The sequence below is a fragment of the Podarcis bocagei genome, assembly GCF_964188305.1.
Source record: "Podarcis bocagei genome assembly, chromosome: 2".
NCBI classification, from domain to species: Eukaryota; Metazoa; Chordata; class Lepidosauria; order Squamata; family Lacertidae; genus Podarcis; species Podarcis bocagei.
The window spans coordinates 7,416,147-7,488,235 of NC_138126.1; the positions used below are offsets into that span (position 1 = coordinate 7,416,147).

General features: G+C 43.5%; 2 protein-coding genes across 2 annotated transcripts; both read right to left on the minus strand.

The window, feature by feature from the left end:
* Positions 1 to 1,093: 1,093 nt before the first annotated feature.
* LOC308578873 (uncharacterized protein) lies at positions 1,094 to 11,996 on the minus strand. The gene is made up of 7 exons (XM_081179500.1): positions 11,820 to 11,996; positions 6,452 to 8,109; positions 5,572 to 5,698; positions 5,349 to 5,452; positions 5,114 to 5,240; positions 3,689 to 3,778; positions 1,094 to 2,742 (listed from the first exon to the last, which is right to left on the minus strand). Exons 2-7 carry the CDS (start codon positions 8,057 to 8,059, stop codon positions 2,165 to 2,167), a joined length of 2,634 nt encoding a protein of 877 aa, XP_081035626.1. The 5' UTR covers positions 8,060 to 8,109; positions 11,820 to 11,996; the 3' UTR covers positions 1,094 to 2,164.
* A 26,849-nt stretch (positions 11,997 to 38,845) lies between these two features.
* Positions 38,846 to 48,481, minus strand: LOC308578884 (zinc finger protein 202-like; the record flags this gene model as incomplete). Its single annotated transcript, XM_081179506.1, has 7 exons — positions 47,532 to 48,481; positions 46,615 to 46,741; positions 46,392 to 46,495; positions 46,160 to 46,286; positions 44,394 to 44,480; positions 43,057 to 43,430; positions 38,846 to 38,917 (listed from the first exon to the last, which is right to left on the minus strand). The coding sequence occupies exons 1-7, from the start codon at positions 48,456 to 48,458 to the stop codon at positions 38,846 to 38,848; spliced, it is 1,818 nt and encodes a 605-aa protein (XP_081035632.1). The 5' UTR covers positions 48,459 to 48,481.
* Positions 48,482 to 72,089: the final 23,608 nt, after the last annotated feature.

A 72,089-nucleotide genomic window follows, 5' to 3' on the forward strand; every position in this document is an offset into this window, starting at 1 on the left:
TTTTCTGGGGCGCAGGGAAGTCTCAGAGCCGGAGGTTGGGGAAGGGACCCCCTTTGCTCTGCCCTCTTCTCCCGTCTTAGATTCGCATGGGGGTCCCCGCCCAAGCTTGCCTGGCCACCGGGCCACACAAGGGCCGCGCTCTACGCGGCACACCTTGCTAGCCGCGCAGCTGTCCTCCGCGGCTGCGGAGCGGCCCTGCGCCGGTGCCCAGCCCCTCTGGGCGCCCGCTGCGCTGCCAATGACAAGCGGGCGACGTCGCGGGCGGGGAAGGCGTCGCTTTCTTTCCCGATCCTGCATCCTCCCAGTCTTCCAGCCCTTTTTTGGGTTGGAAGCTCGTCTCGTTCGCCCTTCTCCTTTCTTCACCCTGCGCGCAATTTTCCTCCCTCGTCTCCCTCCCCATTTCTCCTTCCTTCCTGACTGACGGGCTCGGGCTCAGGCTCGGGCTTCGGGTAGGGCTCGGGCTCGGGCTCGGGCTCGGGCAGCCTGAGCTCGGGCTCGGCGGTGTTGGCGATCGGCGGCGCGGGGGGATGGCCCTCCCGGGGGAGCCGGCGCTGCTCAATGGGGTTGCCAAGGAGACAGGCCGGCCGCCCCCCTCCCCCCGCCGTGCCGGTGCCCGTTATCGGGCGCCCTATAAAAGCCGCGGACGCGCCCACCGCCGCCCGAGATTATTGGGGGGGCTGAGCCCCCCCAAACGAATTTTTGAGGGGGCTCGGGCCCCCTCAAGCCCCATGGAGTCGGCGCCTATGAAGCAATGTGAAGTAAAGGAGTCTGAACTAAAGAGTTCTGTCATGGATGCTTTAGCTGAGATTCCCTGGGGTCCCTTCCAACTTTGTAATAGTGCTTTAAAGGTATGGTGTGAATGGGAGCTATCCCTTTAATGGGAAGCCCATTGCAGGACCTGAATGCAAGAACAACCCTCCCCACCCGTGAATCCAAGAAACTGTGATTCAGAACTACAGCTGCCTCAAGCTGCTGTGCTTTTTCAAAGGCTTTAAGTTGTGGAGTTTCAATCACTAGCTAAAAGAAAAAGGCAGGCCTCTGGTCACACAATTTTCCTCCCAAAATTTTGTTTCATTAAAAAAAAAACTTTATTTGCAAATTCAACAGATAAAAAATAACCTTATATAACAAATACAAATAGTAACAAAATAAGAATACACATAACACATTATATACATAGTGCTCATCACATTAAGGACTCAGCTAGGCTGCTGAAGAAAGTGTTGTGCATGCAATATAACACTGTGCCACCAGATGGCGCTGTGGAGTCCCATCTTTCCCTCCCATCTTTCCCTGTTTAAATTTACAAGACATTTAACTGAAACTCTGATGTGTTCAAATCCAGTCTAGATATCCAAAAGGCATCCGCACAAAACTGGCATCTCCAAGACCTATTTTCAAATGTTGCCAAGGCAATGCAAAAGGTCGTTATTTTCAAAACGTGTGTGCTGTGTACAAAACTAAGCAGAAATAGCTCACTGCGTTGCATTTGTGGTTTAGTAGGCTCGCCTTTCTGCACTGCTACACATGAGGCAGCCCAGGAGCCGCAGAAACGATGAAAAACCTCACATCCTACTGCAATGCAATGCCAGTAAGTCATAATGAGGGGAAAACGTGATTCTAGAAATAAACAAGTCAATCAAAGTGCTGTCCAATAGTTCCTTTCAAACACAACGGGACAGTGACAAATGAATATTCAAAAGTATCGAAGCTCCAGGCTGGTGCAAATCCTATGTGGCTGTTCTGTATTTTGGTGGGAAGGTGGATTTTTGCTACAAAATACAAACCACCACCCATGTTCTTTGGGGGAAACCCAGTGGCTGTGATGCACGCGGCCGATGAGAATTGTAGTCCAAAACATTTGGAGGGCAGCAGTTTGTGAAGGTTGCTGTAATCATTCATGTGCTTTCTCCTGAAAGGATACCAGAATATCCACGCTCCACTATCCAGGCATAGGCAAACTTGCCCCCCCCCCCGGTATTTTGGAACTACGACTCCCATCATCCCTAGTTAACAGGATCAGTGGTCAGGGATGATGGGAAGTGTAGTCCCAAAACAGCTGGAGGGCTGAGTTTGCCTATGCCTGCTCTTAGCCGTGGAGTTTCTCCCAAGTGCAAGTTTTGTAATGCGAATTAACGTATCTATTCCACCAAAACCTCGATGTTTATAAAGTGCGTTCACCTCCGTGACTTCTCTGGTGAAGTTTAAGGCTTGATCCGTGACGGAAACTCTTCTGACACTGGGAACATTGATACGGCTTCTCCCCTGTGTGGATTCTGTGGTGCCTGTTCAGGTTTCCACTCCAGCCGAAGCTCTTTCCGCACTCGAAGCATTTGTACGGCTTCTCCCCTGTGTGAATTCTTTTATGCACTCTCAGGTACGTGCTCTGAACAAAGCTCTTTCCACACTCTGAGCATTTATAGGGCTTTGTGCCAACATGGAATCTCTGGTCTGAGCTGCGAGAGAATGGCTTCCTGTTCTCTGAATATTCATGTGGTTTTTCTCCCATGTGGATTCTCTGATGTTTAGTAAGGTTCATCCAGCCAATGAAACCCTTTCCACACTCTGAGCACCTCAACAGTCTCTCTCCATTCTCAGTATTCCCTTTGTTTCCTGCATGACGTTCTGCCAGTACTGGAACTTCACGGAAGCCAGCCCCTACAGAAGTCAAGCGCTTCTTCTGCTTTTGTTCAGTTTTCTTTCTTTGAGGACTGTTTTCTTCATCACTCTCACTCCCATCACCTGAAAGAATCGAGAGAGAAATCAGGAACAGGTCCTCAAATCAGGAAGGAAACTCAATGAAATCAAAGAAAGCAGAAAATACGGTAAGTGGGGAGGCAGATCCCTTTCAATTCCATCAAACAGCCTCTGATGGTGAAAAGGAAATAATAACTGATACTGCTGCACATGCCACATGTGTTCCGCACTTGTAGGAAATTGGTATTTTAGTATGGCAGTCTCTATACTTTTGAACTCCTTGCATATTGATATGAGACAAGTGCCTTCACTCTACTCTTTTTGGTGCCTGCTAAAAACGTTTTTGCTCAGGCAAGTCCACCCAGATATCTAGAATACTGATGTGCTTGTAGTTTATTACCATTTTTAATTATTTGAATTTACCCTTGATTTCTGTTTTAACTCTGAAGCACAACCCAAATCCTGCAAGGAAATAGCGATGATACAACATGTGCCTTGCTTTGAGGTTTTTCTATGTGCTAAGTATTTTTGTGTGTGAAAGAAGAAGCATAAATTACTAGCATTAGTAAATCTATTACGCACCCTCTGCCAAGCAAGTCCTGGGGTGGTTTACAACAATCTAAAATTTGTAATTTTAAAAAGAATTTTAAAAATTACAGTCCTGGGAAAGGGGCAGGCTCTTAAAACATGTCTCAGGTCTCAAGGCCAGGGTAGAGAGCTACTTCTTCAGCATTCAGTTACAGGTAAGAGAAAACAGGTAAGCTTTTATAAAGACTTTCTTAAACTGAGGGGAGCCCCCGTTGTATATCTTTCAGAAATGAATTCCAGAGTGCAGGAGACACTACTAAAAATGTCCTGCCTCCTTCTGGTGCAGGGTTTAATTAAGGAGGGCACGGGAGTCTGGCCACACAGAAATCAAAATGTCTGCCAGGTGTCTGCATAGCTTGCTAGGCCAAAAATGCAGGGAGTCCCATTTCAATTCAGCACCTACCCGCTAATTTCTCCTCTTCTTCAGAGCCCTCAGTGAATGCATTTTCCCATTCGTTCTGCAAAGCGATGTCAGATCTGGAAATTGGTAGTCCTTTTTTGAGAGAAAGAAGATATTATTTATTAAATTTATATACTGCTCTTTATCAGGGCGTCGTACAACGTTAAAACACATTACACAGCATCAATGACAAAAACATAGTAAAGAGCATACTGACAGACAACCTAATTATAATAATAGTCCCCACACTTTTACAGGTCATAGATTAATTAATAGCCATAGGCCTGGGTAATGTTATAATGCTGTCTTAAATGTATAGCTCGGATGGGGCCAGAGCTTATTTAACTGACTATTTATTTATTTGAATTTTTTTGATTTGCACTTTCATAGCATATATCAAGGCAGCTTGTGGCATAAATTCAATTAAATCAGTCAATAAATATCTGTAAAATGGTAAGCCAGTAAGCTTACTGGGAAATGATAAATAATGAATTGAAAAGTATGTTCAAAATAATCTTAGTTTTAGAAAAAAAAACCCAGAAACTTTTCTTTGGGGAATTTAGGGACAGAACTACCTAAATTGCATAGAAATTTATTTATGTGTGCGACTGCAACAGCAAGCATGTTACTCGCCCCAAAATGAAAAGAAGCAGAAGTCCCAGCAAAGGGAGAATGGATGCAAAAAATTATGGAATATGCAGAAATGGCGAAATTTACTGGAAGAATAAGAAATCAAGATAAACTTTTTATAAAAGAATGGAAATGGCTTAGTGAATATTTACAGATAAATTGCAAACAGATAAAAACATTGGGAGGATTACTGCAATAACCTGCAGTTTCATACGAGTTTATATTTAACGTAGATAATTAAATGAGCAAATTAAATGAATTTGGATATGCAGAAGATATTAAAAAATAAATTTAAGGAACGGCAGAAAGGGGGGGGCGGGGCGGAGGAAGCCAAACTTTGAAATGTTAAAATGATTGTGAAATTAATGAAATGTATGAATTTGAAAAGTATAAATAAACTTTAAAATAATGAAAATAAATATCTGTAAAACGTGTTTACAAACATCAGTAAAACAGCAACAGATACTAGCTGGCTGAAGGGTGGGGGGAATCCATATTGTAAAGATGTAACTAAAAAGTAAAGTTTTTAAGAGAGACATAGCTGTCATCGTTTCCCTTTTTTAAAGGGAAATTGCCTTATTCCGAATAGGATTCCTCGCAATAAAAAGGAAATGTTGACAGCTATGTAGACGTCTGAAAGAAGGCAGGGAGTTCCGCAGGGTGGAGACTACCACACTAAAGGCCCTGTCAGCTACTGTCACACGCCGTGACGTTTCCCACAATGCCCTGCCGCATACAAAGAGCAGCAACTATTCCTGCTTTCAGGATCTATCGGCCAAAACCAAGGAGGAGCCTTACCTAGAAATACCAGACTCGCATAATTCTCCTCCATGACCTCTTTGTGCAGCGCTCTCTGGTCTGGATCCAGCAGGAACCATTCCTCCTCTTTGAAACGCACTGCCACCTCCTCAAGGGACACGGGAGCCTGGAAGAAGGATGGACGCCCGTCAAATCCCACACCTCTCGCTGGGTCTGAAAAAGGAACCTGGGTGGTCCCCTGCCCGTCTCCCCAACACTTCCGCCCACCCCGTACCTGTTCCAACTGGGCAGAAGCCATTCCCAGTCCACCACAAAGAGGAGGAGGCCTAGAAGGAACCTCTGCGGCCATCTCGCTGTCTCCAAACGTTGTTCGACATCCTATGGGGAAGGCAAAGAAAATGGGGAGGCACTTTAGGCTCCGTAATTTAACCACAGGATCCAGGCAGATTCAAGAGAAGGAGAGACTATGTTGAAGCCTGCTCCGTTATGGTCCTTACCCAGAGAGGGGGTGCCCATGTCAGCCTCTTGCTTGATTTCCCTGAACAGTGGCCTCTCGGTGGCATCTGGCAGGGTGTTCTCTGCCTCTATGAAATGTGAGGTTGCTTTGGATGACATCTCCTGCGCCTGAGATAGGAACCCATGCAAGAAAGTGGAGGGGGGGGGAGAGACAGGAAACAGGTCAGGCAAAGGCCAGGGGTGCCATTAAATAACGCAAGATGAATAAATGTTCAAGTATTAAGTTATTATTACCGTATTGGCCCGTATATAAGCCGCACTTCCCCCCCAAATTCCGACCGTGAAAAGTTAAAGTGCAGCTTATATTCACGACCTTACAAAAATTATCCAGTATGCAGGCAGGAGCACAGCAAAGTGGTGCCTGTCCCACATGTAGTCCCCCGTCCTCTCCCCCAAGGCCGGGAAGGGAGAAAGCGGGGAAGGGAGCAGCTTATATTCGGGCCAATACGGTATCATCAAACTCTAAGGTCCCAGGGCAGGTTGCAGCATTAAAACACAATACTAAAAACAATTCAAAAATTGGATTCATAGAAGTAAGGAGAGTCCTAAAACCATGCACCTCAAAAGCCAGGGTAAAAATGAGTGTCATCAGCATTCGCTGGAAGCCGTATAATGTAGGTACCAGATGTACCTCTGTGGGGAAGGAGTGCCACAGCTTAGGGGCCACTACAGAGGCCTTCTGCCACCCACCAAACCTCTGAGGGTGCAGGAACTACCAAGAGGGCCCCCATCTGCTGATCTCAGCACCTGAGAGGGTCTAATTTATCAGCTAGAAGATTGATCAGCACTTCCTGAGGCAGTGAATCCAAATACAACCAAGGATTGGGGCCTTGGAATTACCAAAGCAAAACACTCTCTCACCTCCGCCTCCTTCTGGTCTTCCGCTTGGCTCATGAGAAAACCTTCAGCCAGGGCCACTGCCTCGGCGCAGGTCTCCGGCCCACAATCTCTGACCCAGCTTTGCATCTCCGGGGGGAGGGCAGCCAGGAACTGCTCCAGGATCACCAGGTCCAGCATCTGAGCCTTGGTGCGTCTCTTCGGCTTCAGCCACTGTTGGCAGAGGCGGTGGAATTGGCTGCAAACCTCTCTGGGCCCCTCGGCCTCCTGGTAGCGGAAGTGCCTGAAACGTTGGCGCCGAGCGTCAGAGCCAAGGACGTCCTCCTCACCCAGGATCTCCTGTGCGATTCTCTTTGAGGCTGTCACAATGCCCCTCGCCTGGACGAAATGAGGAGATACCCCTGCTCTTTTCCCTGCATCTAGCTCTTCCATCTTTCCTCCACAGAGCCGGTCATTTGCCTTTTCTTTCTGCCGAGGAGGGAAGGAGTGTGTTGTATTGCTGCTTCTTTCGGCCTTGTCAGCCACATCTCTGTGCCATTTCATGAGGTGACTGTGCGTTGTGGTGGTTCCCACCTGCTGGCAGCCGCTGGGCTTCCCAAGACTAACAGTTTGACTGCAACGGACCGCAGATTTGCTATTGGCATCCTTGGCGAAGAGTTTCCACACAAAAGACGTTTTCCCACGATGGGCTGATGGTTCCGTGTTGGCAGCAACCTTTTGAAGTGGGTTCTTTCGGGGCCTTTTGATGCCAGAGGCTCCTCCTTCCTTGAGTCCTGGTAGTGCCCTTTCCTTTGCACAGTCCTCCTGTACCAGCACAGCGTTGCCATCTCTGGACTCAGAATCTTGGCTGCTGTTGCTCTCTAGCAAAGTGAATTCCATTGGCTGGCATGCCACACAGGTCAGCGGAGTGGACGGCAATCGAGACCTGCCTGACATGGACCGAGTGTGAGGCCTGGAGGGTGTCATCTGGCCACTTCCTGCTACCTCGTTAAGAGCGGAGTGAGACCCCAAGGTGCCCGAGACAGACCGGGTTCGAGGCCTGGAAGATGCAGTCTTGCCCCTTTCTGACGCCTTGTCAAGGACGTCTCTGTGCTTTCTCATCATGTGACTGTGCATTGCAGTGGTTCCCACCAGTTGGCAACCATCAGGCCTCCCAAGGCGAACGGCCCTATGGCAGACACGGCACTGGACCACAAATTTGCTTGTTGTCGTGAAGTATCTCCACACGAAAGAGATCCTCTGCCTTTTTGCTGGTGGCTCCTTAGTGGTGGTGTCCTCTGGCTCAAGGGACGTGGAGGAGGACTGTCTTAGGAGGCACTTGCTTCTACGCAGCTTTGGGACCTCGCCTGGGGTGCTGTTCAGGGGAACTTGGACACAATGTGCTTCTGCTTGCGCTGGAAGTGGCAAGTTCAGCACGTCAGAACTGGACGGTTCCTTCTCTTCCTCCATGCTGCTCTCCAATGCCAGAACGAAATTCTCATCATCCAACTGAAAAAGATCCTCTTGGGAAGGCTCCAGTGGAGATTCTTCCATAGGGTTTTGGGAACCACTCCATGCTTCTTTTATGCTGAACTGTGGTCCCAACCAGTTCCTTTCGTTTGTCCTCTCCATCTTATTCTGCAGGTTGACCATTGTGCAAGAGGCAAACACTGTGAAGCAATTGAGCAGAGTCTAGTTTTTTTCTGGTGGGAGAGAAAGAGAGAGAAAATCAGTCAATCACTGCTTTTCAATAGAAGCACCCATTGAAATTTAATGGAAGGCAATTTGTATGAGCTTAAATGTGCACTGTAGTTTTTGGATTCATCCAAGTTGCTGGAAGCTCCTTATTTCCCAAGACAGAACCTGCACGTTCTGTACTGATCCCCAAGGTCTTTTGGACCTCACAGTGATTGCAACTCACAACAAGGTGCAGATGATTTGCAGAAAAGTTGATTTTATTCCCTGCAAGTTTGTCACTTACTCTTCTCCAAACCATGTGTCCCCCCCCCCAAATTTTTCCCTTAGCCTGCACTGTTGCTGCACTTTCTTCCACAAGCAAAAGCCTCACATCAGAAATAGGAAACATGTGTGGTCATGGCACTGTTTCAGAAACTATTGGAAATATAGCATTAATTTATTTCATAGAATTTCTATGCTGCTTGGGGTTTTTTGTGTGTGCTTTTTAAAAGCCTCAAATCAATTTTAAAAAGATACTGTAACATCAAGGGAGGGGAACCCCATTGTATTTTGAAACATTTTTTTGAAAAAACTAAAACTTATTAAAATTCCCTCAACTTCTAAGCCGTAAAAGGGCTTGATCAGAAGGCAAGTAGAGTAGGTGCTGCAACACTAAACAAGGCAGGATCGACATTTCTAACCTTCCTTTCACATTACAGAACAGGCAACTGTGGTGTGATTGAAATTTAGAATGGCGTAACATTATTAAATGTCTGGATGTGAAAAAAGAACATTTTTAAAAAACACAGAACTTATAACTCCCATGATCCCTAGTTAGCAGGACCAGTGGTCAGGGATGGTGGCTATAATCTGTAAATCTAACCAAATAAACCCGATGTCCAAAACATCTGGAGGGCCGAGTTTGCCTATGCCTGTTCTAGCGATTTTTAAATAAAGAAAGATAAAAATGACTGGTTTTTTTGCAGTACATTCCTAGAGCTAATTTAACTTTACGTCAGAGGAAAACCATTTGTTGAACATCTTTTTTTCACCCTTAACTTTATGTGTAATGCATTCAGCGGGGGAAAACCCAATTTTTTAGAAATTTTCCATTAATTTCTGTAACACACCATGTAATACTGACATGTAGAAGTGTGTCCTTTCTTACTAACTGCCCTGGATTTTAATCTTCTGGATGTTTTCAATATTTGCTTTTAACTACAGTGGTACCTGGGTTTGCAAACAGTCTGGTTTGCATACATTTTGGATTACAAACACGTCAAACCCAGAAGTGCGTGTCCCAGTTTGCAACCTTTTTTTGGATTACAACCCTTTTTTATTATTACAAGAGAAAAAAATTGGAGGCCCCATTGGCGAAAGCATGTCTTGGGTTACAACCTGTTTTGGTTTACAAAGAGACCTCCAGAACAGATTATGGTTGTAAACCAAGGTACCACTACAAGTTTGTTTGTTTTACACACTCAAGCTGTGTATATATTTTGTGTTTACACTTACACACACAGGCACACATAACCTCCCATTACACAATAAATAATAATAGTGCCAAAGCAATTTGCAACCAACGTAAAAATATGGCGTTGTGCCCAATGCTAGTCCTACTCAGAGTAGGCCCCACAGAAGTTCATAGGTTTCTTAATTTCAGCAGGTTGTCCTGCTGAAATTAAGAAACCTATGAACTACTTGTTCTTAGTTGGATAGAAACTGGGGTAATAAAAATGGACACTAGCATGTTTAAAAGTCAGGATGGGAATATAATATCATGAGAAGGGTTCACGCCTTTGATCGAGGGGGAGTTGACTATGAAATAGCTCTAAAGGGGGGTGGGAGCAAAGATCTTCCCTGCTTCTAATTGAAAGTTGCCCATTCAGTTTTCTCCCAACGGGATGCAAAAGGGGTTTCTCAGTGTTCAAGGGCAGAACATCTTAAGAGAGGGGTCAGCAAACCTTTTCAGCAGGGGACCGGTCCTGGGGGGGGGGAGACTATATGGGGGGGGTAGGGAATGAACGAATTCCTATGCCCCACAAATAACCCAGAGATGCATTTTAAATAAAACTGCACATTCTACTCATGTAAACATACGCCGATTCCGGGACCGTCCGCGGGCCGCATTTAGAAGGCAATTGGGCCTTAAGTTTGCCTACCCATGTCTTAAGATTTCAAAGAGCGAGAAACAGAGCCTAGATAGGTCGCGTGCATGAGCGAGGGGGGGGCCGAAGGGCTGTCGTTATGCAGAAGTTTCCCTGAAGCATTTCCTTTTCAACCCCACAATCTGTTGCATTTGCATGCATGGGCGCAGGCGGCGTGGGGGGGGGCAGCTGCCCGAACCCAAGCAATAAAAATGCATAGCAAACAAAAATCCTGACTACGCCCGTGAGTGCAGACAATTTTTTTCCCTGGGCTTTCGCATTTGTGTGCACGCACACACAAAACCTCCCCGCTTTCCAAACACAGCTTCTTGCTGCTGTGCCGCTTTGCCCGTCTCCTTCCCGTCCTCTCCCCTGCTTGCTTGCCTGCCTTCTCCACCCGGGAGCGCGCAGCAGCAGCTCTCGCCTTCCCCTGACTGTAGGCGCGGGAGTCACGGGCAGGCGGTGCGCAATTGCCCCGCGCTCAGGGCTGGAGGAGGCAGGCAAGCAAGCAAGCAGGAAAGGAAGCCGGATCGGTGGGTGCGCGCGCGCGCGCGGCTAACCCGCGCCTGGGAGCGCACTCTCCGCGCCCCTTGGGAACGCGCCTGCCCTGGGCAGCGACGGCATATGCTGCGCCACTGACCCTTCTTGCAGTGCAGTCCGCCCCTGATTCCCCAACGTGCAAAACATCCCTTTTTGGCGACGGCGGTGTCGGGAGAGAGAGGAAAGAGTTTCTGGTTGCCGGCAAAAGTTTTCAGAAAACTCCCCTCTCTGTCCAGGCCCGCCCGCTCTGGACCCCCAATCCCGCTACTCCCATCTCTATTTGATTTTTAAAGATCGGTTCTATCAATTGGGACAGAGCCACACACACTCCGCTTTTCCCGGGAGCAAATCCCTGCTTCAACGGGAGCGCACACCAAGTTGCTAGACCTCTGGAGGTTTCGCATTACGAAAGGTAGTCGCAATCATCGAAAGGGCAAGCCGATGCTGTTATTTGCAGAACATAATTTCAAATAACTGCATCGGCTTGCCCTCTGGATGTTTTGGACTACCTTTCGTAACGCGAAAATATATAACATTTTACTAGGTTTTATACAAATATCACAAGAATAAAAACACACAGTAACAAAAATGAAAAATACAAAAATATACTAAAGCAATATTAAACCGCCCGCCCCCCGGTATTCCCTGAATCCCGTGACTTTCCTCCACCCCCTCTCCTAGTTCCTTTACCATATTTTTTTCTACTGCATATCTTATTTTTCCTTCAGTTTTTCTACAGTGTCCCTAAAATTACAAGTTACAGGTAGGTAGCCGTGTTGGTCTGCCGTAGTCGAAGCAAAGTAATAAAAAAAAATCCTTCCAGTAGTAGCACCTTAGAGACCAACTAAATTTGCTATTACTAAAATTACAAGTGTTCTTAAAATCCTGCCAATGCGTTAACGTGTTTACAGTGCGCAATTGTGTTTCTCAAATCGCCGCTGCATCCAGGTTTCGCTTCCCAGCACAACCGAGCGGTTTAAGCTAAATTTGGCTGCGTGGGCAATTTGAAAAAAAAAAAGACTTCATAGCAATTGTAAAAAGGAACCAACCTCAGGGTTTTAGGCAGACGATCCTACTCTCTGAAGCCAAAGGGGCGCTGCTGGAAGCTGGACGAAAGATGATTTCCAGTACAGTAATCCACACGTTCCCCAGAGAAGAAAAGACAGCGATCTCTCCACGACCCTGGAAACGCGTGTGAGAAAGCTTTGCAAACTAAGGGTATAAATAGTCACGGCTGCCGAAAAGAAAGGTGGGGTCGTGCAGGGTGGGGTCGTCCAGGGCAGGAGGCGTGGCGACCTCCCAAGCCGTCGTCCCCTCTCCTACCCCCACCCAACCACAGAATGGAGAGCTTTGACCTTGTTCGGATCAAAGCGGGAGAATTGAGAGAGTTTAACGCCTCCGGCTAGTTTTCAGATCCTGAGCACGCTTTTTGAAAAATATGGGTACTTTTTGTTTATTGCATTTATCTAATTCACTTCTCTCTTTTTTTTTCCATCCAAGGAGCTTCTTGTAGGGGGGTGAATTAGATGAGCAATCCGATGATTCTGTGAATATCAGTTGCCAGGAATTGCAGATGGGGAGAGGGGTGTTGGGCTCAGGTACCATTTGCAGACCGCACTGGGGGGGGGAGTCTTTATTTATTTATTTATTTATTTATTTATTTATTTATTTATTTATTTATTTATTTATTTATTTATTGTATTTATTTATTTACTTATTGTATTTATTTCCTGCCTTTTCCTCCAAGAAGCAAAAAAGTTGGCATGCAGGGCTTTTCTCATTTAATCTCCAACAACAAACCCTGTGAAGTAGGTAGGGCTGAGAGTGAGGATTTGAACCCAGGTCCTGCACTACCCCCTGGCTCTTTCAATCATAGAATCATAGAGTTCTAAGGGGTCACCAAGGGTCATCTAATCCAACCCACTGCAATGTAGGAATCTCAGCTGTGGACTAAAAACCACTGAGGCCAAGGCTTGCCGATCAGAAGGTTGGCGGTTCGAATCCCCGCGATGGGGTGAGCTCCCGTTGCTCGGTCCCTGCTCCTGCCAACCTACCTAGCAGTTCGAAAGCACGTCAAAGTGCAAGTAGATAAATAGGTACCACTCCGGCGGGAAGGTAAACGGCGTTTCCGTGTGCTGCTCTGGTTCGCCAGAAGCGGCTTAGTCATGCTGGCCACATGACCCAGAAGCTGTACGTGAGTAAAGTGAGATGAACGCCGCAACCCCAGAGTCGGTCACGACTGGACCTAATGGTCAGGGGTCCCTTTACCCTTTACCTTTACAGCTGAAGCATCCATGACAGAGGGCCACCCAGCCTCTGCTTGTAAACCTCCATGGAAGCAATCCACAACCTTCCCAGGTAGTCCACTGCTGAACTGCTCTTACTAAGAATTGCAGAGTTGGAAGGGACCCTGAGGGTCATCTAGACCAACCCGTTGCAATGCAAGAATCTTTTGCCCAGGATGGAGCTTGAACCCAAAACCCTGAGATTAAGAGTCTAGAGCATGGGTAGGCAAACTAAGGCCCGGGGGCTGAATCAGGCCCCATCGCCTTCTAAATCCGGCCTGGGAACCAGCGTGTTTTTACATGAGTAGAATGTGTGCTTTTATTTAAAATGCATCTCTGGGTTATTTGTGGGGCATAGGAATTTATTCATATATTTTTTTTTCCAAAATATAGTCTGGCCCCCCACAAGGTCTGAGGGACAGTGGACCGGCCCCCTGCTGAAAAAGTTTGCTGACCCTTGGAGCTCTACCAACTAAGATGATGTTTAGTCAGAAACTTCAGGCACAATGACTCTGTCACTAAGCATAAAATAGCTCACACAGTGGACAAACCTTAGAATCATATTGTTATTATAGTCATACCTCGGGTTACAGCCGCTTCAGGTTGCGTTTTTTCGGGTTGCGGACCACCGAAACCTGGAAGTACCGGAACGGGTTACTTCCGGGTTTCGGCGGTCGTGCATGCACAGAAAGGCTAAATCGCACTTTGCGCATGCGCAGAAGCGCAAAATCATATGTGCACAGATGCACAGATGCGGGTTGCGAACGCGCATGGATCATGTTCGCAACCCGAGAGTCCGCTATATTCTGCTGCTTTGGGAGGTCACTTCAGTACTGCTATTGCAGCAGTTTGACTTCAGCCCTGCAAGCACACTCCATTGTCTTTCGAGTTAGACGGATGCCAATGACAAACAAACTTAGTTCCTGGTTGTGGGCTTCCACCGTGAAAACTAGATGGGCTGCTGGCCTGATCCAGCCGGCATTCCAGCATTGCAGGGGGTTGGACTAGATGACCCCCTGGGGTCTCTTCCAACTCTACAATTCTATGATTCTTCCTACCTTCTTATGTGTGTTTGTGCTTCTGGTGTTTGTTTGTATATTTATTGCCTCCGTTCATACAATTTCTTAGGAAGGTGATTTATTTGCATGAAAAATAAATAATTGCAAATTCCACAAAGAAATAATAATGCTACATGAATAATGGAATGTCACCATCAGTTCACATTATGGATACAGTAAGCATTAATACAAGCCCTTTAATCTGCCCAAATATGCACCTACATGAAATTGACCTCGATATTAAATATTTCCAAATGCAGCCAGGTCAGTGAAAAATGCCATTGCTTATTTAGTGTGTGTGTTGAATAAATATTCTCTGTTAACATTCCTTTACAAAACTAAAAGGAAAAAATTCATTTCATTTTTAATTTGTAAACTTCTACACTGATGTATGAAAGGCAGTCTATAAGCCCCAGAAATGGCAAAATGATTCATTTCTCAAAAATTTATATACCACTTGTTTGACACAAAAACCTCACCTGACCTGTAGCCCAATAACACCTGGAATGTTGAAACGTCTTTTTTTATATATAAAAATTTTATTCATTTTTTTATTCATTTTTCTTTTTCATTCAAATTCTTTACATTTATTATGTATTCCTTCCTCCATCCCCTCCAGGGCTTCCCCCAACTCCTGCTTCTGGTTTGCTTCTCATTTCACCCACTTTGCTACCTCCTTACGGAAAAAGTTATTAATAACATAACATCAAACCTAAAAAATAAAAGTAAAAGTAAATACACCATAATATTTCTCTATCTTCTACACGTTTTCTAACACTAATAGTGTGAATGTTTAAATCCTGCCATCAAGTCTTTCGACTTTCTTTGTTTCTGCAAGTATAATATAAATGGTTCCCATGCTTTTTCATAGTCTCTGTTGTCTTTTTCTCTTAATCTATCTGTTGTTTTTGCCAGTTCTGCATAGTTCATCAACTTCTCTTGCCATTGTTCTTTAGTTGGTATTTCTCCAGTCTTCCAGTTTTGTACAATCAACATTCTTGCTGCTGTAGTGGCATACATAAATAAAGTCCTCTTTTCTTTTGGTATGTCTTCACCAAAAATACGTAGTAAGAAAGCTTCTGGGTTTTTTTTACAAAAGTTATTTTCAATATTTTCATCAGTTCATTATATATCATTTCCCAATAGGAAATATTTCATTTCATTTTTAATTTGTATACCTCTACACTGATGTATGAAAGGCAGTCTATAAGCCCCAGAAATGGCAAAATGATTCATTTCTCAAAATTTATATACTGCTTGTTTGACACAAAAACCTCACAGAGTGGTTTACAAGAAGAATAAAACAATGTTCTTATGACCTGTAACACCTGGAGTGTTGAAACTTCAAACATGCCCTGCCTTGCAGAGGGTAGAAAGAATCTTCAGTTATCTCCAGACACACTCCTGACTAAACTTAAAAGGACATCCCAGGTTGGCAAAAGCTATGAGGGTGTAGCTGTGAAACTGACCTAATCCAATTAATCACTAACTTTACCCCTAGGGGTCTGGATGGGAACAAGTCTTGAGGGCAGAAAAGTAGGTCACCAGCCTCACCTTAATCTGCTTAACAATGGGGAATGTCTTGGGCAATTGCCTGGCTTGATGGGCTTCATTTGCAAATGTAAAAGGCGTGGGGTGGGGAAAGGAAAGAAGCCAAGGCTGGCAAAACCTATGCAATCTATATGCATGTATCTACAGTAGCAATTGAAATTATTCAACCACCCACTGAAAATCAAGTTGATTATCAACATTTACAGACTTTCAGCTGTTTGCAATGAGCAAATAAACAAATGCAATGGAAATGGCTCAACACAAGGGAGGCTTCAAGTGGTTCCCCCAAATTCAGCTGAAATTGCAATGTATATATGCAATGCCATATACACAATATCAAAACAGCCTTTTGCACCAACCAAAAAATAGCCAATATCCTCAGAAACCCAAAAGATAAAATCCAGTTAGAAAACCAAGGGGTCTATGAAATACCCTGCAAAGTCTGCCCAGCCACGTACATTGGACAAACAAACAGACGAATAAATGCACGTATCGCAGAACACAAGAATGCCGTCAAAAAAGAAGAAAAAACTTCCTCTCTTTACCAACACATGAAAGAAACAGGACACGAAATTAATTTTGCAGATTCCAAATTGCTCTTTAACATGGAACATCACCACAAGAGAATAATCATGGAAGCCATCGAGATAGAGAAACACCCTCACAACATGAACAAGCGTGACGACACGTCCCGCCTGCCAGACATCTGGAAATTAGCCCTCCCCACAAAAACCGACACCAGAACCAGAGGCACACAGAACGCCATCTCCAATCAACCACACCAGACCCAAACCCAGACCCTCTCCACAGATAAATTACAGACACCATCCAGTAGCCAAACCATAGTGGCACCTCCGGATGCTGCACCCCCCTGCAATCCCTACACAGATCTGGCTGGCACAGGGCACAAAACCACAGCTCGCCCCTATACACGAAGCCAAGCCAGAGCACAACTAAGTGCAGTACAGCCATCTTCTCAGAAAAACTCTTCACAAGCTCAAGAGGTCAAGACACGAAAGCTTTAGCAACTAATCCACACCTAATGACCCTCCTAAGTGGTACTCAGAATATCACTCAAGAAATCACTCAAGATATCCCTCAAGTAATTAATGAACAAAAGAAGAAAAGGCACACTAACCTAGGAACTTCCTCTCTGCCCAGAACGTTGGAGGCTATACACCACACCCCCTCAACAGTATTTATAGGAACTCAAACACTGAGATCCTGCTCTGTTCTAGTAACAAGAAGCCGAAAGCACCAGCCTGAAGATGACGAGTGAGACCTCGTCGAAACGTCGCCTAGACACCCCAACTCTTACACGGGAAGACACCCGAAGACACCAAAACCTGCATTCCTGTACCCGTGAAAATCTACGAAAGCAAATATATATATATATATATATATATATATATATATATATATATCGCACAGAATTATAGAACTGCGGAGTTGAAAGGGCTGCAAAGGATCACGTTCTGATTCCTACATTGCAGGAAACTTTATTTCACAAATCTTATATACCGCTGGATTGTAAACAAGTTCAAAGGGGTTTACAGAGAGAATGAAACAATGAAATAATCAGTAAAAGCACTTGAAACCAGCTGTTTAAAACATTAATAAATTAATTATAAGCAACAATAAGGGGGAGACAGTTTAAAAGACACATCAACATCCTGCATATTCTGGGTCGTCGTTATTTGACCCAGAGCATGCCTTGGAAACTCTTACTTTCTTCTCAAAGCTTCTCCTCTTTTCATGGCAAAATATTGAAGTGGGTTGTCAGTTCCTTCTCCAGGTGGATCACATTTAGTCTAAACTCTCGGCTATGACCTGTCTGTCTTGGGTGGCCCTGCATGGCATAGCTCATCAGGGGCGCCGACTTATAAAAAATATTGGGGGGGCCCATACCGGGGTCCTGCCGCTGGTTCGCTCGGGTAGCCGGGAGAACGCAGTTCGAGGTGGCGGTGTTGGGGAGAGACCCTCGCTCAGGGCGCCACTAGACTTGGCAGCCGGCGGCCTATCTGGGGGGTTTTGGAGCGTATTTCGGCGGAGCGATTGGGGAGGAGGGGGCTTGTTGCCGGATTCTTCAGCTGAGCCGGAGATCCGCTGCTGGGGGTCCCTGGGCCGAGTTGTGAGCACGGCCTGCTGAAGGGAGATCCAGCCGATTGCGCGACGGGGACGGCCGGGGCTCTCCGGCTAGGGCGCGCGGCTGGCTGGCTGGCGAGGGAGCAGGTGGGGAGGAGGCGGGGGTCCTCACTCTCTTAGGAAACGCACCCGCGCGCCCGATTGCCACGAAGTCCGAAGGGTGCGTGTGTGGAATTAAAAAGCAAAAACGAGATACGGGCAGGGCAGGCAAAGAGTTTTCTGCAAGAGGATGGAGGGCAGGTTGAAGAGAAAATCACTCAGGATGAGACAGTCAAATCAGCCATGATAAAATGGGCTCAGGATATTGGGTATAACATCATGTTTGAGGACTGGGAAAGGTTATGGACCACCGGAATGAAATTCACGGCATGTAATGCCTTGAAGGAAAATATTATGAAAATGATTTATAGGTGGTACATGACCCCAGTCAAGCTTGCAAAAATATATCACCTGTCTGATAATAAATGTTGGAAATGTAAGGAGGCTGAAGGGACATTCTTTCACCTCTGGTGGACTTGTCCAAAAGTGAAGACCTTCTGGGAAATGATCTATAATGAGTTAAAAAAGGTATTTAAGTATACCTTTCCCAAGAAACCAGAGGCCTTCCTCTTGGGCATTGTTGGCCAGAAAGTGTTAAAGAAGGATAGAACTTTCTTTATGTATGCAACTACAGCAGCAAGAATACTTATCGCAAAATATTGGAAGACACAAGATTTGCCCACACTGGAAGAGTGGCAGACGCAATTGATGGACTACATGGAACTGGCTGAAATGACTGGCAGAATCCGAGATTTGGGAGAAGAAACAACGGAAGAGGACTGGAAAAAAATTAAGGACTATTTACAAAAACAATATAAGTTGTATGAATGTTAAAAATTTACACGATTCGGAAAATATAGCTTCAGCAATTACATTTGGGAAACAGGAAATTATATTTTAAGTAAGAAAAGGTCAAAATCTAAGGTAATACTATGTTTAATTCAAGATATAAGTAACTGATGAAAAGTATGTTAAATTTAGAGGTATAGTATTTGAAAAGTACAAAATAAGGTACGAAACAAGGTAATAATTTGCTGATATCTTTATTATAAAGAATGCAGGGTAAGGGAGATGCGAGGAAGTCCAGTTAGTTATATAAAAAATGTGTTGAATGGTTGGTTTTCTTTTCTTCTTTTTCTTTTTTTCTTTTTCTTGTTCTTTTACTTTTTTCTTCAGTGTATGTTTCTAACTTTGTATTTGAAACCTTAATAAAATATTTATAAAAAAAGAAGAAGAGAAAATCCTTTCGCTTTTCTGGGGCTCAGGGAAGTCTCAGAGCCGGAGGTTGGGGAAGGGACCCCCTTTGCTCTGCCCTCTTCTCCCGTCTTAGATTCGCATGGGGGTCCCCGCCCAAGCTTGCCTGGCCACCGGGCCACACAAGGGCCGCGCTCTACGCGGCACACCTTGCTAGCCGCGCAGCTGTCCTCCGCGGCTGCGGAGCGGCCCTGCGCCGGTGCCCAGCCCCTCTGGGCGCCCGCTGCGCTGCCAATGACAAGCGGGCGACGTCGCGGGCGGGGAAGTCGTCGCTTTCTTTCCCGATCCTGCATCCTCCCAGTCTTCCAGCCCTTTTTTGGGTTGGAAGCTCGTCTCGTTCGCCCTTCTCCTTTCTTCACCCTGCGCGCAATTTTCCTCCCTCGTCTCCCTCCCCATTTCTCCTTCCTTCCTTCCTTCCTGACTGACGGGCTTGGGCTCGGGCTCAGGCTCGGGCTCGGGCTTCGGGTCGGGCTCAGGCTCGGGCTCGGGCAGCCACAGCGTCGGCGGTGTTGGCGATCGGCGGCGCGGGGGGGATGGCCCTCCCGGGGGAGCCGGCGCTGCTCAATGGGGTTGCCAAGGAGACAGGCCGGCCGCCCCCCTCCCCCGGCCCGGCGCCCCCCGCCGCGCCGGTGCCCGTTATCGAGCTGGTGCGCGCCGGGCGCCCTATAAAAGCCGCTGACGCGCCCACCGCCGCCCGAGATTATTGGGGGGGCTGAGCCCCCCCCAAACGAATTTTTGAGGGGGCTCGGGCCCCCTCAAGCCCCATGGAGTCGGCGCCTATGTAGCTCATAGCTTCTCTGAGTTATTCAAGCCCCTTCGCCACGATGTTCTGGGTAAAGGTAAAGGGACCCCTGACCATTAGGTCCAGTCATGGCCAACTCTGGGGTTGCGGTGCCCATCTCACTTTATTGGCCGAGGGAGCCGGCGTACAGCTTCTGGGTCACATGGCCAGCATGACTAAGCCGCTTCTGGCAAACCAGAGCAGCACATGGAAACGCCGTTTACCTTCCCGCCGGAGCGGTACCTATTTATCTACTTGCACTTTGACATGTTTTCGAACTGCTAGGTTGGCAGGCGCAGGGACCGAGCAACGGGAGCTCACCCTCTCGCGGGGATTCAAACCACCAACCTTCTGACTGGCAAGCCCTAGGCTCTGTGGTTTAACCCACAGCGCCACCCATGTCCCTATATACTGGGTAGGCTAGCCTAAACAAAAATGTTTCTAGCAGGCACTGAAAAGAGGAGCCTACTGCATATACCTGGCAGTTTGGTGTAGTGGTTATAGTACTGGACTAAGACTGGGGAAGAGAGCACACCACAAATCCCAGTTTAATGACTGGGTCCCCACCCTCAAATGCGCAGCAGCAACAAAAAAGCGTATATTCCTTGGGGTGCCAGGTTGCCCGAAGGCCAGCTGGGAGGGGTTTCACAATGGTTCATTCCCCACATTTGAAAATATCCTTGGAGGAAGCATTCCCATCACCTGCTAGGAAAATTTCCCCCGTGTAGCATCAACCTGTACATGTTTTACCTATGAATGGAGACAGACCTGGGACACGACTGGTTGTTTTAAACAAACAATACAGTGAACTACGGGCAAGGGGTGAATACCAGTTGCTGTAAACTGCAGGAGGGAATACTGGGTCTTGCACTTGGGCCTTGCTCCGGGGTTTCCCACAGGCATCTCAGTGGCAGCTGTGATGCTGGAATAGATTAACCCCTGGCCTGATTCAGGTTCTTATGTCCTGTGCATGCACACGAAAGCGCATACCAATAACAAACTTAGTTGGTCTCTAAGGTGCTACTGGAAGGAATTTTTTTTATTTTGTTTCTTTATAAAAAAGTTTGTTCTTATGTCACTAAGACAAAGGACAGTGCCAGCCCAGACCTTGTGGCCTACACCAGAGGTCCTACAGTATGTGTCTCAATTGAGGGAGATGATGAAGACAACCACATGAGAACCGACTTCCTCAGTGGTGGCCCCCTGTCTGTTGAACACATTTTTTAGGAAGGCAGGAAGCTGCCTTACACTGCCACAGTCCTGTATACCTGAAGGAGCATCTCCACCCCCATCATTCAGTCTGGACACTGAGGTCCAGCTCCGAGGGCCTTCAGGAGGTTCCCTCGCCTCAGTCTCCCCTCTCCCAAAATTGCAAACCCAAGACATCATGCGAGGGCAGGGCAGCTCGGGCCCAGCAGCTATGAAACTCAGGGCTAGCCAGTGGGGCCCAATTTGAAGCTCTGGGGCCCAACTTGGAATCTTAGAGATATAAATAAAATCCATCTAGATTGCACTGGTGCGGCCCGCAGGGCGCAATTTGGCCCAATTGCTCCAATTGCCTTAAGGCCAGCTCTGATGAGACTGTGTAGGGGTTGGTCCCTGGTGTCACTATTCAGGGTAGAAGGCAGGAGGCCAGGCTGCAGGTTGGTAACTGGACCTCATCCTGACTCTGACGTTAATGGGAAGGGAGAGACCAGGCTCTAAGCTAACAATCTTTTGCAGAAAATGGAAGAACTGGGATTTGTGTTTATGCTGTATTTTTGGACCTGTGCGCTAGGTCATTTGCACAAGGTCAGCAAAGCCCTTCGAAAATCAGACCTGTTACCGAGTTCTTGTGCAAGTTTGTACAAGTCACTTCTGGATTTTTAAAGGAAAATTAGAGGTGATTTTGATGAGCTTGAGAAACAAGCAAAAGCCACCTTGCCAAATGTCAACTACAAAACATGAAGACAAAGAGGGAGGGAATGGCAAAGAAATGGCAGGAGTGCACCTTTCTACAAGTGATAGGTTTAGGATAAAATCCTTTATTTCTATATTAGATGCACTTGAAGCCAATTTAAAAAGAAGTACTGTGTGCAGTGATGTTGCACAATTGTTTGCCATTCTTGATAATTTGACAACAACTAAGCAAGAAATTCAGCAAGGTGTTGAACTGTTGATGGAAGCATACCCAGAAGATATTGACCTGAAACCTATTGATGAACTTTTGCACATTCACCTGTATGTGAGACAAAGCCATAGGCTTACAGCAGAGCACTCTCTGTTTCATATAAACCTTTATCAAATTATATACAAGGAAAAACATCAGATGTCCTTTCCTAATGTGGAAACAGTCTTGCAGCTATTTCTTAGCCCTGCTCAGGAGAGAGGATTTTTTCAAGACTCAAAAGAATTAAAAATGAATTAAGGGCCACAATGTCTCAAGAAAGGTTGTCCGCACTGAGCATTCTGTACATTGAAAGTGACAAACTTAGACAAACAAATTTTGATGAAGTTTTGGATAATTTTCCTATGAGGAAGGCTAGGAGGGGAAAACATTTTAGCCTTACTGTATTTGATGGTTGTAGTTTACTTCTTAATATGTATTTTAAAACTGACTTTTTAATGACAACGTAAAGTAAATTCTAGAAGTGCCACACTGTCAGGTAATCATGATCATATTATTTACACTTCCCAGGCAATATAATTTGTAAACTCAAGGTGTGTGGGGGTTTTTTTTAAGAATAACATTACAACTTCATTTTCCTAAAAAATAATGCTTCTTCCACAAAAGGTTTACGAAGGTCAGGTACTGCAAAAGTTTTTCAGTGTTAATTTTTTTTCATTTTAAAAAATCACCATGGTGTTTAACAGTAACATCTTACATCCTTTAGAGGAGAAATTGAGAATTGCAGAATTTTAAATACCCTTGAGCATCCTTGTCTTCACTCAGTTCTGTTTATAACACTCTTTCATTTTCTTCTAGCTGTGAGGGTAGGGAGGGGCCTCACAAGTGGAGTAGCCCAGGGCCTCTCTTCTTCTAAATTAACTGATTAACTGATAGCTTTATCTCTAGTAGCTAACCTTTCATCATGTGATGAAAGTATTTTAGGCACCAAAGGACTTTCCCCCCCAAGCCAGTGCCTTCTATGGTACTGCTCATCTTTTAATCAGGTGGGGTAGGATTTTTTGTAACCAATTTTATTTTTTATATTTTTCAATTAGATTTATATGCCATCTCTCATCAAAAGATCTCAGGGCAGTTCTGAGATAAAATAAAAATAAAAGCAAACTATAAATACAAGATCCATAAAGAAGGCTGATCGCCAAAGAATTGATGCTTTTGAATTATGGTGCTGGAGGAGACACTTGAGAGTCCCATGGACTGCAAGAAGATCAATCACATCCATTCTGAAGGAAATCAGCCCTGAGTGCTCACTGGAAGGACAGATCCTGAAGCTGAGGCTCCAGTACTTTGGCCACCTCATGAGAAGAGAAGACTCCTTGGAAAAGACCCTGATGTTGGGAGAGATTGAGGGCACAAGAAGAAGGACAGAGGACGAGATGGTTGGACAGTGTCCTCAAAGCTACAAACATGAGTCTGACTAAACTGTGGGAGGCAGTGGAAGACAGGAGTGCCTGGCGTGCTCTGGTCCATGGGGTCACGAAGAGTCGGACACGACTAAACGACTAAACAACAACAAAATAAATACAAGATAAAAGCATGGATGTTGCCGGATGAGCATTTTAGGTGTTTTTAATTATCTGGTTTTATCTGTTTTAGTTTATCTGGCTTTGAGACTCTTTTTTCCACTGAGAAAAAGTGTCTGAGAAATGCAGTAAATATAATAGCAACAACCCCAAAACAGGGTGATTACATTTAAAATGGTTTTGATCCAGCAACTGAGAGATAGGAGTGTCGGTAACAGGCAATCCTGAAGACCAAGGGCAAGGTTTCCAGGAGATAAGGAAGCTCAAAGAGGAAGGGATAGAGAAGGAAGGGATGTCCTTCTCTTCTGAAGGGCAAGAGAATGTGTTGCAAGAGAATCTAGCCTGTGGACCGTCTTGCCAGAGTGGTGCATGCTCTGGTTATCTCCCGCTTGGACTACTGCAATGCGCTCTACGTGGGGCTACCTTTGAAGGTGACCCGGAAACTACAACTAATCCAGAATGTGGCAGCTAGACTGGTGACTGGGAGTGGCTGCCAAAACCATATAACACCAGTCCTGAAAGACCTACATTGGTTCCCAGTACGTTTCCGAGCACAACTCAAAGTGTCGGTGCTGACCTTTAAAGCCCTAAATGGCCTCAGTCCTGTATACCTGAAGAAGCATCTCCACCTCCATTGTTCTGCCCGGACACTGAGGTCCAGCTCTGAGGGCCTTCTGGTGGTTCCCTCCCTGCAAGAAGTGAGGTCACAGGAAACCAGGCAGAGGGCCTTCTCGGTAGTGGCACCCACCCTGTGGAACGCCTTTCCATCAGATGTCAAGGAAGTAAAAAACTATCTGACTTTTAGAAGATATCTGAAAGCAGCCCTGCTTAGGGAAGTTTTTAATGTTTGATGGTTTATTGTGCTTTTAATTCTGTTGGGAGCCAGCCAGAGTGGGTCCAGTCAGTTGGGTGAGGTAATAATAATAATAATAATAATAATAATAATAATAATAATAATAATAATAATAATAATAATACTTTATACCCCACAAGGTAATTTTTTAATTGTGGACTGTCTCGCCAGAGTGGTGCATGCTCTGGTTATCTCCAGCTTGGACTACTGCAATGCGCTCTACGTGGGACTACCTTTGAAGGTGACTCGGAAACTTCAACTAATCCAGAATGCGGCAGCTAGACTGGTGACTGGGAGTGGACTTGGGTGCACAAAGTCATCATTTTCTCTCACTTTAATCCTCTGTGTGTTAATGGTCCAAAGAAATGGCCTCATGTTACACCACTTCTTTGCAAAATTGAATAACGTGATATATATATATTGTATATTTAATCTGCAATTGCAAGTACATTAGGGACTCAGATATACAGCAGCAAATAAAATGTTTTAAATGCAATATACAATGTGACACTAGATGGTGATGGTGAGCCTTATGGAAAATTCAATGTATTTTTAAGAACACTTTTTAAAAAGCATTTTCAGATTGGTCTTTATATGTGTGTAGATTCCACCTAGGTTAAAACTTTTTTTAAATTTTGGTTGTTTATATTTATCTGTATTTGTTTAAAGCAAAATACAAATCATTTATTTTGCTTTAAACAAATACAGATAAATATAAACAACCAAAATTACAAAAAAAATCCTTAATAATAATAATAATGGAAAAGGCTAAAAAACTACTACAAATATCAAAGTATGTGGCATAGAATATAAGCCATTATGGGAAAGAAAAAGGGAAGGAGAAGGAGAAAGAAGAAGAAAAAAGGGGGGGAGAGGTGGGGAAAAGGGAGAAATGAGGCAAAACACAAGAAGGCTTGTCTGTCGTATGCTTCCTTCAAGGTGACAACAGCTCATTATTCTTATCAATTCTCTCTATCTGCATTCCATAGAATCCCTCATCTTGGTATCAGGGAACATTTCCCATGCAGTATCATTCTAAACATAACCAGGTGAACCCTTATCCCCTAGATAATTGTTTAAACATTCCCATTCTTCTTTCACCATCTTTTTAGGTTTATCTCTTACTGCATCTATCAGCTTTGTGAGCTCCAAGTACTTGCACAATTTGACTACCCATTCATCTTTAGTGGGTGCATTTTTATCTTTCCAGTGTTTTGCCTCTATAACCCTTGCTGCTGATGTTGCATAAGTAAATAACCTGGTTTTGTTTTGGGGAATATTATCTGAAACAATTCCTAGTAAAAATTCTTCCGGTTTCTTGCTAAATGTAATTTTTCTCAATTTCTTTATCTCTTCATAAATCATATTCCAAAATCTTTGTATCTCTAGACAGGACCACCACATATGGTAGTATTCCTATCTGTTCCTTACATTTCCAGCACTTTCTATTATATGGTTTATTTATCTTTGCTAGTTTTACAGGGGTCAAGTACCATCTATAGTACATTTTCATAAGATTTTTCCTTATAAGGAAGCAAGCCATGAATTTTATATTTTTAGTCCATAATTCATTTCAAATATTGGGTTTGATCGTATGTCCCAGGTCCCTCTCCCATTTTACTGTAATTTCTTTGATATCCTCCACCTCTCTTTGCCAATTCAAAAATAGTTTGTAAATTTTTGAAAGTGTCTTTTGATTATTATATAATATATCCTTCTCCAGGTTAAAACTTAATGTTCTTTAAACTTTAAACAGAGAGTGTCCTGCGTAGTTCTTATAGTTTTTATAGGAGGGAAAAAGAGAATTAATTTAGGTGTAAAATTTTCCAGAATAATTGAGGACATGACTTGTGCACCTATTGTACATCAATTGCTATATAAATGTTTTTCACCTTGTACCATGTAAAGAGTACCCGTGGCATCAATATGCAAATTGATTCTCTTGATAAACATATCAGGAAATAACCAATATACCAATGGGATTTTTTTTCTTTCTTGAAAAAAACAAAGGGTAAGTAATTTGCAATACTAAGAAATTTTTATTTTCTTAATTAAATAGCATTCATTATTATTGAATTGTGATAAGGATTTCCTATTAGTCCTCACAAAAGGATTCATAAATAAGGTTTAGCAGGTGAAAAATGAACAGTGGTAAGGATGGCAGATATTTTAAATTATAATTTGGTGTTCTAATTTCCAAAACAATAGCTTTTAAAGAACTACTTTCCAGAGTCATGTATCCTGGCTTTATTGCTACCATGCTAGCTATCAATTGCAAAAACCAAAAAGATAGTTAAGGAATGAGGTGTCATGTTAAGCCTTTGTAGTCAGGTGCTCCTTTGTATTTAGATCAGGCCTGAGTACAATAATGTAGCACTTCGGAAGGAAGATGCAGCCCAGAAGCCCAGCACTGGAGGCCAAGATAGAGAAGATCTGCACGGCTACCATGTACTTCCCCTTTGTGCTCAGGTAGGTGGGCACAAAGGACACCCAAACACTGCAGAAGATCAGCATGCTGAAGGTGATCAGCTTGGCTTCATTGAAGGCCCCAGGCAGCTTCCTGGCTAGGAAAGCCACCATGAAGGAGATGGCAGCCAGGAAGCCCATGTAGGCAAGGACAGTGTAAAACATGGCAACAGATCCTTCATTGCATTGCAGGATGACCTCTCCAGCCTGGGAATGCATGTCTGAGTCTGAGAATGGAGGAGAGGTACCCAGCCAGATGACACAGATGAGAATTTGGATACTGGAACAGGAAATGACAATGGAATTAGCCAGACTCTTTCCCAGCCATCTCCTCACCCTGTTTCCTGGCTTAGTGGCCAGGAAGGCAAGCACAACGGTAATAGTTTTGGCCAACAAAGAAGAGACAGCAACTGAGAAGATGATGCCAAAGGCTGTCTGTCTGACAAGGCAGGTCACTTTCCTTGGCCGGCCTATAAACAGAAAGGAGGACAAAAAGGAAAGGAGGAGGGAGACAAGGAGGATGTAGGAAAGGTCCCTGTTGTTGGCTTTGACTATGGGAGTGTCAAGATATTTAATGAATATTCCTAAAACAAGGCCTGTGATTAAGGCCAAAAACAGGGCAGTGGAAGCCAAGAGGGTCCCCAGATATTCATCATAGGACAGGAAGATGATAATTTTGGGGATGCATTGATCTCTGTCCTTGTTAGGGTGTTGATCTTCTGGACATTTGGTGCAGTGGTCTGCATCTGGAAAAAAAGAGCATCTGCATGAACATTTTCCTGCAGACTAGCAAAAAAAGCAGGTCAATTTTTAATCCAGCCAATTCCCACAAATGGAAACAGTGATAGGGCTTGATGTTTCTGCTAATTTACACAGCGAGTTGGCCCTTTCCATGTAGGTCTCTAGTGCAGATACCCCCTTATTCATCTCCCAAGGAGGAGCTTGGAGTGTTCTAGAAGCTCCAAGTTGTTAATTGCAGCTACATCTGATCTCACCCCTAGCACCAGGTGTTGTCAGATGGGTGTAATTTACAGAAAAAAATCCTCGGAGGAGAATGGACTGGAATTCTGGTCTTCTCAGTACAAACCAAACACCCCAGCTATTTTGCCACACTCACACTGACTGGTTCAAGGGAGCCTGCCAGATGCAGCAACACTGCCTAATTCTTAAATACTCAAGGCTGTCTCAGTGGTACCTGGAAAGCTTTATTAATATTATGTAAATCACTGTTGAAACTTTATTAAGTTCAGCCATAAGATTATACTTGAATATTCATCAACCAAGGACATATATTATTGTTCTTTTTGCTACGCATTCCTCTGAAGTCTCCTACCTTCCTGAGTGGAGATCATCCCTTCCGCGCATGGAGCACAACCATGGCAGCAAATGGGTTCCCCTTCCTGAACCTTTTTGGCATATCCAGGGTGACAGCTTTTGGTACACCTGGCATGAGGAAGGGTCTGACCAAAAAGAGAAAAAAGCATCAATGAAAGACTGTTAGCAAGTAACTTCTGGGCCAGTGTACAGTCTCGGTCTATGTGGAATAAACACGGCTTTGTTGTGGATGCTTTTTTTGATCCATGGGACAAAACAGAGAGTCATAGTCCTTGGGACACAGTTGGGGCAGAAAGAGATAATCAAGAAGAAAGAATTACATGGAAACTTTATTGCCCTTGGATTTAGGAGTCAGAGCCATCTGCCATTATTACAAAGGTCTGGAAGAATCATAGAATCATAGAGTTGGAAGAGACCACAAGGGCCATCGAGTCCAACCCCCTGCCAAGCAGGAAACACCATCAGAGCACTCCTGACACATGGTTGTCAAGCCTCTGCTTAAAGACCTCCAAATAAGGAGACTCCACCACACTCCTTGGCAGCAAATTCCACTGTCGAACAGCTCTTACTGTTAGGAAGTTCTTCCTAATGTTTAGGTGGAATCTTCTTTCTTGTAGTTTGGATCCATTGCTCCGTGTCTGCTTCTCTGGAGCAGCAGAAAACAACCTTTTTCCCTCCTCTATGTGACATCCTTTTATATATTTGAACATGGCTATCATATCACTCCTTAACCTCCTCTTCTCCAGGCTAAACATGCCCAGCTCCCTTAGCCGTTCCTCATAAGGCATCGTTTCCAGACCTTTGACAATTCTGGTTTCCCTCCTCTGGACACGGTTCCAGTTTGTCAGTGTCCTTCTTGAACTGTGGTGCCCAGAACTGGACACAGTACTCCAGGTGAGGTCTGACCAGAGCAGAATACAGTGGCACTATTACTTCCCTTGATCTAGATGCTATACTCCTATTGATAGTAAACACAGTACAAATCTGCAATCATGGAAACCGTTTTAAAATATCAAAATCCAGAGAAAGAAACAAGCTGAAACAGAAAGGTATTTGGAGCAGCCATGTGCTCAATTCTGAAGTCTGAAAAGGATATATCAAGAACTCTGGCCACAAGTTTCAATATAAGGAATAATTCCTACTCAAGAGTTGAAATGAAAAACGTGTATATTCTGCTAAGAATAACAGTTTGAAGCAGGTAGTTAATGATACAGACTTCCAACAGATTTATAGTCGGCAAAAAACCGAGGTATGGAACCAAATATCATGATATGTGTTAACATACTTTAGAATGTATATAATTTATTATATTTATGATCTATGGATTGAAGCACCTTGATCTATCTTGACATATTTTTTGATATTACCAGCTGAAGAAGGCGTGTACTCCGAAACAGGGCCCTGTCCTGGTCACCACTACTGAGTCGTACATCTGATTCATACTCCGGATACTCCTTTTTGGCCCTATTTGATCCTTTACTCTTTACTCTTTATTCTGATTTTATATTTGGACTCTTTTTGACTGCTATTGAGACTTGTATAAAACAATTGTTGTGCACTGGTATTTCATGTACCTTTGTACTATATCACTGTATATTTGAAACTACATTATTTCTGTACTTAAACGTTGTATCCAAACTTACCATTACTTTAAAACTATCGTACTTACACGTTGTGTTTAAATTAACTACCTGCTTCAAACTGTTATTCTTAGCAGAATATACACGTTTTTCATTTCAACTCTTGAGTAGGAATTATTCCTTATATTGAAACTTGTGGCCAGAGTTCTTGATATATCCTTTTCAGTGTAGTTTCAACAAGAACTCCAGTTTCTTTAACAATTCTGAAGTCTGGCATGCTTTCTGACTACTGCAAAAGCCATGCCCCAGTCATATTCTAACCTGCTTTTCCATTTTCATGTTTCTTATTTCGGCTTTCCTCCATTCATCTTCTCTGCTGTATAGTTTTAGCCCATTACTTAGATATACTTTTCCAAACCTGTTTGAACAGTCTGGACCACTCAAGAGCCTCTTGGTCAATGGTGAATTTTGTGTTTGAGGATCCCTGTCTGCTTATGCTCCCAAATTTCACGGAACGAAAGGATTTGTTGGGAAATGGCACCCAGTTCACAATGTCAGATTCGACTGTCAACTGCCCATTCTCATCCAAATACACTCCTTCCATGGAAGTATTGTAAAACTGGGAGCTTCCCAGGAAAGGGTGAAGCTAGAACAGGAAAGAAGGTATGCACATTTAGAAAAGAATAGATAAAAGAAAACAATAGAAAAGAAATAATAGAATAAAATAATAATAGAATAGAATAGAATAGAATAGAATAGAATAGAATAGAATAGCCTGTGAGGAAAACAGCAATACCTGCCAAGACTGTATCTTTTGATATTTCAGCCTCTTTTTACCCTTCGCCACCATCTGATTGGATTTGGAGGAAAGCGCAGCCCTTATGGCCCCTGCCAGAGCAAGGACAAGATTGTAAATACTGTAACTATCCAGAGACAGGGTTTTCTCAATCACTTCGTCACGCAGGGACTCCAGAGTGTCAACTTCCCTGCACCTTTTCCTTCCTTTTATAGACAACCTGGGCTTTGAATATGAACATTTAAATGATTTCTCCCCAAAGCGTAATGTAGGATTTATAAATGTTTCAAAATCGTCATAGTTTGGCCTTTTAATACGAGTTAAGAAAGAAAGAAACCCATGAATGTGCAGGGAAGAAAGAATATCATAAGACAAGGTGAAGGTGAGATCCCACAAGGCTGTTGTGATCCAGACTTTTCCCACAATGGGTCTTATATGCTTTTCAACCAATTTTTGCAAAACACGTATTGTACTAAAGAAGTAGCGCATCTCTCCATAGTAGATTAATACATTGACTTTCTTCCACATGAAAGATATTTTAGAATGCCACGGTATTTCCTGATTATGTATTGTGATTGTAACTGAGAAGGCAGCACAAATTGTGTTCCTGGTTAGCAGGGGCTTCAAGGTCCTCATGAACCTCTCTCCATTGTTGGTGTCTGGAGCAACGAGGCCAATCCAAGTCCAGTTGAAGTGCAGGAGCAGTTGAATTATCCCCAGATACTGATGCTCTTCTTTGGGGACCATTCGGTAAACAAAAGGAAACTGAGTTTTATCATTAAGAGCATCAGAAACAAAACCATAACTGACCTAGTAAAGAACAGAAGAGATTAGTGTTGTAACCCCCAACAAAATCCCCAATCTAGTACTTTGTACTTGCCTGAATTGTAACTTTTCTCTGACATGGGAAACAGAGAAAAGACACAGTTTCACGGGGGCTAAAGAGCTTTACTCCAGGGAGCTTAACAACACCCCATATTTAGTTGTTTGCTTTCAAAAAATGTGACAGAGTCTTTGGAATGGGTTGTGTTTGCTTTAGGTTATGCCCTGATTGCATTTTTTTAACCGCTTTTATTCTATCATTCTGTGATTCTAAGAGTAGCCATGTCTTCTGCGTTTGATTAAAGAGGACCATAGAGGGGAAGCATAGAGAAGCCATTAAAGCTAAGTGATCCAGTTATTTTCCATGAAACTAATTATCTTTCATGAGTCAAGGTAGTATATGAATATGTAAATAATAAGCAGGACCACATTAGGAATGTAAGTCTCTTGCCTTTACTGTAAATTGCTCTTACTTTTACAGGTTTGTCTAAGGTTTGCTTAGCCTGAGCTCACAGAGTTTGTTTCAAAGGATGACATTCCATTGCCTTGTCCTGTACTTTTTTTTGTATTTTGCCTCTTGTTTCTTTAATGTTTCTTTTTGCATATTTGTTCATTTGCATCTCATATGGCACTAGCTTTCATTACCTATTCCATTCTTCTGCCTTAATTTTGACAATTTCCAAAAATTAGAGTGGGTTTTCTGTGGGAAAGGAGTAGGGTGAGGAAGAAATGGCCTGGGTCCATGCCCACAAAGCACAGGGTAAATGGAAAGCCGCTCAGACCCATGCTTTCTAGCCATGGGATGGGAGGAAGTGTGAACAAACCCAGAATCCCCTTAGTCATCTTTGCTAAGAGGTGGTTGAGGCCAAATTCTCCTTCTGCCTTAGAATCATGAATGACATTTTCACATCTTTCCAAAGAAACTGCAATAGCGTTCTGGGATTTTTTCCTTCCCTCCTGATTTTCATACCTGTGGGGTTTTGTAGATGCTTGACATGATTGAAATATCTTTCAATTTGTCAGAATCAGCCCCTTCGATAACAGCCAATGCTTTATTCCATGGTCCACAATAATAGTTTGGGATGTTTGGCAGCCCAGGGCAGAGCAGGTCCACCATGGCACCAGAAGTCATTCTGGCATCATAATAGTTGTCATAGATGTCATAGCCCAGGGTGAGGTTGGGGGAAAGCCTGTGGTTCCGGTTGACCTCCCGAACAGCAAACAAGAAGGACAGAGTATACCAGGGTGGCAGGAATCCCATCCTGGAAAAAAGTGTGTGTTTCCTTGACATTCTTTTCACTCAGAGACCAGATGGTGTCATCCTTCGCTGTGATGGGGTAGCAGAAATCATGAGATGCGTCTGCAGCATCTGTACACCTGAGATCCATCAACCCCTTCCTGTCCAAATCTTAGAAGAATGGGCTATTCTACTGCAAATGTCTCAGTAGAGTTGGTGAAAGCACACAGTTTGCAGTAGATGACTTTTTGACATTCAGAATGAATCTGAACATTTTCCTCCAAAGGGACAAAAATAGAAGACATGATTGACCAAGCAAAAGTACCAGAAATGAGGAGACATGCCTGGCAGACAACAACATCTGGTCTCCATGAGGTCACATTCAGTTTGTATAAAGCTTTTACAACAGTAGGCACATAAGGACTTACCCATAAACTCTGGTAAAGGGAGGCTCATTGAAGACGGTTGGTTTGAAAACAGGAGATGCTGCAGATATGATCCCACTAATATGGTAGTCTCCTTGCCTGTACCAATTCAAGGGTTGATTTGGATCCCTTATCAAAGTCAATGGGCATTTTGAGCTCAGCATCTCTGGAGTTGCTTCAGATAGTAGCAATAGCAACAGCAGAAGGTGAGTTATGATGCACCTGCCTTTTACTCCAATCTCCTTCTTGAGTGCTATCAGCAACAGAGCTAGCAAATTACCAGCAGTCAAAATCTGCTTGGAAGACCCAGGCTGCAGTGACTTAATCAGAGAGAACGTGCCTAGCATACATGGCTTGAGAGCCAAAGAGGATTCACTTCAGCCCCACGTGGGCAGCATAACCCCACCCCACCCTCAGTGGCAAAGTGGAGAAGTATTTATGTACCAGTCTCTTCTGGCTGAGTCTGATGAACTTACAACATGTTGTTGTTCAATGTTGAACGCAAATATGATTTTATTCCTCTTGAGCTTTGGCAAGAGGATGACAAAGAAATCACCATTATTTTTAATAATTACATTTGCCTTTGCACCATGTTGAACTCCGTTTATAGTGCCATTCCTGAAGGAATACATGTTCCATAGAATCATAGAGCCATAGAACTGTAGAATGGGAAGGGACCCTGATGGTCATTTAGTCCAACCCCCGGCAATGCAGGAATCTCAGCTATTGCATCCATGAAAGATGGCCATCCAACCTCTAGTTAAAAACTTCCAAGATAGAGGAGTCCACCACCTCCAGAAGGAGATTTACATTGTTACAAGCTTGCTTCATCTTCCATGTGACGACCCTTTAGATATCTGAAGAACTTCCCACTGCATTGTGGTTCTACTTGTGACATGGGTCAGAGAGGGGCACGGGAGGCTGGCATGGCCTTTCCCAGCACTTCTGAAAGACTGGCCCATGGTCCAGCAGTGGGCCTCAGTGCCACAGCCCACCCAGTGCCTCCTAACTGACCCGTCCTGCCCCTAGGCCACACATAGCTCTTTGGTTGGACCAAGGGCATCACTGGCAGTTTAAAGGGGCATAAAGGTGTCCAGGAGACAGAGAGGCTGAAGGAGGGCAAGGGTTTGAAGAAGGAAAGGAGATCTCTATGGTCTGAGGGAAAAGGCAAGAGGATGTGTTGTGGGAAATTAGGGTGTGTGATAAAGGGTTAATATCTAGAATTACAACAACTTGGGAAAAGAGAGAAAAGGAATAAGATAGGGGGAAAGGAAGAAAAAGAATATAAAATGAGTAGGGAAGAAAGATAACAGTTTTTTGAGGAATATGATACAAACTGTGAAAAGAAGACGGAAGACGAAACGAGCAGACAAGTAAAATATGAGGCATGCCGGGTGATATGAAATAAAGAGCCTTTTCCACTTTGTGCTTTTGAATGCAGAGAGTCTGCATTGGGGAGTCTGAGTCACAATACTAGTTCCCTGAGTCATTAATTGCTGCTTGATTATGCCAAACTCTGCCTCCATCTGCCACAGTTTTCTCCCTGGCTCCTCCTGTGGACAGGCCATTTTGTGACTAGTGGACCTTATTAAGTTTCAGCCCCGTGATTTGGCCCCTACATGAAAGTCCGGAAGGATGACTGTTTCTGGAGCTAAACTGTGGAATTCTCCCCCACCCCAAATGTTCTTGCTGCCATCATTCTCCATTTTAGGTGGCAGGTTAAGACACTTCCATCTATACATGCCTTTGGTAATTAAGCCGGCCTTGACCGTGGTGCTGAACTTTTAACGAGATGGGGTAGGATTTCTTATTATTATTACTGTGCTCTTGGGTTGAGCATTTTAGGAATTCTTTTTTGTCACTGGCAACGGGAGCTCATCCATCGTGTGGATTTGAACCGCCAATGTTGTGATCGACAAGCCCAAGAGGCTCAGTGGTTTAGACCACAGCTCCATCAGCTGTTTCAGAATCCATTGGCCAGACTGATGACCAGGGCAGGACAATCTGAGCATGTAACATCAATTCTGTCATGACTGCAATGGCTACCGATTAGTTGATGGGCTCTATTCAAAGTCCTAGTTTTGACTTTAAAAGCCTTATGAGGGTCAGGAGTCCACCACCTCAAGAACTACCTCAAAAATTTGTGAAAAGCCCACTACGCAATATTTCTCTGCTCTTAAGAGAGTGGTAATGTACCTTAAACATACCAAACATTATAGGTTGCAGTTTACAACATGTATTGACAAAGATTTTGAAATTTTCTGCGATGCATCTCATGCAGTGGAACAAAATAATTGCAGGGGTGTGTCTGGTATGGTGTTTTATTATAACGGTTGTCCATTTGAATGGAAGTCCCAGACACAAACCATTATTTGTCTCTCCACAACAGAGAGTGAATTATGTGCATGCGTTCAGGCCACTCGTGATGTAGAATGGTATCTGCAAGTATTTGCAGACCTACAGATGCAAGTAACACTACCAGTAAAAGTTTACCTTGATTCCCAGAGTGGACTTACTATCCTGTGTGCAGAGACCAATACGCAGCGCACTAGAGTCTTAAGGTTACGTTTACAGTTTGTAAAGAAACTAATTGCTGATGAAATGGTTGTATTTAAATATGTTCCAGGTGACAATCAAATTGCAGACATTTTTACTAAAGCTCTTCCAAAGGTTACACATGAAAAACATGTACAAAGTATGCTTTATGTTTTTGTTCCACAATGATGAACCGCAGGGGAAATGTTGAATGGTTTCTTTAAATGTAAAGATTCATCATTGTTCCACTCCATGTGTATGTCTTTAAGGGGCCAGAGCAAGGGCCAGAGCAAGATAACGAGACCCAGCTTTAGATTTAGATTTAGATAAATTTATTGTCATTGTCCGTATATACACAGTATACACAACAACGAAAATCAAACACCCACCCAAAGACCGGGTTCACATATACATTTGCACGTATCTCCGACACTCTCATCCTATTCAAACATAATCTATAAAAACATAAAATCCAGAATATAACATGACCTATTAAGGCATAACATAACCTAAACCCTAAAACATAACCTAAAACCTATCTCATTCCTTCCTACTCTCTGCTTGCTAAACCTTGCAGCTGGCCCTGAGATCATTATTTAGTGCAGTCAGAGCTCTTGGATAGAAACTATTCAGAAGGCGTGTGGTTCGTGTTTTCATTGTCCTATATCTTCTGCCCGAAGGCAATAGTTCAAAGAAGTTGTGAGCAGGGTGGGTGGGATCTCTCAGGATATTATGTGACTTCTTCAAAATGCGAGACGTGAAGATCTCATCCAGGGTTGGTAGTCGGAGCCCAATAACATTCTGGGCAATTTTAATTGTTCTCTGTAAAGCTTTTTTATCCGTTTCAGAGCTGCTCCCATACCACGATAATATACTATAGGTTAAGACACTCTCAATGGTACTATGATAATAGGACAGAAGTAGGTGCTGGGATAGATTTAGTCCTCTGAGCATTCTCAGGAAATACAACCTCCCCTGCACCTTCCTCACAACCATATTAATATTTGCAGTCCATGAGAGGTCCTCCGAGATATAAATGCCCAGGTATTTAAAACTACCAACCCTCTCCACTTCCTCGCCATTTATGTGCAATGGTAAAAATACACTTTTCTTTCTCCTAAAGTCAATTATGAGTTCTTTGGTTTTTTTGGTGTTAAGCATGAGATTATTTTCTTTACACCATTGAATTAACCCCTGTACTTCTTTCCTATAAGCAGTCTCATCGTTCTCACTGATGAGCCCCACCACTGTTGTATCATCCGCAAATTTGATGATTGTGTTGGACTTATACAGTGGGGTGCAATCAAATGTGTACAGGGAATAGAGAAAGGGACTTAGCACACATCCTTGGGGGACTCCTGTGCTTAATACTAGAGTAGAAGAATAGTAAGGTCCCATTCTCACTGTCTGCGGCCTATCAGTCAGGAAATTCCTTACCCACAGACAGATCTTCTGATGTATACCCAAATTGGTCATTTTAAGAAATAACCTGTCTGGCGGAATTGTACTGAAGGCAGAACTGTAGTCCACAAACAACAGCCTTGCGTAGGTTCCCTGTCGTTCTAGATGACTCAATACAGTATGGACAGCGATGGAAATAACATCATCAGTAGATCTGTTTCTTCTGTATGCAAACTGGAACGGGTCTAAAGTGGATGGAAGACCAGCCTTAATATGATCTAGCACCAATCTCTCAAAACATTTCATAACGACAGATGTTAAGGCTATTGGTCTATAGTCATTGAGAGATGCCACCACTGACTGCTTGGGGACTGGCACTATAATCGATGTCTTCAGGCAGGTAGGGACATAACCCTGCAACAGGGATAGGTTAAAAATGTCCGTAAATACACCAGCTAATTCTGCAGCGCAGTCCCTAATAACCCGTCCCATAATTCCATCTGGTCCAGCTGCCTTCCTAATGTTAACGCTCCGGAAGGCACGTTGTACGTCACAGGTCTGTAATAAAAGTGGTTGTCTATCAGTAGTAGTTTCTGATGATGTGCTGGTGGCCAGTGCTGTAGTGACGGTAGTTCCAGTTCCCTCCTCAAAGCGGCTAAAAAATTGATTCAGTTGATCAGCCAGGTGCGCACTGCTGCTAGCCAATTCGTTTTTAATATTTTGCCCTGTAATTTGTCGCAAGCCTTGCCATACTCGACGAGGGTTGGAGCTCTCAAAATGTTTTTCGATCCTCCGGCAGTACATAGCTTTGGCGTTCCTAATGCCCTTTTTCAATTTGGCTCTGGCTTCTCTATACTGTTGCGCATCACCAGAGTGAAAAGCAGCATTCCTTGCCTTTAACAGAAGATACACATCCCTGTTTAGCCAGGGCTTGTTGTTAGGGAACACCCGTATTTGTTTGGTGGTAGTGACAACATCAATGCAGCTTTTAACGTAGAACAGTACTGTTGAAGCATATGTGTCCACATTATTCTCCACAAAAAGCGACCACTCGGTGCTCCGAAAGCAATCTTGGAGTTGCTCAGATGCACCTACTGGCCACACTCGTATCTCTCTAGTTGATGGTCTGATTCTGCGTACGAGAGGTCTATATGATGGTATCATAAGTAAAGATATGTGGTCTGACTGCCCCAAATTGGGCAGGGGCTTGGTCTTATATCCATGCATGATGTTACTATATACTCGGTCCAAGGTGTTTCCCCCCCTAGTGGGACAATCAACATACTGGTGGAACTTAGGGAGCACAGTCCTTAAATCAGCTCGGTTGAAATCACCAGCAACCACAAGTGCTCCATCCGGGTGGGCCCGCTGCTGTCTGCTGATAGCAGTTAGCAGGTGGCCCATAGCTGTAGTAGTGTTTGCATCGGGAGGTATATACACCGCTGTTATTATAACAACATTAAACTCACGTGGCAAGTAAAAGGGGAGGCACTTCACCACTAGGTACTCCAAGTCAGGAGAGCAATGCGTGTCCATTTGTTTAATGTCCGAGCTCCAGTTGTTATTTATATAAACGCAAATTCCTCCTCCTCTGCTCTTCCCGGATTCGGCGGTTCTATCCGCTCTAATTACTGAGCGTCCTTCTAGCTGCAGAAGTCCCTGTGGAAAGGAGGGATCCAGCCACGTCTCCAGAAGGACCATAACACAGCAGTCCCGGATACTTTTCTGCCGAGAGGTAATAAGTTCCAACTCCTCTACCTTGTTGGGTAAGGATCTCACATTTGATACAAGGAGACTTGGCAATGCAGGCTTGTGGGGATTTTTACCTAGCCTCACTCGTAGTCCAGCCCTGCAACCCCTCTTCTGCTTGCGCCCTCTCCGTTTCCTTTTCTTTCTGGCAAGGAGAGCAAGGGGAGTATCCCAAGAATGTGCAAGATATGGAGGCTCTCTGATAAGCTCAGCTGGAATGTTATAGGTTGAGACCTCCTGGTTGCAGCCTTCCCCTCTGCCGATACTTAAGAGCTCTTGACGACTATAAATTACTTGTGCCTGAGTATTCACAGTCCATAGCAGCAATAAGTTCACAAGTAAAAATAAAACACAAATCACTGAATACCGGTCTTCGGAGTGCCGAGCCGCTGCAAGTGCTTGCGCCGCCATCTTGGAATTTCAGCCATCTCTATGTTTTACAGCTGTGAAACATAGCAGGTGCTGCTGAGTTGTATTTGATTAAGGCGTGTCAGCATCTGGGTGTAGTATATAAGGAGCAGCACCTAGCTCTCCCATTACCCTGGGGGATGGGTTGGTGGTTGGGTCATGTTTGTTTGTTAATATATTTAGTGTAAATGGAGTTTTTGTTTTTCTGATTAAAACCTTCTTTAAGTACTTTTTGAGTCCTTTCTTTTTAATGCATGGTCTCCCCAGCAAGCTCTCTGCAGCGTTACTATACTGCGAAAAGCCAACAGGTGTTTCTGTGTTTGAAAGCATTGGACGCAATGTTTCATTCTGGGAGTAGGTGAGATGGAATTATTACAAAGGCAACAGTTGATTTTCCTACTGTTTGAGTTCTAGCCAAAAAGATGATCTTCCTTGTCTTGTCTCTGCACAGTTGGATGCCTTTGGGCTGCTGGCACTGCTAACTTTGAGCCAAGCTGCCAGCAACCCATTTACAAACCTGTTGCAATTGCAAACACATCCTCCATTTGGCTAATATGGCTGAACACAAGGACACTCCCATACAGAGTGCATTGCAATTACCCAGTCTTGCAAAACCTGACAATTGTCACATACATCTCCAGTGCCTTTCTACTGCTAGGTGTGTTTGCAAACATACACTCACCAGCAGATGTGTATTTATGAGTGGAGCAATGGGGCCATGGTCCAAGGTGGCAAATTAGAGGGGGAGCAGTATTTGCAGCACTAGCAGGGGAAAGAGACTCTTAGCTTTCATTTTTAAAGTACCATCTTAAGTACCTTCACAGCTTATGAAAAGCTTGGCCTATCGCTCAACATCCAAAAAACCAAAGTGCTGCACCAACAAGCACAAAACAACTCAATAGTGTTACATTGGAAAGTGTCAATCACTTCTCCTCCCTGGGCAGTTATCTTTCCACAAGGGCCAACATTGATGCCAAAATCCAGCGTTGCTTGAGCTCTGCGAGTGCGGCTTTCTCCTGATTGAAGTGCAGTGTTTGAGGACTGGGACATTCGCAGGGAAACCAAAATGCTTGTTTACAAAGCTATTGTACCATCAACATTACTGTATGCCTGTGAAACATGGGTCACTTATAAACGCCATCTCCAAGTCCTCGAAAGGGTCCACCAATGGTGACCCCAATAATTTTTACACATGACTGGGGAAGACAGGCGAATTAATGCCAGTGTACTGGAAGAAGCAAAGGTCACCATTGTCAAAGCAATGATTCTTCAAAATCAACTTCGTTGGATTGGTCATGTTGTGCGTATCATCTTCCAAAGCAACTACTCTATTCTGAACTTTAAAATGGAAAGCGTAATGCCGGTGGTCAACAAAAGAGGTGCAAAGACTCTCTCAAGGCAAATCTTTAAAAAAATGTAGTATAAACACCAACAATTGTGAAATACTGGCCTTCGAGCGCTCCAGTTGGAGAACAGCCTTTACCAAAGGTACCTGAAATAGACTGGAAAGAGAAGCTGCTGAATTACAACTCATTACCAAACTTAAAACCATGAAAAGACCTGGGCTGAACAAAGACATTGGATTCTTATCTCACTATACATGACTAAACCATTTCTCACCTTCCCGCCCCTTGCCTTTTCCTGTAAGACCTATTACAGTCGTTAAGAGTCGTCAAGAGGCTCTCTCAGCTATCTGCCTATCTCCCATTCCCACCACCCTTCTGAGTAACACCCCTCCCCACCTTCTCACTATATAGAAGGATCTGGCAACTTCTGTTTCAGTGTATCTGAAGAAGTGTGCATGCACACGAAAGCTCATACCAAGAACTAACTTAGTTGGTCTTTAAGGTGCTACTGGAAGGAATTTTTTTATTTTGACTATGGCAGACCAACACGGCTACCTATCTACAAAGGTACCTGGACTTTGAAGATGCTCGAACTCAGGACGAAAGGGGGAAACGTGCCAAGAGGAAGGCACGCTTGGCAAACCCTCACCATGATCAACTCCCGCCCGGAAACCTATGTCCCCACTGTGGAAGGACGTGTGGATCCAGAATTGGCCTCCAGTCACTTACAGACCCAGCAGCTTTCACTTTTAAAGAAGTACAGTGGCACCTCAGGTTACACACGCTTCAGGTTACAGACTCCGCTAACCCAGAACTATTACCTCGGGTTAAGAACTTTGCCCCAGGATGAGGCAAAGAAATGGTAGCGCAGCGGCAGCAGGAGGCCCCATTATCTAAAGTGGTGCTTCAAGTTAAGAACAGTTTCAGATTAAGAATGGACCTCCGGAACGAATTAAGTACTGAACCTGAGGTACCACTGTAGTAAGGTCCTATGTCCTCTAGGAGAACCATATAAGCCTACATTGATTCCTGCACATTTGTTTAAAGCAATGTGAAGTAAAGGAGTCTGAACTATAGAGTTCTGTCATGGATGCTTTAGCTGAGATTCCTTAGGGTCCCTTCCAACTTTGTAATAGTGCTTTAAAGGTATGGTGTGAATGGGAGCTATCCCTTTAATGGGAAGCCCATTGCAGGACCTGAATGCAAGAACAACCCTCCCCAAAATTTTGTTTCATTAAAAAAAACGTTTATTTGCAAATTCAACAGATAAAAAAATCTTATATAACAAATACAAATAGTAACAAAATAAGAATACACACAACACATTATATACATAGTGTTCATCACAGTAAGGACTCTGCTAGGCTGATAAAGAAAGTGTTGTGTGTGCAATATAACACTGTGCCACCAGATGGCGCTGTGAAGTCCCATCTTTCCCTCCCGGATTTCCCTGTTTAAATTTACAACACGTTTAACTGAAACTCTTCTTTGAAGTGTTCAAATCCAGTCTAGATATCCAAAAGGCACCAGCACAAAACTGGCATCTCCAAGACATATTTTCAAATGTCACCAAGGCAATGCAAAAGGTTGTTATTTATCAAAACGTGTGTGCTGTGTACAAAACTAAGCAGAAATAGCTCATTGCATTGCATTTGTGGTTTAGTAGGCTCGCCTTTTTGCACCGCTACACATGAGACAGCCCAGGAGCCGCAGAAACGATGAAAAACCTCACATCCTACTGCAATGCAATGCCAGTAAGTCATAATGAGGGGAAAACGTGATTCTAGAAATAAACAAGTCAATCAAAGTGCTGTCCAATAGTTCCTTTCAAACACAACGGGACAGTGATAAATGAATGTTCAAAAGTATCGAAGCTCCAGGCTGGTGCAAATCCTATGTGGCTGTTCTGTATTTTGGTGGGAAGGTGGATTTTTGCTACAAAATACAAAACACCACCCATGTTCTTTGGGGGAACCCAGTGGCTGTGATGCACGCGGCCGATGAGAATTGTAGTCCAAAACATTTGGAGGGCACCAGATTGTGAAGGTTGCTGTAATTATTCATGTGCTTTCTCCTGAAGGGATACCAGAATATCCACGCTCCACTATCCACTATCCAGGCATAGGCAAACTTGGCCCCCCAGGTATTTTGGAACTACAACTCCCATCATCCCTAGTTAACAGGACCAGTGGTCAGGGATGATGGGAAGTGTAGTCCCAAAACAGCTGGAGTTTGCCTATGCCTGCTCTTAGCCGTGGAGTTTCTCCCAAGTGCAAGTTTTGTAATGCGAATTAACATATGTATTCCACAAAAAGCTTGATGTTTATAAAGTGCGTTCACCTCCGTGACTTCTCTGGTGAAGTTTAAGGCTTGATCCGTGACGGAAACTCTTCTGACACTGGGAACATTGATACGGCTTCTCCCCTGTGTGGATTCTGTGGTGCCTGTTCAGGTTTCCACTCCAGCCGAAGCTCTTTCCGCACTCGAAGCATTTGTACGGCTTCTCCCCTGTGTGAATTCTTTTATGCACTCTCAGGTATGTGCTCTGAACAAAGCTCTTTCCACACTCTGAGCATTTATAGGGCTTTGTGCCAACATGGAATCTCTGGTCTGAGCTGCGAGAGAATGGCTTCCTGTTCTCTGAATATTCATGTGGTTTTTCTCCCATGTGGATTCTCTGATGTTTAGTAAGGTTCATCCAGCCAATGAAACCCTTTCCACACTCTGAGCACATCAACAGTCTCTTCTCTCCATTCTCAGTATTCCCTTTGTTTCCTGCATGACTTTCTGCCAGTATTGGAACTTCACGGAAGCCAGCCCCTACAGAAGTCAAGCGCTTCTTCTGCTTTTGTTCAGTTTTCTTTCTTTGAGGACTGTTTTCTTCATCACTCTCACTCCCATCACCTGAAAGAATCGAGAGAGAAATCAGGAACAGGTCCTCAAATCAGGAAGGAAACTCAATGAAATCAAAGAAAGCAGAAAATACGGTAAGTGGGGAGGCAGATCCCTTTCAATTCCATCAAACAGCCTCTGATGGTGAAAAGGAAATAATAACTGATACTGTTGCACATGCCACATGTGTTCCGCATTTGTAGGAAATTGGTATTTTAGTATGGCAGTCTCTATACTTTTGAACTCCTTGCATATTGATACGAGACAAGTGCCTTCACTCTACTCTTTTTGGTGCCTGCTAAAAACGTTTTTGCTCAGGCAAGTCTACCCAGATATCTAGAATACTGATGTGTTTGTAGTTTATTACCATTTTTAATTATTTGAATTTACCCTTGATTTCTGTTTTAACTCTGAAGCACAACCCAAATCCTGCAAGGAAATAGTTGTAGTTCGATGATGCAACATGTGCCTTGCTTTGAGGTTTTTCTATAATCAAGTGCTAAGCATTTTTGTGTGTGAAATAAGAAGCATAAATTATTAGCATTAGTAAATCTATTACGCACCCTCTGCCAAGCAGGTCCTGGGGTGGTTTACAACAATCTAAAATTTGCAATTTTAAAAAGAATTATAAAAATTACAGTCCTGGGAAAGGGGCAGGCTCTTAAAATATGTCTCAGGTCTCAAGGCCAGGGTAGAGAGCTACCTCTTCAGCATTCAGTTACAGGTAAGAGAAAACAGGTAAGCTTTTATAAAGACTTTCTTAAACTGAGGGGAGCCCCCGTTGTATATCTTTCAGAAGTGAATTCCAGAGTGCAGGAGACACTACTAAAAAGGCCCTGCCTCCTTCTGGTGCCTACCAGTTTAATTAAGGAGGGCACGGGAGTCTGGTCACACAGAAATAAAAATGTCTGCCAGGTGTCTGCATAGCTTGCTAGACCAAAAATGCAGGGAGTCCCATGTCAATTCAGCACCTACCCGCTAATTTCTCCTCTTCAGAGCCCTCAGTGAATGCATTTTCCCATTCTTTCTGCAAAGCCATGTCAGATCTGGAAATTGGTAGTCCTTTTTTTGAGAGAAAGAAAATATTATTATTTATTAAATTTATATAATGCCCTTTATCAGGGCGTCGTACAACGTTAAAACACATTACACAGCATCAATGACAAAAACATAGTAAAGAGCATACTGACGTACAACCTAATTATAATAATAGTCCCCACACTTTTACAGGTCATAGATTAATTAATAGCCATAGGCCTGGGTAATGTTATAACGCTGCCTTAAATGTATAGCTCGGATGGGGGCCAGAGCTTATTTAACTGACTATTTATTTATTTGAATTTTTTTGATTTGCACTTTCCTAGCATATATCAAGGCAGCTCGTGGCATAAATTCAATTAAATCGGTCAATAAATATCTGTAAAATGGTAAGCCAGTAAGCTTACTGGGAAATGATAAATAATGAATTGAAAAGGATGTTCAAAATAATCTTAGTTTTAAAAAAAAAACACCCAGAAACTTTTCTTTGGGGAATTTAGGGACAGAACTACCTAAATTGCATAGAAATTTATTTATGTGTGCGACTGCAACAGCAAGCATGTTACTCGTCCCAAAATGGAAAGAAGCAGAAGTCCCAGCAAAGGGAGAATGGATGCAAAAACTTGTGGAATATGCAGAAATGGCGAAATTTACTGGAAGAATAAGAAATCAAGATAAACTTTTTATAAAAGAATGGAAATGGCTTAGTGAATATTTACAGATAAATTGCAAACAGATAAAAACATTGGCAGGATTACTGCAATAACCTGCAGTTGCATACGAGTTTATATTTAACGTAGATAATTAAATGAGCAAATTAAATGAATTTGGATATGCAGAAGATATATTAAATTTAAGGAACGGCAGAAAGGGGGCGGGGGCGGAGGAAGCCAAACTTTGAAATGTTAAAATGATTGTGAAATTAATGAAATGTATGAATTTGAAAAGTATAAATAAACTTTAAAATAATGAAAATAAATATCTGTATAACGTGTTTACAAACATCAGTAAAACAGCAACAGATACTAGCTGGCTGAAGGGTGGGGGGAATCCATATTGTAAAGATGTAACTAAAAAGTAAAGTTTTTAAGAGAGACATAGCTGTCATTGTTTCCCTTTTTTAAAGGGAAATTCCCTTATTCCGAATAGGATTCCTTGCAATAAAAAGGAAATGTTGCCAGCTAGGTAGATGTCTGAAAGAAGGCAGGGAGTTCCGCAGGGTGGAGACTGCCACACTAAACAGCCTTGGTCCAGTATACCTGAAGGAGCGTCTCCACCCCCATCGTTCTACCCAGACGCTGAGGTCCAGCACCGAGGGCCTTCTGGCGGTTCCCTCACTGCGAGAAGCCAAGTTACAGGGAACCAGGCAGAGGGCCTTCTCAGTAGTGGCGCCTTCCCTGTGGAACACCCTCCCACCAGATGTCAAAGAGAACAACAACTACCAGGCTTTTAGAAGACATCTGAAGGCAGCCCTGTTTCGGGAAGCTTTTAATGTTTGATGTATTATAGTATTTTAATATTCTTTTGGAAGCCGCCCAGAGTGGCCAGGGAAGCCCAGCCAGATGGGCGGGGTATAAATAATAAATTATTATTATTATTAAAGGCCCTGTCAGCTACTGTCACACAATGCACTGCCGCATACAAAGAGCAGCAACTCTTCCTGCTTTCAGGATCTATCGGCCAAAACCAAGGAGGAGCCTTACCTAGAAATACCAGACTCGCATAATTCTCCTCCATGACTTCTTTGTGCAGCGCTCTCTGCTCCGGATCCAGCAGGAACCATTCATCCTCTTTGAAACGCACTGCCACCTCCTCAAGGGACACGGGAGCCTGAAAGAAGGATGGCCCGTCAAATCCCACACCTCTCGCTGGGTCTGAAAAAGGAACCTGGGTGGTCCCCTGCCCGTCTCCCCAACACTTCCGCCCACCCCGTACCTGTTCCAACTGGGCAGAAGCCATTCCCAGTCCACCACAAAGAGGAAGAGGCCTAGAAGGAACCTCTGGGGCCATCTTGCTGCCTCCAAACGTTGTTCGACATCCTATGGGGAAGACAAAGAAAATGGGGAGGCATTTTAGGCTCCGTAATTTAACCACAGGATCCAGGCATATTCAAGAGAAGGAGAGACTGTGTTGAAGCCTGCTCCGTTATGGTCCTTACCCAGAGAGGTGGTGGCCATGTCAGACTCCTGCTTGATTTCCCTGAACAGTGGCCTCTCAGTGGCATCTGGCAGGGTGTTCTCTGCCTCTATGAAATGTGAGGTTGCTTTGGATGACATCTCCTGCGCCTGAGATAGGAACCCATGCAAGAAAGTGGAAGGGGGGGGGAGAGACAGGAAACAGGTCAGGCAAAGGCCAGGGGTGCCATTAAATAACGCAAGATGAATAAATGTTCAAGTATTAAGTTATTATTACCGCATTGGCCCTTATATAAGCCGCACTTTCCCCCCAAATTCCGACCGTGAAAAGTTAAAGTGCAGCTTATATTCGTGACCTTACAAAAATTATCCAGTATGCAGCCAGGAGCACAGCAAAGTGGTGCCTGTCCCATGCGTAGTCCCCCGTCCTCTCCCCCAACGTCGGGAAGGGAGAAAGCGGGGAAGGGAGCAGCTTATATTCAGGCCAATACGGTATCATCATCATTATTAATAATTATTATTTACCCTCCCTTTCACTCTAAGGTCCCAGGGCAGGTTGCAGCATTAAAACACAATACTAAAAACAATTCAAAACTTGGATTCAAACAAGTAAGGCGAGTCCTAAAAGCATACACCTCAAAAGCCAGGGTAAAAAGGAGCATCAACAGCATTCGCTGGAAGCCGTATAATGTAGGTACCAGATGTACCTCTGTGGGGAAGGAGTGCCACAGCTTAGGGGCCACCACAGAGAAGGCCTTCTGCCACCCACCAAATCTCTGAGGGTGCAGGAACTACCAAGAGGGCCCCCATCTGCTGATATCAGCAGCTGAGAGGGTCTAATTTATCAGCTAGAAGATTGATCAGCACTTCCTGAGGCAGTGAATCCAAATACAACCAAGGATTGGGGCCTTGGAATTACCAAAGCAAAACAGTCTCTCACCTCAGCCTCCTTCTGGTCTTCCGCTTGGCTCATGAGAAAACCTTCAGCCAGGGCCACTGCCTCGGCGCAGGTCTCCGGCCCACAATCTCTGACCCAGCTTTGCATCTCCGGGGGGAGGGCAGCCAGGAACTGCTCCAGGATCACCAGGTCCAGCATCTGAGCCTTGGTGCGTCTCTTCGGCTTCAGCCACTGTTGGCAGAGGCGGTGGAATTGGCTGCAAACCCCTCGGGGCCCCTCGGCCTCCTGGTAGCGGAAATGCCTGAAACGTTGGCGCCGAGCGTCAGAGCCAAGGACGTCCTCCTCACCCAGGATCTCCTGTGCGGTTCTCTTTGAGGCTGTCACACCTCCCCTCGCCTGGATGAAGTGAGGAGCTACCCCTGTTCTTTTCCCTGCGTCAGTTGCCACAGAGTCTAGCTCTTCCATCTTTCCTCCACAGAGCCGGTCATTTGCCTTTTCTTTCTGCCGAGGAGGGAAGGAGCGTGTTGTATTGCTGCTTCTTTCGGCCTTGTCAGCCACATCTCTGTGCCATTTCATGAGGTGATTGTGCATTGTGGTGGTTCCCACCTGCTGGCAGCTGCTGGGCTTCCCAAGACTAACAGTTTGACTGGAACGGGCCGCAAATCTGCTATTGGCATCCTTGGCGAAGAGTTTCCACACAAAAGACGTTTTCCCACGATGGGCTGATGGTTCCGTGTTGGCGGCAACCTTTTGAAGTGGGTTCTTCTGGGGCCTTTGGATGCCAGAGGCTCCTCCTTCCTTGAGTCCTGGTAGTGCCCTTTCCTTTGCACAGTCCTCCTGTACCAGCACAGCGTTGCCATCTCTGGACTCAGAATCTTGGCTGCTGTTGCTCTCTAGCAAAGTGAATTCCATTGGCTGGCATGCCACACAGGTCAGCGGAGTGGACGGCAATCGAGACCTGCCTGACATGGACCGAGTGTGAGGCCTGGAGGGTGTCATCTGACATGTAGAAGTGTGTCCTTTCTTACTAACTGCCCTGGATTTTAATCTTCTGGATGTTTTTCAATATTTGCTTTTAACTACAGTGGTACCTGGGTTTGCAAACAGTCTGGTTTGCATACGTTTTGGATTACAAACACGTCAAACCCAGAAGTGTGTGTCCCAGTTTGCAACCTTTTTTTGGATTACAACCCTTTTTTATTATTACGAGAGAAAAAATTTGGAGGCCACATTGGCGAAAGCATGCCTTGGGTTACAACCTGTTTTGGTTTACAAAAATATACTAAAGCAATATTAAACCGCCCGCCCCCCGGTATTCCCCGAATCCCGTGACTTTCCTCCACCCCCTCTCCTGGTTCCTTTACCATATTTTTTTCTACTGCACATCTTATTTTTCCTTCAGTTTTTCTATACTGTCCCTAAAATTACAAGTTACAGGTAGGTAGCCGTGTTGGTCTGCCGTAGTCGAAGCAAAGTAATAAAAAAAAATCCTTCCAGTAGTAGCACCTTAGAGACCAACTACATTTGTTATTACTAAAATTACAAGTGTTATTAAAATCCTGCCAATGCGTTAACGTCTTTACAGTGCGCAATTGTGTTTCTCAAATCGCCGCTGCATCCAGGTTTCGCTTAAACCCAGCACAACCGAGCGGTTTAAGCTAAATTTGGCTGCGTGGGCAATTTGGGAAAAAAAGACTTCATAGCAATTGTAAAAAGGAACCAACCTCAGGGTTTTAGGCAGACGATCCTACTCTCTGAAGCCAAAGGGGCGCTGCTGGAAGCTGGACGAAAGATGATTTCCAGTACAGTAATCCACACGTTCCCCAGAGAAGAAAAGACAGCGATCTCTCCACGACCCTGGAAACGCGTGTGAGAAAGCTTTGCAAACTAAGGGTATAAATAGTCACGGCTGCCGAAAAGAAGGGTGGGGTCGTGCAGGGTGGGGTCGTCCAGGGCAGGAGGCGTGGCGACCTCCCAAGCCGTCGTCCCCTCTCCTACCCCCACCCAACCGCAGAATGGAGAGCTTTGACCTTGTTCGGATCAAAGCGGGAGAATTGAGAGAGTTTAACGCCTCCGGCTAGTTTTCAGATCCTGAGCACGCTTTTTGAAAAATATGGGTACTTTTTGTTTATTGCATTTATCTAATTCACTTCTCTCTTTTTTTCCCATCCAAGGAGCTTCTTGTAGGGGGGTGAATTAGATGAGCAATCCGATGATTCTGTGAATATCAGTTGCCAGGAATTGCAGATGGGGAGAGGGGTGTTGGGCTCAGGTACCATTTGCAGACTGCACTGGGGGGGGGGGAGTCTTTATTTATTTATTTACTTATTGTATTTATTTATTTACTTATTGTATTTATTTATTTACTTATTGTATTTATTTCCTGCCTTTTCCTCCAAGAAGCAAAAAAGTTGGCATGCAGGGCTTTTCTCATTTAATCTCCAACAACAAACCCTGTGAAGTAGGTAGGGCTGAGAGTGAGGATTTGAACCCAGGTCCTGCACTACCCCCTGGCTCTTTCAATCATAGAATCATAGAGTTCTAAGGGGTCACCAAGGGTCATCTAATCCAACCCACTGCAATGTAGGAATCTCAGCTGTGGACTAAAAACCACTGAGGCCAAGGCTTGCCGATCAGAAGGTTGGCGGTTCGAATCCCCGCGATGGGGTGAGCTCCCGTTGCTCGGTCCCTGCTCCTGCCAACCTAGCAGTTCGAAAGCACTTCAAAGTGCAAGTAGATAAATAGGTACCAACCTGGCGGGAAGGTAAATGGCGTTTCCGTGCGCCGCTCTGGTTCGCCAGAAGCGGCTTAGTCATGCTGGCCACATGACCCGGAAGCTGTACGCCGGCTCCCTTGGCCAGTAAAGTCAGATGAACGCCGCAACCCCAGAGTCGGTCACGACTGGACCTAATGGTCAGGGGTCCCTTTACCCTTTACCTTTACAGCTGAAGCATCCATGATAGAGGGCCATCCAGCCTCTGCTTGTAAACCTCCATGGAAGCAACCCACAACCTTCCCAGGTAGTCCAGTGCTGAACTGCTCTTACTAAGAATTGCAGAGTTGGAAGGGACCCAAGGGTCATCTAGTCCAGCCCCCTGCCAAGCAGGAATCTTTTGCCCAAGATGGAGCTTGAACCCAAAACCCTGAGATTAAGAGTCTAGAGCATGGGTAGGCAAACTAAGGCCCGGGGGCTGGATCAGGCCCCATCGCCTTCTAAATCCGGCCTGGGAATCAGCGTGTTTTTACATGAGTAGAATGTGTGCTTTTATTTAAAATGCATCTCTGGGGTATTTGTGGGGCATAGGAATTTATTCATATTTTTTTTTTCCAAAATATAGTCTGGCCCCCCACAAGGTCTGAGGGACAGTGGACCAGCCCCCTGCTGAAAAAGTTTGCTGACCCTTGGAGCTCTACCAACTAAGCTGATGTTTAGTCAGAAACTTCAGGCACAATGACTCTGTCACTAAGCATAAAATAGCTCACACGGTGGACAAACCTTAGAATCATATTGTTATTATAGTCATACCTCGGGTTACAGCCGCTTCAGGTTGCGTTTTTTTGGGTTGCGGACCACCAAAACCTGGAAGTACCAGAACGGGTTACTTCCGGGTTTCGGCGGTCGTGCGTGCACAGAAACGCTAAATCGCACTTTGCGCATGCGCAGAAGTGCAAAATCAACCCGCCTGTGCACAGATGCACATATGCGGGTTGCGAACGCACATGGATCATGTTCACAACCCGAGCGTCCGCTATATTCTGCTGCTTTGGGAGGTCACTTCAGTACTGCTATTGCAGCTCTGCAAGCACACTCCATTGTCTTTCGAGTTAGACAGATGCCAATGACAAACAAACCTAGTTCCTGGTTGCGGGCTACCACTGTGAAAACTAGATGAGCCACTGGACTGATCCAGCCGGCATTCCAGCATTGCAGGGGGTTGGACTAGATGACCCCCTGGGGTCTCTTCCAATTCTACAATTCTATGATTCTTCCTACCTTCTTATGTGTGTTTGTGCTTCTGGTGTTTGTTTGTATATTTATTGCCTCCGTTCATACAATTTCTCAGGAAGGTGATTTATTTGCATGAAAAATAAATAATTGCAAATTCCACAAAGAAATAATAATGCTACCTGAATAATGGAATGTCACCATCAGTTCACATTATGGATACAGTAAGCATAAATACAAGCGCTCTAATCTGCCCATATATGCACCTACATGAAATTGACCTCGATATTAAATATTTCCAAATGCAGCCAGGTCATTGAAAAATGCCATTGCTTATTTAATGTGCGTGTTGAATAAATATTCTCTGTTAACATTCCTTTACAAAACTAAAAGGAAAAATTTCATGTCATTTTTAATTTGTATACTTCTACGCTGATGTATGAAAGGCAGTCTATAAGCCCCAGAAATGGCAAAATGATTCATTTCTCAAAAATTTATATACCACTTGTTTGACACAAAAACCTCACAGAGTGGTTTACAAGAAGAATAAAATAATGTTCTGATGACCTGTAGCCCAATAACACCTGGAATGTTGAAACGTCTTTTTTATATATAAAAATTTTATTCATTTTTTTATTCATTTCTCTTTTTCATTCAAATTCTTTACATTTACTATGTATTCCTCCCCCCCCTCCAGGGCTTCCCCCAACTTCCGCTTCTGGTTTGTGTCTATTTTCACCCACTTTGCTACCTCCTTACGGAAAAAGTTATTAATAACATAACATCAAACCTAAAAACATAAAATTAAAAGTAAATACACCATAATATTTCTCTATCTTCGACACGTTTTCTAACACTAATAGTGTGAATGTTTAAATCCTGCCATCAAGTCTTTCGACTTTCTTTGTTTCTGCAAGTATAATATAAATGGTTCCCATTCTTTTTCATAGTCTCTGTTGCCTTTTTCTCTTAATCTATCTGTTGTTTTTGCCAGTTCTGCATAGTTCATCAACTTCTCTTGCCATTGTTCTTTAGTTGGTATTTCTCCAGTCTTCCAGTTTTGTACAATCAACATTCTTGCTGCTGTAGTGGCATACATAAATAAAGTCCTCTTTTCTTTTGGTATGTCTTGGCCAAAAATACGTAGTAAGAGAGCTTCTGGGGGTTTTTTTACAAAAGCTATTTTCAATATTTTCATCAGTTCATTATATATCATTTCCCAATAGGAAATATTTCATTTCATTTTTAATTTGTATACCTCTACACTGATGTATGAAAGGCAGTCTATAAGCCCCAGAAATGGCAAAATGATTCATTTCTCAAAATTTATATACCGCTTGTTTGACACAAAAACCTCACAGAGTGGTTTACAAGAAGAATAAAATAATGTTCTTATGACCTGTAACACCTGGAGTGTTGAAACTTCAAACATGCCCTGCCTTGCAGAGGGTAGAAAGAATCTTCAGTTATCTCCAGACACACTCCTGACTAAACTTAAAAGGACATCCCAGGTTGGCAAAAGCTATGAGGGTGTAGATGTGAAACTGAACTAATCCAATTAATCACTAACTTGACCCCTGGGGGTCTGGATGGCAACAAGTCTTGAGGGCAGAAAAGTAGGCCACCAGCCTCACCTTAATCGGCTTAACAATGGGGAATGTCCTGGGCAATTGCCTGGCTTGATGGGCTTCATTTGCAAATGTAAAAGGCGTGGGGTGGGGAAAGGAAAGAAGCCAAGGCTGGCAAAACCTATGCAATCTATATGCATGTATCTACAGTAGCAATTGAAATTATTCAACCACCCACTGAAAATCAAGTTGATTATCAACATTTACAGACTTTCAGCTGTTTGCAATGAGCAAATAAACAAATGCAATGGAAATGGCTCAACACAAGGGATGCTTCAAGTGGTTCCCTCAAATTCAGCTGAAATTGCAATTTATATATGCAATCTCTCATATATATATATATATATATATATATATATATATATATATTGCACAGAATTACAGAACTGCAGAGTTGAAAGGGCTGCAAAGGATTGTGTTCTGATTCCTGCATTGCAGGAAACTTTATTTCAGAGATCTTATATACACCTGGATTGTAAACAGCAGAGAAGTCTCTGTCTCATCTTTATAAAATTATATACAAGGGAAAACACCAGATGTCCTTTCCTAATGTGGAAGCAATCTTGCAGCTATTTCTTAGCCCTATGGTCACTAGCTGCTCAGGAGAGAGGATTTTTTTCAAGACTCAAAAGAATTAAAAATGAATTAAGGGCCACAATGCCTCAAGAAAGGTTGTCCGCACTGAGCATTCTGTACACTGAAAGTGACAAACTTAGACAAACAAATTTTGATGAAGATTTTCCTATGAGGAAGGCTAGGAGAGGAAAACATTTTAGCCTTACTGTATTCGATGGTTGTAGTTTACTTCTTAATATGTATTTTTTTATTTTTTATGAAATATTTATTGAAAATTTTAAAATACACTTAAAGACAAAGAGACAAACATACAAAGAACAAAAAATAAACAAACAGACACTACAAAACACACACCAATTTTCATCACAACCCTTATTTTCTAAAAGTTATTTCCCTGACTTCCCCACACATATTGTGTATTCTAGTTCAATATCTTGTATATCTAGTTCTTATTAACCTCCTTATATTTAGTTCCTCTTTTTCTTTTTCTTTTGTTCTTCTTTTCTTACCTTCTAAACAGCAATATTTATACATCAATACATATGTCTTAATTATTAATTATATCTTTCTTTCTTATTCTTTACACCTTATTTCTAAAGTCGGCCTAATTTCCCTTCCACGATTTCCCCACTTTTCATACAAAAGGCAAAACAAAATAAAAACAAAAACAAGTTATAATTGTATAGCCTTTGGATTCCCAAACTCCACCCCCCCCCCTTTTCCCGGTTTCAATCCCCAACCCATAACAGTCGGTTTACTATCAGCCTGGAGACCTCACATCCGAGGCCCTTAAATCTCTCTCAATTCCTCTCTGCCAGTTTTTTTGATAGTCTTTGATATTAAACGCCATCTCTCGGAGAAGTTCAAGCCCGATGGGGTCCATGTTTCTTCCAGCCAGAGCTCCATACTTAGGAGTGGAGCCAAGATCTCATTTCTTACTTCTTTCGAGTCCAAATGTCTCCAAAGCTCCAATTTCCACTTTAATCAAATTTGTAATCCTTAGGTCTTTACATCTCCTCATAAGGAGATCCCCCCATCTTTCAGTCTCGAGATTAAACCCAATTTTCACCATCAAGTTCTTATTGCCCTTTATAGCCAATTTGTTAGGCCTCTGGTCCTCCTCTGTTTCCTGTAGCATTACAACTCCTCCTTCCTTATCCTCGGAGACAGCGTGTATCTCTTTCTCCACATTCTCCAAGCTCTCTAGTTTCTCTTCTTTACCCGCTGCGTAGGCTTCCTGCGTCAGATCCTTATCCAATTCAGTAGGTTTGTTTACTGTTAAGTCCAGAATTTCAGCCTTTGTAGCCAAAACATCCATTTGGCCTTGTATCTTTCCCAAGAGAACAAAAATTTTGTCCAGTTTAGCTTGAATACTTCCTCCTTCAGCCATTCTTGTAGTGTCCCAAAGCCCCCTCTAGAGGGATTTTGGTTACTTAGTATTCCTTCCCGTTCAAAGTTAATTTGTATCAGTTCTCCTTATTTTCCACAGAATACAATCAAATTGTAGCAAATACAGCCAGCAGAAACAGCAGAAACAAAGTTCTCTTTTTCCGTCTTGACAGCTAATTTGACAGCTGTCAAGATCTTCAATACCTTTTCACCAGGCTTTCTCGCAGATCACTCCCGGGTCTGGGGGGAGGGAAAACTTCAGCTCCCAAAATTAGCTCTTATCCTCCGGTAAAGTTCTTATCATGCCAAGTCGTGAAATTAATAACTTTAACCCAATAGATGAGAAGAAATTTCTCTCGACCTTAGTTAATAGGTCCTTGCTTCAGATTGTTTACAGGACGGGGAGACGGACTTCCTGCTTACGTCTTCCCCGATCGTGCCTAATTCAAAGTTAAACTTTTTCCAAATCCAATTCCATTCTACTCACGGGTTGTAGTTTTAGAGTCCAATTCACAGGAAAAAGTCAGCGCTCTCCGGCCATGGCAGCGCGGCTTCCCTCCGCAGAAGAAGCAGTCGACTCACAGCACCGCGCCATTCACCCCGTCCCCCGTTCCGGAGCCTTAAAAAGGCTCTTTCGCAGGTCGGGGGGTCGCATATGCTGCCCACCAAGTCACCAGGTTCACAGGCTCCTCTGCCTGTGATTTATAGGGGTCCCCGCGTCGCCGCAGCGGTAAGACCCTAATCCTACGGAGCCAATTCCCTCCGGAGCTCAGAGGGAATCTGCCATTTGCCATTCGCGCTAACCCAGAAGTCCTTAATATGTATTTTAAAACTGACTTTTTAATGACAACGTAAAGTAAATTCTAGAAGTGCCACACTGTCAGGTAATCATGATCATATTATTTACACTTCCCGGGCAATATAATTTGTAAACTCAATGTGTGGTTTTTTTTAAAAAAGAATAACATTACAACTTCATTTTCCTAAAAAATAATGCTTCTTCCACAAAAGGTGTACGAAGTTCAGTTACTGCAAAAGTTTTTCAGTGTTAATTTTATGCATTATTTTAAAATCACCATGGTGTTTAACAATAATATCTTATGTCCTTTGGAGGAGAAATTGAGAATTGCAGAATTTTAAATACCCTTCAGCATCCTTGTCTTCACTCAGTTCTGTTTATAACACTCTTTCATTTTCTTCTAGCTGTGAGGGTAGGGAGGGGCCTCACAAGTGGAGTAGCCCAGGGCCTCTCTTCTTCTAAATTAACTGATTAACTGATAGCTTTATCTCTAGTAGCTAACCTTTCATCATGTGATGAAAGTATTTTAGGCACCAAAGGACTTTTCCCCCCCAAGCCAGTGCCTTCTATGGTACTGCTCATCTTTTAATCAGGTGGGGTAGGATTTTTTGTAACCAATTTTATTTTTTATATTTTTCAATTAGATTTATATGCCATCTCTCATCAAAAGATCTCAGGGCAGTTCTGGGATAAAATAAATAAAAGCAAACTATAAATACAAGATCCATAAAGAAGGCTGATCGCTGAAGAATTGATGCTTTTGAATTATAGTGCTGGAGGAGGCTCTTGAGAGTCCCATGGACTGCAAGAAAATCAAACCTCTCCATTCTGAAGGAAATCAGCCCTGAGTGCTCACTGGAAGGACAGATCCTGAAGCTGAGGCTCCAATACTTTGGCCACCTCATGAGAAGAGAAGACTCCCTGGAAAAGACCCTGATGCTGGGAGAGATGGAGGGCACAAGAAGGACAGAGGACGAGATGGTTGGACGGTGTTCTCCAAGCTACAAACATGAGTCTGACCAAACTGCGGGAGGCAGTGGAAGACAGGAGTGCCTGGCGTGCTCTGGTCCATGGGGTCACGAAGAGTCGGACACGACTAAATGACTAAACAACAACAAAATAAATACAAGATAAAACATGGATGTTGCTGGATGAGCATTTTAGGTGTTTTTAATTATCTGGTGTTATCTGTTTTAGTTTATCTGGTTAGGTCGCTTTGAGACTCTTTTTTTCCACTGAGAAAAAGTGTCTGACAAATGCAGTAAATATAATAACAACAACCCCAAAACAGAGTGATTACATTTAAAATGGTTTTGATCCAGCAACTGAGAGATAGGAGTGTCGGTAACAGGCAATCCTGAAGACCAAGGGCAAGGTTTCCAGGAGATAAGGAAGCTCAAAGGGGAAGGGATAGAGAAGGAAGGGATGTCCTTCTCTTCTGAAGGGCAAGAGAATGTGTTGCAAGAGAATCTAGCCTGTGGACCGTCTCACCAGAGTGGTGCATGCTCTGGTTATCTCCCGCTTGGACTACTGCAATGCGCTCTACGTGGGGCTACCTTTGAAGGTGACCCGGAAACTACAACTAATCCAGAATGTGGCAGCTAGACTGGTGACTGGGAGTGGCTGCCAAAACCATATAACACCAGTCCTGAAAGACCTACATTGGCTCCCAGTACGTTTCCAAGCACAACTCAAAGTGTCGGTGCTGACCTTTAAAGCCCTAAATGGCCTCGGTCCTGTATACCTGAAGAAGCATCTCCACCTCCATTGTTCAGCCCGGACACTGAGGTCCAGCTCCGAGGGCCTTCTGGCGGTTCCCTCACTGCGAGAAGTGAGGTCACAGGAAACCAGGCAGAGGGCCTTCTCGGTAGTGGCGCCCACCCTGTGGAACGCCTTTCCATCAGATGTCAAGGAAGTAAAAAACTATCTGACTTTTAGAAGATATCTGAAAGCAGCCCTGCTTAGGGAAGTTTTTAATGTTTGATGGTTTATTGTGCTTTTAATTCTGTTGGGAGCCAGCCAGAGTGGGTCCAGTCAGTTGGGTGAGGTAATAATAATAATAATAATAATAATAATAATAATAATAATAATAACAACAACAACAACAACAACAACAACAACAACAACAACAACAACAACAACAATACTTTATACCCCACAAGGTAATTTTTTAATTGTGGACTGTCTTGCCAGAGTGGTGCATGCTCTGGTTATCTCCCGCTTGGACTACTGCAATGTGCTCTACGTGGGGCTACCTTTGAAGGTGACTCGGAAACTTCAACTAATCCAGAATGCGGCAGCTAGACTGGTGACTGGGAGTGGACTTGGGTGCACAAAGTCATCATTTTCTCTCACTTTAATCCTCTGTGTGTTACTGGTCCAAAGAAATGGCCTCATGTTACACCACTTCTTTGCAAAATTGAATAACGTGATATATATATTGTATATTTAATCTGCAATTGCAAGTACATTAGGGACTCAGATATACAGCAGCAAATAAAATGTTTTAAATGCAATATACAATGTGACACTAGATGGTGATGGTGAGCCTTATGGAAAATTCAATTTAAAAAAATTCCTTCCAGTAGCACCTTAAAGACCAACTAAGTTAGTTCTTGGTATGAGCTTTCGTGTGCATGCACACTTCTTCAGATACACAGAAGAAGTGTGCATGCACACGAAAACTCATACCAAGAACTAACTTAGTTGGTCTTTAAGGTGCTACTGGAAGGAACTTTCTCATTTTGACTATGGCAGACCAACACAGCTACCTATCTGTAACTGGAAAATTCAATGTATTTTTAAGAACGCTTTTTAAAAGGCATTTTCAGATTGGTTTTTATATGTGTGTAGATTCCACCTAGGTTAAAACTTTTTTAAAATTTTGATTGTTTATATTTATCTGTATTTGTTTAAAGCAAAATACAAATCATTTATTTTGCTTTAAACAAATACAGATAAATATAAACAACCAAAATTACAAAAAAAAAATCCTTAATAATAATAATGGAAAAGGCTAAAAAAACTACTAAAAACATCAAAGTATTTGGCATAGAATATAAGCCATTATGGGAAAGAAAAAGGGAAGAAGAAGGAGAAAGAAGAAGAAAAAAGGGGGAGAGAGGTGGGGAGAAGGGAGAAATGAGGCAAAACACAAGAAGGCTTGTCTGTCGTATGCTTCCTTCAAGGTGACAACAGCTCATTATTCTTATCAATTCTCTCTATCTGCATTCCATAGAATCCCTCATCTTGGTATCAGGGAACATTTCCCTATGCAGTATCATTCTAAACATAACCAGGTGAACCCTTATCCCCTAGATAATTGTTTAAACATTCCCATTCTTCTTTCACCATCTTTTTAGGTTTATCTCTTATTGCATCTATCAGCTTCGTGAGCTCCAAGTACTTGCACAATTTGACTACCCATTCATCTTTAGTGGGTGCATTTTTATCTTTCCAGCGTTTTGCGTCTGTAACCCTTGCTGCTAATGTTGCAGAAGTAAATAAACTGGTTTTGTTTTGGGGAATATTATATGAAACAATTCCTAGTAAAAATTCTTCCGGTTTCTTGCTAAATGTAATTTTTATCAATTTCTTTATCTCTTCATAAATCATATTCCAAAATCTTTGTATCTCTAGACAGGACCACCACATATGGTAGTATTCCTATCTGTTCCTTACATTTCCAGCACTTTCTATTATATGTTTTACAGGGGTCAAGTACCATCTACAGTACATTTTCATAAGATTTTTCCTTATAAGGAAGCAAGCCATGAATTTTATATTTTTAGTCCATGAATTTTATATTTTTAGTCCATAATTCATTTCAAATATTGGGTTTGATCGTATGTCCCAGGTCCCTCTCCCATTTTACTGTAATTTCTTTGATATCCTCCTCCTCTCTTTGCCAATTCAAAAATAGTTTGTAAATTTTTGAAAGTGTCTTTTGATTATTATATAATATATCCTTCTCCAGGTTAAAACTTAATGTTCTTTAAACTTTAAACAGAGAGTGTCCTGCGTAGTTCTTATAGTTCTTAAAGGAGGGAAAAAGAGAATTAATTTAGGTGTAAAATTTTCCAGAATAATTGAGGACATGACTTGTGCACCTATTGTCCATCAATTGCTATATAAATGTTTTTCACCTTGTACCCGTGGCATCAATATGCAAATTGATTCTCTTGATAAACATATCAGGAAATAACCAATATACCAATGGGATTTTTTTCTTTTTTGAAAAACACAAAGGGTAAGTAATTTGCAATACTAAGAAATTTTAATTTTCTTAATTAAATAGCATTCATTATTATTGAATTGTGATAAGGATTTCCTATTAGTCCTCACAAAAGGATTCATAAATAAGGTTTAGCAGGTGAAAAATGAACAGTGGTAAGGATGGCAGATATTTTAAATTATAATTTGGTGTTCTAATTTCCAAAACAATAGCTTTTAAAGAACTACTTTCCAGAGTCATGTATCCTGGCTTTATTGCTACCATGCTAGCTATCAATTGCAAAAACCAAAAAGATAGTTAAGGAATGAGGTGTCATGTTAAGCCTTTGTAGTCAGGTGCTCCTTTGTATTCAGACTAGGCCTTAGTACAATAATGTAGCACTTGGGAAGGAAGATGCAGCCCAGAAGCCCAGCACTGGAGGCCAAAATAGAGAAGATCTGCACGGCCACCATGTACTTCCCCTTTTTGCTCAGGTAGGTGGGCACAAAGGACACCCAAACACTGCAGAAGATCAGCATGCTGAAGGTGATCAGCTTGGCTTCATTGAAGGCCCCAGGCAGCTTCCTGGCCAGGAAAGCCACCGTGAAGCAGATGGCAGCCAGGAAACCCATGTAGCCAAGGACTGTGTAAAACATGGCAACAGATTCTTCACTGCATTGCAGGATGATCTCTCCAGCCTGGGAGTGCATGTCAGACTCTGGGAATGAAGGAAAGCTACCCAGCCAGATGACACAGATGAGAATTTGGATACTGGAACAGGAAATGACAATGGAATTAGCCAGACTCTTACCCAGCCATCTCCTCACCCTGTTTCCTGGCTTAGTGGCCAGGAAGGCCAGCACAACGGTAATAGTTTTTGCCAACAAAGAAGAGACAGCAACTGAGAAGATGATGCCAAAGGCTGTCTGCCTGAGAAGGCAGGTCACTTTCCTTGGCCGGCCTATAAACAGAAAGGAGGACAAAAAGGAAAGGAGGAGGGAGACAAGGAGGATGTAGGAAAGGTCCCTGTTGTTGGCTTTGACTATGGGAGTGTCAAGATATTTAATGAATATTCCTAAAACAAGGCCTGTGATTAAGGCCAAAAACAGGGCAGTGGAAGCCAAGAGGGTCCCCAGATATTCATCATAGGACAGGAAGATGATAATTTTGGGGATGCATTGATCTCTGTCCTTGTTAGGGTGTTGATCTTCTGGACACTTGATGCAGTGGTCTGCATCTGGAAAAAAAAAAGAGCATCTGCATGAACATTTTCCTGCAGACTAGCAAAAAAAAAGCTGGTCAATTTTTAATCCAGCCAATTCCCACAAATGGAAACAGTGATAGGGCTTGATGTTTCTGCTAATCTACACAGAGAGTTGGCCCTTTCCATGTAGGTCCCTAGTGCAGATACCCCCTTATTCATCTCCCAAGGAGGAGCTTGGAGTGTTCTAGAAGCTCCAGGTTATTAACTGCAGCTACATCTGATCTCACCCCAACACCAGGTGTTGTCAGATGGGTGTAATTTACAGAAAAAAAATCCTCGGAGGAGAATGGACAGGAATTCTGGTCTTCCCAGTACAAACCAAACACCCCAGCTACTTTGCCACACTGACTGGTTTAAGGGAGCCTACCAGATGCAGCAACACTGCCTAATTCTTACATACTCAAGGCTGTCTCAGTGGTACCTGGAAAGCTTTATTAATATTATGTAAATCACTGTTGAAACTTTATTAAGTTCAGCCATAAGATTATACTTGAATATTCCACAACCAAGGACATATATTATTGTTCTTTTTGCTACACATTCCTCTGAAGTCTCCTACCTTCCTGAGTGGAGATCATCCCTTCCGCGCATGGAGCACAACCATGGCAGCAAATGGGTTCCCCTTCCTGAACCTTTTTGGCATATCCAGGGTGACAGCTTTTGGTACACCTGGCATGAGGAAGGGTCTGACCAAAAAGAGAAAAAAGCATCAATGAAAGACTGTTAGCAAGTAACTTCTGGGCCAGTGTACAGTCTCGGTCTATGTGGAATAAACACGGCTTTGTTGTGGATGCTTTTTTTGATCCATGGGACAAAACAGAGAGTCATAGTCCTTGGGACACAGTTGGGGCAAAAAGAGATAATCAAGAAGAAAGAATTACATGGAAACTTTATTGCCCTTGGATTTAGGAGTCAGAGCCATCTGCCATTATTACAAAGGTCTGGTAGAATCATAGAATCATAGAGTTGGAAGAGACCACAAGGGCCATCGAGTCCAACCCCCTGCCAAGCAGGAAACACCATCAGAGCACTCCTGACATATGGTTGTCAAGCCTCTGCTTAAAGACCTCCAAAAAAGGAGACTCCACCACACTCCTTGGCAGCAAATTCCACTGTCGAACAGCTCTCACTGTTAGGAAGTTCTTCCTAATGTTTAGGTGGAATCTTCTTTCTTGTAGTTTGGATCCATTGCTCCGTGTCTGCTTCTCTGGAGCAGCAGAAAACAACCTTTTCCCCTCCTCTATGTGACATCCTTTTATATATTTGAACATGGCTATCATATCACTCCTTAACCTCCTCTTCTCCAGGCTAAACATGCCCAGCTCCCTTAGCCGTTCCTCATAAGGCATCGTTTCCAGACCTTTGACAATTCTGGTTTCCCTCCTCTGGACACATTCCAGTTTGTCAGTGTCCTTCTTGAACTGTGGTGCCCAGAACTGGACACAGTACTCCAGGTGAGGTCTGACCAGAGCAGAATACAGTGGCACTATTACTTCCCTTGATCTAGATGCTATACTCCTATTGATAGTAAACACAGTACAAATCTGCAATCATGGAAACCGTTTTAAAATATCAAAATCCAGAGAAAGAAACAAGCTGAAACAGAAAGGTATTTGGAGCAGCCATGTGCTCAATTCTGAAGTCTGAAAAGGATATATCAAGAACTCTGGCCACAAGTTTCAATATAAGGAATAATTCCTACTCAAGAGTTGAAATGAAAAACGTGTATATTCTGCTAAGAATAACAGTTTGAAGCAGGTAGTTAATGATACAGACTTCCAACAGATTTATAGTCGGCAAAAAACCGAGGTATGGAACCAAATATCATGATATGTGTTAACATACTTTAGAATGTATATAATTTATTATATTTATGATCTATGGATTGAAGCACCTTGATCTATCTTGACATATTTTTTGATATTACCAGCTGAAGAAGGCGTGTACTCCGAAACAGGGCCCTGTCCTGGTCACCACTACTGAGTCGTACATCTGATTCATACTCCGGATACTCCTTTTTGGCCCTATTTGATCCTTTACTCTTTACTCTTTATTCTGATTTTATATTTGGACTCTTTTTGACTGCTATTGAGGCTTGTATAAAACAATTGTTGTGCACTGGTATTTCATGTACCTTTGTACTATATCACTGTATATTTGAAACTACATTATTTCTGTACTTAAACGTTGTATCCAAACTTACCATTACTTTAAAACTATCGTACTTACACGTTGTGTTTAAATTAACTACCTGCTTCAAACTGTTATTCTTAGCAGAATATACACGTTTTTCATTTCAACTCTTGAGTAGGAATTATTCCTTATATTGAAACTTGTGGCCAGAGTTCTTGATATATCCTTTTCAGTGTAGTTTCAACAAGAACTCCAATTTCTTTAACAATTCTGAAGTCTGGCATGCTTTCTGACTACTGCAAAAGCCATGCCCCAGTCATATTCTAACCTGCTTTTCCATTTTCATGTTTCTTATTTCGGCTTTCCTCCATTCATCTTCTCTGCTGTATAGTTTTAGCCCATTACTTAGATATACTTTTCCAAACCTGTTTGAACAGTCTGGACCACTCAAGAGCCTCTTGGTCAATGGTGAATTTTGTGCTTGAGGATCCCTGTCTGCTTATGCTCCCAAATTTCACGGAACGAAAGGATTTGTTGGGAAATGGCACCCAGTTCACAACGTCAGATTCGACTGTCAACTGCCCATTCTCGTCCAAATACACTCCTTCCATGGAAGTATTGTAAAACTGGGAGCTTCCCAGGAAAGGGTGAAGCTAGAACAGGAAAGAAAGTATGCACATTTAGAAAAGAATAGATAAAAGAAAACAATAGAAAAGAAATAATAGAATAAAATAATAATAGAATAGAATAGAATAGAATAGCCTGTGAGGAAAACAGCAATACCTGCCAAGACTGTATCTTTTGATATTTCAGCCTCTTTTTACCCTTCGCCACCATCTGATTGGATTTGGAGGAAAGCGCAGCCCTTAAGGCGCCTGCCAGAGCAAGGACAAGATTGTAAATACTGTAACTATCCAGAGACAGGGTTTTCTCAATCACTTCGTCACGCAGGGACTCCAGAGTGTCAACTTCCCTGCACCTTTTCCTTCCTTTTATAGACAACCTGTGCTTTGAATATGAACATTTAAATGATTTCTCCCCAAAGCGTAATGTAGGATTTATAAATGTTTCAAAATCGTCATAGTTTGGCCTTTTAATACGAGTTAAGAAAGAAAAAAACCCATGAATGTGCAGGGAAGAAAGAATATCATAAGACAAGGTGAAGGTGAGATCCCACAAGGCTGTTGTGATCCAGACTTTCCCCACAATGGGTCTTATATGCTTTTCAACCAATTTTTGCAAAACACGTATTGTACTAAAGAAGTAGCGCATCTCTCCATAGTAGATTAATACATTGACTTTCTTCCACATGAAAGATATTTTAGAATGCCACGGTATTTCCTGATTATGTATTGTGATTGTAACTGAGAAGGCAGCACAAATTGTGTTCCTGGTTAGCAGGGGCTTCAAGGTCCTCATGAACCTCTCTCCATTGTTGGTGTCTGGAGCAACGAGGCCAATCCAAGTCCAGTTGAAGTGCAGGAGCAGTTGAATTATCCCCAGATACTGATGCTCTTCTTTGGGGACCATTCGGTAAACAAAAGGAAACTGAGTTTTATCATTAAGAGCATCAGAAACAAAACCATAACTGACCTAGTAAAGAACAGAAGAGATTAGTGTTGTAACCCCCAACAAAATCCCCAATCTAGTACTTTGTACTTGCCTGAATTGTAACTTTTCTCTGACATGGGAAACAGAGAAAAGACACAGTTTCACGGGGGCTAAAGAGCTTTACTCCAGGGAGCTTAACAATACCCCATATTTAGTTGTTTGCTTTCAAAAAATGTGACAGAGTCTTTGGAATGGGTTGTGTTTGCTTTAGGTTATGCCCTGATTGCATTTTTTTAACCGCTTTTATTCTATCATTCTGTGATTCTAAGAGTAGCCATGTCTTCTGCGTTTGATTAAAGAGGACCATAGAGGGGAAGCATAGAGAAGCCATTAAAGCTAAGTGATCCAGTTATTTTCCATGAAACTAATTATCTTTCATGAGTCAAGGTAGTATATGAATATGTAAATAATAAGCAGGACCACATTAGGAATGTAAGTCTCTTGCCTTTACTGTAAATTGCTCTTACTTTTACAGGTTTGTCTAAGGTTTGCTTAGCCTGAGCTCACAGAGTTTGTTTCAAAGGATGACATTCCATTGCCTTGTCCTGTACTTTTTTTTGTATTTTGCCTCTTGTTTCTTTAATGTTTCTTTTTGCATATTTGTTCATTTGCATCTCATATGGCACTAGCTTTCATTACCTATTCCATTCTTCTGCCTTAATTTTGACAATTTCCAAAAATTAGAGTGGGTTTTCTGTGGGAAAGGAGTAGGGTGAGGAAGAAATGGCCTGGGTCCATGCCCACAAAGCACAGGGTAAATGGAAAGCCGCTCAGACCCATGCTTTCTAGCCATGGGATGGGAGGAAGTGTGAACAAACCCAGAATCCCCTTAGTCATCTTTGCTAAGAGGTGGTTGAGGCCAAATTCTCCTTCTGCCTTAGAATCATGAATGACATTTTCACATCTTTCCAAAGAAACTGCAATAGCGTTCTGGGATTTTTTCCTTCCCTCCTGATTTTCATACCTGTGGGGTTTTGTAGATGCTTGACATGATTGAAATATCTTTCAATTTGTCAGAATCAGCCCCTTCGATAACAGCCAATGCTTTATTCCATGGTCCACAATAATAGTTTGGGATGTTTGGCAGCCCAGGGCAGAGCAGGTCCACCATGGCACCAGAAGTCATTCTGGCATCATAATAGTTGTCATAGATGTCATAGCCCAGGGTGAGGTTGGGGGAAAGCCTGTGGTTCCGGTTGACCTCCCGAACAGCAAACAAGAAGGACAGAGTATACCAGGGTGGCAGGAATCCCATCCTGGAAAAAAGTGTGTGTTTCCTTGACATTCTTTTCACTCAGAGACCAGATGGTGTCATCCTTCGCTGTGATGGGGTAGCAGAAATCATGAGATGCGTCTGCAGCATCTGTACACCTGAGATCCATCAACCCCTTCCTGTCCAAATCTTAGAAGAATGGGCTATTCTACTGCAAATGTCTCAGTAGAGTTGGTGAAAGCACACAGTTTGCAGTAGATGACTTTTTGACATTCAGAATGAATCTGAACATTTTCCTCCAAAGGGACAAAAATAGAAGACATGATTGACCAAGCAAAAGTACCAGAAATGAGGAGACATGCCTGGCAGACAACAACATCTGGTCTCCATGAGGTCACATTCAGTTTGTATAAAGCTTTTACAACAGTAGGCACATAAGGACTTACCCATAAACTCTGGTAAAGGGAGGCTCATTGAAGACGGTTGGTTTGAAAACAGGAGATGCTGCAGATATGATCCCACTAATATGGTAGTCTCCTTGCCTGTACCAATTCAAGGGTTGATTTGGATCCCTTATCAAAGTCAATGGGCATTTTGAGCTCAGCATCTCTGGAGTTGCTTCAGATAGTAGCAATAGCAACAGCAGAAGGTGAGTTATGATGCACCTGCCTTTTACTCCAATCTCCTTCTTGAGTGCTATCAGCAACAGAGCTAGCAAATTACCAGCAGTCAAAATCTGCTTGGAAGACCCAGGCTGCAGTGACTTATCAGAGAGAACGTGCCTAGCATACATGGCTTGAGAGCCAAAGAGGATTCACTTCAGCCCCACGTGGGCAGCATAACCCCACCCCACCCTCAGTGGCAAAGTGGAGAAGTATTTATGTACCAGTCTCTTCTGGCTGAGTCTGATGAAGTTGCATCATGTTGTTGTTCAATGTTGGACGCAAATATGATTTTATTCCTCTTGAGCTTTGGCAAGAGGATGACAAAGAAATCACCATTATTTTTAATAATTACATTTGCCTTTGCACCATGTTGAACTCCGTTTATAGTGCCATTCCTGAAGGAATACATGCTCCATAGAATCATAGAGCCATAGAATTGTAGAATGGGAAGGGACCCTGAGGGTCATTTAGTCCAACCCCCGGCAATGCAGGAATCTCAGCTATTGCATCCATGAAAGATGGCCATCCAACCTCTAGTTTAAAACTTCCAAGGTAGAGGAGTCCACCACCTCCAGAAGGAGATTTACATTGTTACAAGCTTGCTTCATCTTCCATGTGACAACCCTTTAGATATCTGAAGAACTTCCCACTGCATTGTGGTTCTACTTGTGACATGGGTCAGAGAGGGGCACGGGAGGTTGGCATGACCTTTCCCAGCACTTCTGAAAGACTGGCCCATGGTCCAGCAGTGGGCCTCAGTGCCACAGCCCACCCAGTGCCTCCTAATTCACCCGTCCTGCCCCTGGGTCACACATAGCTCTTTGGTTGGACCAAGGGCATCACTGGCAGTTTAAAGGGGCATAAAGGTGTCCAGGAGACAGAGAGGCTGAAGGAGGGCAAGGGTTTAAAGAAGGAAGGGAAATCTCTCTGCTCTGAGGGAAAAGGCAAGAGGATGTGTTGTGGGAAATTAGGATGAGTGATAAAGGGTTAATATCTAGCATTACAACAACCTGGGGAAAAAGAGTAAAGGAATAAGAGAGGGGGAAAGGAAGAAAAAGTGAATATCAAATGAGCAGGGAAGAAAGATGACAGTTTTTGGAGGAATATGATACAAACTGAAAAGAAATGGGAAGACGAAACAAGAGTAGACAAGTAACATGTGAGGCATGCCGGGGGATATGAAATAAAGAGCCTTTTCCGCTTAGTGCTTTGGAATGTAGAGATTCTGCTTAACTTGGGGAGGCTGAGTCACAATGCTGGTCCCTGAGTCATTAATTGCTGCTTGACTCTGCCTTCATCTGCCACAGTTTTCTCCCTGGCTCTTCCGGCGGACCTGCCATTTTGTGACCTCATTAAGTTTCAGCCCTGTGATTTGGCTCCTACATGAAAGTCCGGAAGGATGACGGTTTCTGGAGCTAAACTGTGGAATGCTCCCCCCTCCCCAAATGTTCTTGCTGCCATCATTCTCCATTTTAGGTGGCAGGTTAAGACACTTCCATCTATACATGCCTTTGGTAATTAAGCCGGCCTTGACCGTGGTGCTGAACTTTTAACGAGATGGGGTAGGATTTCTTATTATTATTACTGTGCTCTTGGGTTGAGCATTTTAGGAATTCTTTTTTGTCACTGGCAACGGGAGCTCATCCATCGTGTGGATTTGAACCGCCAATGTTGTGATCGACAAGCCCAAGAGGCTCAGTGGTTTAGACCACAGCTCCATCAGCTGTTTCAGAATCCATTGGCCAGACTGATGACCAGGGCATGTAACACCAATTCTGTTGTGACTGCAATGGCTACCGAGTAGTTGACGGGCTCTATTCAAAGTCCTAGTTTTGACTTTAAAAGCCTTATGAGGGTCAGGAGTCCACCACCTCAAGAACTACCTCTCCTCACATGAATAGACCCAGGCCCCGGATCATCACCAGAGGGTCTTCTTCAAGTTTTCCCTTTGCTGCTATGGAATGCTCTCCTCAGCGAGTCTCACCTGGTGCCATCTTTATTTATCTTTAGCCACCAGGAAAAGACTATTCTTCTACCTGGGCTTTTGGCCTTTGATTTGAAAGGCAGCACTGAAGCACCTTTTAGTGGGGCAGGATTTCTCAGTCCCACCTTCTAATTGGATAGCTGTGTTTTTAGGCTGTAAATTGCTTTGGTTAACTCTGTGGAAAACTCTGAGAAAAGTGAATAATAATAATAATAATAATAATAATAATAAGAAGAAGAAGAAGAAGAAGAAGAAGAAGAACAGATCTCTTCTTCTTTGGCGATCACTCGTAGCCGAGTAAGATTGTCTTCCATAAACACGGTTTTAACAATGAGTCCGTAAGTGACTGTGGAGGCCAATAGCAGCCCTATAGTTAACAGAACCATTGCACCATAGTGCCACCTTCTCCCAACCCACACAGCCTTCATATGATTAACTACCAATAGGTCCTGGAGAATGAACAGGGCAGAACCCTCTCCAGAAAATCGTAATCAAAGTGACCAGGTTTTTCCCAGTCTGCTATCCAGGTCTAAAGCCAGACTGCAATGGGTCCAGACTGGGAATGGGGAACCTTTGAACTCCCAGTCTAACTGAATGTTGGGAGATTCAGAATAGATAAGAGAAAATATTTATCCGGGCATTGCTTAGCTAAACTATAGAACCTGCTCCCACAAGAGGCAGTGATGGCCATCACACCAAGATGGCTTCAAAAGAAGATTAGACAATTTCATGGAGCAGCAAGAAGCTGTTGGTGGCTCCTGGTGGGTCTTCTCTGTCTCCACAGTTGAGGCAGCAATGCCTCTGAACACCAGTTGCTGGAAACCACAGGAGGGCAGAGGCCTCTGGTGCGTGAGCCCTGCTTGTGCGTTTCCCACACTGGCTTCTGGTTGGCCACTGTGAGAACAGGATGCTGTGCTTGATGGGCCGTTGGCCTGACCAGCAGGCTCTTCTTATGTCCAGGTGTTGCTGAACTACAACTCCCATCAGCCCCAGCAAGCATGAGCAATGGCCTGGGGATGATGGGAACTGTAGTGCAGCAACAGGTGGAGGACCACAGGTTCCCCATGCCTGGTCTAGATAAATTTGCTTCATCCATTTGGCCACTGAGGAAAATGGGATGCTGGACCACATTGGCCTTTGGCCTTGAAGCAGAGCACCTCTGGTGAGTTCCTGAGAAGTTACTTTTTCATTTAGGCCTTGGTTCTGACTTTACATTATCGGTTGCAAAAGCAATCTTTGCAGAGAAATCCCTGGAGATTTGGCGAGAAGACTATAATTACATAATTAGGTACATAATTAAACATCTCCTCCTGTAATCTCCTGGACTGATCAAGGAGCAGGTGCAGAACTGGGGGGGAAACATGTTTGGGAGAAATCACAGCTGTGTCCCATAGCCTGACATTTGACGAAACTTGCTAAAGAAACAGTTTTTAGAGGATCAATAGATATATCATTTATTAATGAATATATTTGAATATATCTGCACACCATGGATGACCAGATGGGGGCTGTCCATCCTCCTCTCTTTTGTTTGTAGGTGACCCCACCTTCTCTGCCCTACCAGTGAACCTAAGATCACCAACTTTGATATTAGGGAGGGGCGGACTACGATTAACAGTCACAAAATATGGATTTGTTACACCTGTACACTTGAACATTTACACATCTAGGAAAGATAAAAAAATTCCTTCCAGTAGCACCTTAAAGACCAACTAAGTAAGTTCTTGGTATGAGCTTTCGTGTGCATGCACACTTCTTCAGATACCTGAATCGTATCTGAAGAAGTCTGCATGCACACGAAAGCTCATACCAAGAACTTACTTAGTTGGTCTTTAAGGTGCTACTGGAAGGAATTTTTTAATTTTGACTATGGCAGACCAACACGGCTACCTATCTACATCTAGGAAAGGTCAGTGGTAGAACATTGTTTTTGCATGAATAAGGTCCCAGGTTCACTCATACATGGTTCTTCTCCTCCCCAGTGTATTTTCATGGCAACCCTGTTACACTGAGAGGCAGTGACCACCCAAGGTCACCCAGTTAGCTTCATGGCTAAGCGGGGATTTGAACCCCGGTCTACCAGGTCCTAGTCCAACAGTCTAACCACTACACCATAGTGGCTCATACATCAACAAACAGCCAGATGGATGGGGGTATAAATAATATTATCATTGTTATTATTTATTGCCCTTTCACGACACTAAAAATCAGGTGTTTGAGGTGCCCAATGCTCTCTGTCTAATGACAGAAGAAGAAGAAGAAGAGTTTGGATTTGATATCCCACCTTTCACTCCCTTTAAGGAGTCTCAAAGCGGCTAACATTCTCCTTTCCCTTCCTCCCCCACAACAAACACTCTGTGAGGTGAGTGGGGCTGAGAGACTTCAGAGAACTGTGACTGGCCCAAGGTCACCCAGCAGCTGCATGTGGAGGAGCGGAGAAGCAAACCCGGTTCCCCAGATTACGTGACTACCGCTCTTAACCACTACACCATACTGACAGGGTTGGGTTTTCCCCTCCATGAATCACTTCCAGGACTTTGAGACAGAAGCTGGGCTTGTCTTGCTCCCTCCCTAACCCCCAAGGGAGCCTTCAGCAGAAATCCTATGCTTCTTGCCTGGGAATACAATTATGTCTCATGCTGCTGTTTGACAGTGGAGTGTACTTCCTGATGTGGTTGTGGAACTCTCCTTTCTCCTTCCTTGGAGGTTTTTAAGCAGGGGTTGGGTGGCCATCTGTCATGGGTGCTATAGCTGAGATCCCTGCATTGCAGGGGGTTGGACTAGATGACTCTTGAGGTCCCTTCCAACTCTACCGTTCTAAGATGCTTGAGCCATTCTCCAAGGAAATGCTCTGGGTGCAACATGTTACATGCCATGGAAGCAGAAAGGTGGATTTTAAAGGCAGGAGTGGATGATAGTACCAAGTGACTGGGGCTTTTCCTAGCAAGGAAGGCAGAATAATGTTAGGAATTGGGGAGAAACTGGAGATTGGCAGTGTTTGGGGAAGGGGAGGGCAGTGGCAGGTGGCTGGGGCAGCTGTGTTCAGAGACCAAAGTCTTCCCCTGGTTGATCTCCACCCTATGCAGTCCTTCTGCCTGCCATTGCTCTGCCCCTAAAAACCTCCCCATACATTTAAAGCGCATGGTTTTCCTTTCCCAAAGAATCCTGGGAACTGCAGT

Coding starts and splice junctions, on each gene's coding strand:
- LOC308578873 (XM_081179500.1), bottom strand. CDS start 8,059: ATGGTCAACCTGCAGAATAAGATGGAGAGGACAAACGAAAGGAACTGG. Junction 5,699..6,451: donor AAGACCAGAAGGAGGCGGAG/GTGAGAGAGTGT, acceptor TTCCTATCTCAG/GCGCAGGAGATGTCATCCAA. Junction 5,453..5,571: donor CATGGGCACCCCCTCTCTGG/GTAAGGACCATA, acceptor CCTTCCCCATAG/GATGTCGAACAACGTTTGGA.